This window comes from Coffea arabica, chromosome 9c, assembly GCF_036785885.1.
Source record: "Coffea arabica cultivar ET-39 chromosome 9c, Coffea Arabica ET-39 HiFi, whole genome shotgun sequence".
In the NCBI taxonomy this organism is placed as follows: Eukaryota; Viridiplantae; Streptophyta; class Magnoliopsida; order Gentianales; family Rubiaceae; genus Coffea; species Coffea arabica.
The window spans coordinates 33,966,717-34,027,664 of NC_092326.1; the positions used below are offsets into that span (position 1 = coordinate 33,966,717).

General features: G+C 36.0%; 2 protein-coding genes across 3 annotated transcripts; both read right to left on the reverse strand.

Moving 5' to 3' along the window:
* Positions 1-42,032: 42,032 nt before the first annotated feature.
* LOC113720337 (uncharacterized) lies at positions 42,033-46,526 on the reverse strand. 2 transcript variants are annotated; one of them, XM_027245238.2, is made up of 4 exons: positions 43,866-46,526; positions 43,272-43,385; positions 43,008-43,111; positions 42,033-42,873 (listed from the first exon to the last, which is right to left on the reverse strand). In XM_027245238.2, exon 1 carries the CDS (start codon positions 46,469-46,471, stop codon positions 43,973-43,975), a length of 2,499 nt encoding a protein of 832 aa, XP_027101039.1. In that variant the 5' UTR covers positions 46,472-46,526; the 3' UTR covers positions 42,033-42,873; positions 43,008-43,111; positions 43,272-43,385; positions 43,866-43,972. The 2 variants fall into 2 exon arrangements, with proteins under 2 accessions (XP_027101039.1, XP_027101040.1); XM_027245239.2 differs by having other exon boundaries at positions 42,033-42,895.
* A 1,448-nt stretch (positions 46,527-47,974) lies between these two features.
* Positions 47,975-57,810, reverse strand: LOC140014274 (probable alpha-mannosidase At5g13980). Its single transcript, XM_072064745.1, has 27 exons — positions 57,088-57,810; positions 56,871-56,954; positions 56,670-56,758; positions 56,286-56,460; positions 55,914-56,033; positions 55,735-55,818; positions 55,581-55,652; positions 55,083-55,196; positions 54,815-54,915; positions 54,620-54,713; positions 54,352-54,519; positions 54,180-54,254; positions 53,356-53,421; positions 53,191-53,247; positions 52,121-52,340; positions 51,866-52,005; positions 51,516-51,596; positions 51,263-51,322; positions 51,087-51,158; positions 50,687-50,734; positions 50,460-50,579; positions 50,227-50,292; positions 48,933-49,045; positions 48,696-48,780; positions 48,306-48,392; positions 48,131-48,226; positions 47,975-48,025 (listed from the first exon to the last, which is right to left on the reverse strand). Exons 1-25 carry the CDS (start codon positions 57,283-57,285, stop codon positions 48,378-48,380), a joined length of 2,517 nt encoding a protein of 838 aa, XP_071920846.1. The 5' UTR covers positions 57,286-57,810; the 3' UTR covers positions 47,975-48,025; positions 48,131-48,226; positions 48,306-48,377.
* Between the last annotated feature and the right edge of the window lie 3,138 nt (positions 57,811-60,948).

Sequence of the window (60,948 nt, forward strand, 5' to 3'; positions counted from 1 at the left end):
AGCGTAGGTTATACCGGTAACGAGCGTAATCGCCAAACAGCAATCCATGCTGCATCTGAGCGGATTTCAAGAGCTGCAAAACTGTAAATTCACCAAAAAAAAAACTAAATTATCACCTCAAAATTAGCTGTCTAGAGCTTTATGGGAGAGTAAATTACCATTGATAGAGAACCTTGGGCTATTAATCTGATCAACGGATTCCGAATTTTGGTTGTCCACATCCATAGCGGAGGAGTTGTTCTCTTTGGCCATATCGTTAATGTGAAATCTCCGTCAGATCTTAAATTTGGCGTCGTCTTTATCGGAATTAGCCCGACAGCTTGAATGTAGGTGGCTTGAAAGATTCTGAAGATGTCCAAAATGCCCCTGGCTTGTAGCACACTGCCGGCGGCGAGGTTTTCTGGTTTAGTCGCTGAGTGAACGTAAATGAAGCCTGTTTGGTCTCGACATAAAAATCCTAGTCTCCTCTGCGTTGTCTACTGTTTAATGGATTATGACAAGTACTGGAGTCTAATGTGTAATTCAAATTGTTTATGGGTACGTGGACAACAGAATTAAAGCCTAGGGGTCATTGTTAAATTTATCATAGCTTACTAATTTCGTCCATCATTTATATGAATTTAGTATCCACAACTAGTTTCTTCATTTTATTTAGGGAAAATCGTCCAAAACGTCCCTTACATTTTGTAAAATAACTTTTTTCGTCCCTCACTTTTAAAATTGTAATTTTATATCCCTTACATATTCACATCGGACAAATTTAGTCCCTTACTAGGTTTTCGATCATTTTTTGGCCGGAATCCATCATGTGCAAGGCACATGATCATTTTTTAAGGGTAAATTTGTCAAATTATATTTTACATAATCTCATCTATAGTCCTCCACATTTTATAAAATAAATTTTTTCGTCCCTCATATTTTATAAAATGATTTTTTTCATCCCTCACATTACACAAAATGAATTTCTCCACCCCTCACATTTCAAAAAATAAATTTTTCATTTCTCACTAATTATGTGTGTGAATACATTTTTTTAAACACACACACACACATATATATATATCTATTTGATTTTATTTAATAATAATAATATAAACACATGTATGTAATTGGGCCCAACTTGTGGGTTATCTTCTCTTTTTGTATGATTATAACTAATATTTACCAATAGAACCTTAATTTGCATATTCTTATTGTATTTTGACCGAAAATAGCTTTATTTGTATACAGGGCACAGCAGCTGTGCAAAATGATGAATTAATCAGCACACCTCTGCTTCCAAAGATGTCCTAGAATCTCCCTTAATGGAACACAAGTCTTGAAACAAAGTAGCCCATTTGACTGCTTTTCGCAGCCTACCAATCAGATAGCCACGCTGACGTGCATTTGGACCATCTGGCAGCGTTTTCTTTTCCATAGCATGGCTCCAAGCTCTTTCTGCTGTATAAAGAACCACATGAAGATACCTACAGTGTCCCCAACCACCACGCAGAATCAGGATAGATTAACGACCATTAAGAAATTATTAATGAGAGACAAAACAGCATATTTGTTCTTCAAATAGCAAAAGCGAAATTAAAACATTTACCAACTGTAATGTCAATCAAATTCAACCATTGGTCTTGGCAATCTATTACCTCACTTCAGTGACCATAGAAGCTGTAATCGCCCTTTTACTATATTTACCACGGCCATGCGTGAATTTCAACGACTTGTACAATCTCCTGAGCCGAGCAGTACAGTACCTCCTAAAAAATTTGCAAAAACTGGTCAATTTCACATTCCCTCAAAAGTACAACTCTATCACACCACATTTTTCACAAATTTAACCCTGCCACCTCCAATGATCAATGTCATAAATTCCCTCATAAACCTATATAGAGCACACTTACGCTTATATACTGGTAAAAACAATATCAAACGGCATTTCTTACAAAAATTAAGCCTACTTCCCGGAACTTCATCGTACCAAATTACTCATAAACATATACCATAAGTGTACAAGCGTAGGTTATACCGGTAACGAGCGTAATCGCCAAACAGCAATCCATGCTGCATCTGAGCGGATTTCAAGAGCTGCAAAACTGTAAATTCACCAAAAAAAAAAAACTAAATTATCACCTCAAAATTAGCTGTCTAGAGCTTTATGGGAGAGTAAATTACCATTGATAGAGAACCTAGGGCTATTAATCTGATCAACGGATTCCGAATTCTGGTTGTCCACATCCATAGCGGAGGAGTTGTTCTCTTTGGCCATATCGTTAATGTGAAATCTCCGTCAGATCTTAAATTTGGCGTCGTCTTTATCGGAATTAGCCCGACAGCTTGAATGTAGGTGGCTTGAAAGATTCTGAAGATGTCCAAAATGCCCCTGGCTTGTGGCACACTGCCGGCGGCGAGGTTTTCTGGTTTAGTCGCTGAGTGAACGTAAATGAAGCCTGTTTGGTCTCGACATAAAAATCCTAGTCTCCTCTGCGTTGTCTACTGTTTAATGGATTATGACAAGTACTGGAGTCTAATGTGTAATTCAAATTGTTTATGGGTACGTGGACAACAGACTTAAAGCCTAGGGGTCATTGTTAAATTTATCATAGCTTACTAATTTCGTCCATCATTTATATGAATTTAGTATCCACAACTAGTTTCTTCATTTTATTTAGGGAAAATCGTCCAAAACGTCCCTTACATTTTGTAAAATAACTTTTTTCGTCCCTCACTTTTAAAATTGTAATTTTATATCCCTTACATATTCACATCGGACAAATTTAGTCCCTTACTAGGTTTTCGATCATTTTTTGGCCGGAATCCATCATGTGCAAGGCACATGATCATTTTTTAAGGGTAAATTTGTCAAATTATATTTTACATAATCTCATCTATAGTCCTCCACATTTTATAAAATAAATTTTTTCGTCCCTCATATTTTATAAAATGATTTTTTTCATCCCTCACATTACACAAAATGAATTTCTCCATCCCTCACATTTCAAAAAATGAATTTTTCATTTCTCACTAATTATGTGTGTGAATACATTTTTTTAAACACACACACACATATATATATATATATCTATTTGATTTTGCTTAATAATAATAGTATAAACACATGTATGTAATTGGGCCCAACTTGTGGGTTATCTTCTCTTTTTGTATGATTATAACTAATATTTACCAATAGAACCTTAATTTGCATATTCTTATTGTATTTTGACCGAAAATAGCTTTATTTGTATACAGGGCACAGCAGTTGTGCAAAATGATGAATTAATCAGCACACCTCTGCTTCCAAAGATGTCCTAGAATCTCCCTTAATGGAACACAAGTCTTGAAACAAAGTAGCCCATTTGACTGCTTTTCGCAGCCTACCAATCAGATAGCCACGCTGACGTGCATTTGGACCATCTGGCAGCGTTTTCTTTTCCATAGCATGGCTCCAAGCTCTTTCTGCTGTATAAAGAACCACATGAAGATACCTACAGTGTCCCCAACCACCACGCAGAATCAGGATAGATTAACGACCATTAAGAAATTATTAATGAGAGACAAAACAGCATATTTGTTCTTCAAATAGCAAAAGCGAAATTAAAACATTTACCAACTGTAATGTCAATCAAATTCAACCATTGGTCTTGGCAATCTATTACCTCACTTCAGTGACCATAGAAGCTGTAATCGCCCTTTTACTATATTTACCACGGCCATGCGTGAATTTCAACGACTTGTACAATCTCCTGAGCCGAGCAGTACAGTACCTCCTAAAAAATTTGCAAAAACTGGTCAATTTCACATTCCCTCAAAAGTACAACTCTATCACACCACATTTTTCACAAATTTAACCCTGCCACCTCCAATGATCAATGTCATAAATTCCCTCATAAACCTATATAGAGCACACTTACACTTATATACTGGTAAAAACAATATCAAACGGCATTTCTTGCAAAAATTAAGCCTACTTCCCGGAACTTCATCGTACCAAATTACTCATAAACATATACCATAAGTGTACAAGCGTAGGTTATACCGGTAACGAGCGTAATCGCCAAACCGCAATCCATGCTGCATCTGAGCGGATTTCAAGAGCTGCAAAACTGTAAATTCACCAAAAAAAAAAACTAAATTATCACCTCAAAATTAGCTGTCTAGAGCTTTATGGGAGAGTAAATTACCATTGATAGAGAACCTAGGGCTATTAATCTGATCAACGGATTCCGAATTCTAGTTGTCCACATCCATAGCGGAGGAGTTGTTCTCTTTGGCCATATCGTTAATGTGAAATCTCCGTCAGATCTTAAATTTGGCGTCGTCTTTATCGGAATTAGCCCGACAGCTTGAATGTAGGTGGCTTGAAAGATTCTGAAGATGTCCAAAATGCCCCTGGCTTGTGGCACACTGCCGGCGGCGGGGTTTTCTGGTTTAGTCGCTGAGTGAACGTAAATGAAGCCTGTTTGGTCTCGACATAAAAATCCTAGTCTCCTCTGCGTTGTCTACTGTTTAATGGATTATGACAAGTACTGGAGTCTAATGTGTAATTCAAATTGTTTATGGGTACGTGAACAACAGACTTAAAGCCTAGGGGTCATTGTTAAATTTATCATAGCTTACTAATTTCGTCCATCATTTATATGAATTTAGTATCCACAACTAGTTTCTTCATTTTATTTAGGGAAAATCGTCCAAAACGTCCCTTACATTTTGTAAAATAACTTTTTTCGTCCCTCACTTTTAAAAGTGTAATTTTATATCCCTTACATATTCATATCGGACAAATTTAGTTCCTAACTAGGTTTCGATCATTTTTTGGCCGGAATCCATCATGTGCAATGCACATGATCATTTTTTAAGGGTAAATTTGTCAAATTATATTTTACATAATCTCATCTATAGTCCTCCAAATTTTAGAAAATAAATTTTTTCGTCCCTCATATTTTGTAAAATGATTTTTTTCATCCTTCACATTACACAAAATGAATTTCTCCATCCCTCACATTTCAAAAAATGAATTTTTCATTTCTCACTAATTATGTGTGTGAATACATTTTTTTAAACACACACACACACATATATATATATATCTATTTGATTTTGCTTAATAATAATAGTATAAACACATGTATGTAATTGGGCCCAACTTGTGGGATATCTTCTTTTTTTGTATGAATATAACTAATATTTACCAATAGAACCTTAATTTGCATATTCTTATTGTATTTTGACCGAAAATAGCTTTATTTGTATACAGGGCACAGCAGCAGTGCAAAATGATGAATTAATCAGCACACCTCTGCTTCCAAAGATGTCCTAGAATCTCCCTTAATGGAACACAAGTCTTGAAACAAAATAGCCCATTTGACTGCTTTTTGCAGCCTACCAATCAGATAGCCACGCTGACGTGCATTTGGACCATCTGGCAGCGTTTTCTTTTCCATAGCATGGCTCCAAGCTCTTTCTGCTGTATAAAGAACCACATGAAGATACCTACAGTGTCCCCAACCACCACGCAGAATCAGGATAGATTAACGACCATTAAGAAATTATTAATGAGAGACAAAACAGCATATTTGTTCTTCAAATAGCAAAAGCGAAATTAAAACATTTACCAACTGTAATGTCAATCAAATTCAACCATTGGTCTTGGCAATCTATTACCTCACTTCAGTGACCATAGAAGCTGTAATCGCCCTTTTACTATATTTACCACGGCCATGCGTAAATTTCAACGACTTGTACAATCTCCTGAGCCGAGCAGTACAGTACCTCCTAAAAAATTTGCAAAAACTGGTCAATTTCACATTCCCTCAATAGTACAACTCTATCACACCACATTTTTCACAAATTTAACCGTGCCACCTCTAATGATCAATGTCATAAATTCCCTCATAAACCTATATAGAGCACACTTACGTTTATATACTGGTATAAACAATATCAAACGGCATTTCTTACAAAAATTAAACCTACTTCCCGGAACTTCATAGTACCAAATTACTCATAAACATATACCATAAGTGTACAAGCGTAGGTTATACCGGTAACGAGCGTAATCGCCAAACCGCAATCCATGCTGCATCTGAGAGGATTTCAAGAGCTGCAAAACTGTAAATTCACCAAAAAAAAAAAACTAAATTATCACCTCAAAATTAGCTGTCTAGAGCTTTATGGGAGAGTAAATTACCATTGATAGAGAACCTAGGGCTATTAATCTGATCAACGGATTCCGAATTCTGGTTGTCCACATCCATAGCGGAGGAGTTGTTCTCTTTGGCCATATCGTTAATGTGAAATCTCCGTCAGATCTTAAATTTGGCGTCGTCTTTATCGGAATTAGCCCGACAGCTTGAATGTAGGTGGCTTGAAAGATTCTGAAGATGTCCAAAATGCCCCTGGCTTGTGGCACACTGCCGGCGGCGAGGTTTTCTGGTTTAGTCGCTGAGTGAACGTAAATGAAGCCTGTTTGGTCTCGACATAAAAATCCTAGTCTCCTCTGCGTTGTCTACTGTTTAATGGATTATGACAAGTACTGGAGTCTAATGTGTAATTCAAATTGTTTATGGGTACGTGGACAACAGAATTAAAGCCTAGGGGTCATTGTTAAATTTATCATAGCTTACTAATTTCGTCCATCATTTATATGAATTTAGTATCCACAACTAGTTTCTTCATTTTATTTAGGGAAAATCGTCCAAAACGTCCCTTACATTTTGTAAAATAACTTTTTTCGTCCCTCACTTTTAAAATTGTAATTTTATATATCTTACATATTCACATCGGACAAATTTAGTCCCTTACTAGGTTTTCGATCATTTTTTGGCCGGAATCCATCATGTGCAAGGCACATGATCATTTTTTAAGGGTAAATTTGTCAAATTATATTTTACATAATCTCATCTATAGTCCTCCACATTTTATAAAATAAATTTTTTCGTCCCTCATATTTTATAAAATGATTTTTTTCATCCCTCACATTACACAAAATGAATTTCTCCACCCCTCACATTTCAAAAAATAAATTTTTCATTTCTCACTAATTATGTGTGTGAATACATTTTTTTAAACACACACACACACATATATATATATCTATTTGATTTTGTTTAATAATAATAATATAAACACATGTATGTAATTGGGCCCAACTTGTGGGTTATCTTCTCTTTTTGTATGATTATAACTAATATTTACCAATAGAACCTTAATTTGCATATTCTTATTGTATTTTGACCGAAAATAGCTTTATTTGTATACAGGGCACAGCAGCTGTGCAAAATGATGAATTAATCAGCACACCTCTGCTTCCAAAGATGTCCTAGAATCTCCCTTAATGGAACACAAGTCTTGAAACAAAGTAGCCCATTTGACTGCTTTTCGCAGCCTACCAATCAGATAGCCACGCTGACGTGCATTTGGACCATCTGGCAGCGTTTTCTTTTCCATAGCATGGCTCCAAGCTCTTTCTGCTGTATAAAGAACCACATGAAGATACCTACAGTGTCCCCAACCACCACGCAGAATCAGGATAGATTAACGACCATTAAGAAATTATTAATGAGAGACAAAACAGCATATTTGTTCTTCAATTAGCAAAAGCGAAAGTAAAACATTTACCAACTGTAATGTCAATCAAATTCAACCATTGGTCTTGGCAATCTATTACCTCACTTCAGTGACCATAGAAGCTGTAATCGCCCTTTTACTATATTTACCACGGCCATGCGTGAATTTCAACGACTTGTACAATCTCCTGAGCCGAGCAGTACAGTACCTCCTAAAAAATTTGCAAAAACTGGTCAATTTCACATTCCCTCAAAAGTACAACTCTATCACACCACATTTTTCATAAATTTAACCCTGCCACCTCCAATGATCAATGTCATAAATTCCCTCATAAACCTATATAGAGCACACTTACGCTTATATACTGGTAAAAACAATATCAAACGGCATTTCTTGCAAAAATTAAGCCTACTTCCCGGAACTTCATCGTACCAAATTACTCATAAACATATACCATAAGTGTACAAGCGTAGGTTATACCGGTAACGAGCGTAATCGCCAAACCGCAATCCATGCTGCATCTGAGCGGATTTCAAGAGCTGCAAAACTGTAAATTCACCAAAAAAAAAAACTAAATTATCACCTCAAAATTAGCTGTCTAGAGCTTTATGGGAGAGTAAATTACCATTGATAGAGAACCTAGGGCTATTAATCTGATCAACGGATTCCGAATTCTAGTTGTCCACATCCATAGCGGAGGAGTTGTTCTCTTTGGCCATATTGTTAATGCGAAATCTCCGTCAGATCTTAAATTTGGCGTCGTCTTTATCGGAAGTAGCCCGACAGCTTGAATGTAGGTGGCTTGAAAGATTCTGAAGATGTCCAAAATGCCCCTGGTTTGTGGCACACTGCCGGCGGCGGGGTTTTCTGGTTTAGTCGCTGAGTGAACGTATATGAAGCCTGTTTGGTCTCGACATAAAAATCCTAGTCTCCTCTGCGTTGTCTACTGTTTAATGGATTATGACAAGTACTGGAGTCTAATGTGTAATTCAAATTGTTTATGGGTACGTGAACAACAGACTTAAAGCCTAGGGGTCATTGTTAAATTTATCATAGCTTACTAATTTCGTCCATCATTTATATGAATTTAGTATCCACAACTAGTTTCTTCATTTTATTTAGGGAAAATCGTCCAAAACGTCCCTTACATTTTGTAAAATAACTTTTTTCGTCCCTCACTTTTAAAAGTGTAATTTTATATCCCTTACATATTCATATCGGACAAATTTAGTTCCTAACTAGGTTTCGATCATTTTTTGGCCGGAATCCATCATGTGCAATGCACATGATCATTTTTTAAGGGTAAATTTGTCAAATTATATTTTACATAATCTCATCTATAGTCCTCCAAATTTTAGAAAATAAATTTTTTCGTCCCTCATATTTTGTAAAATGATTTTTTTCATCCTTCACATTACACAAAATGAATTTCTCCATCCCTCACATTTCAAAAAATGAATTTTTCATTTCTCACTAATTATGTGTGTGAATACATTTTTTTAAACACACACACACACATATATATATATATCTATTTGATTTTGCTTAATAATAATAGTATAAACACATGTATGTAATTGGGCCCAACTTGTGGGATATCTTCTTTTTTTGTATGAATATAACTAATATTTACCAATAGAACCTTAATTTGCATATTCTTATTGTATTTTGACCGAAAATAGCTTTATTTGTATACAGGGCACAGCAGCAGTGCAAAATGATGAATTAATCAGCACACCTCTGCTTCCAAAGATGTCCTAGAATCTCCCTTAATGGAACACAAGTCTTGAAACAAAATAGCCCATTTGACTGCTTTTTGCAGCCTACCAATCAGATAGCCACGCTGACGTGCATTTGGACCATCTGGCAGCGTTTTCTTTTCCATAGCATGGCTCCAAGCTCTTTCTGCTGTATAAAGAACCACATGAAGATACCTACAGTGTCCCCAACCACCACGCAGAATCAGGATAGATTAACGACCATTAAGAAATTATTAATGAGAGACAAAACAGCATATTTGTTCTTCAAATAGCAAAAGCGAAATTAAAACATTTACCAACTGTAATGTCAATCAAATTCAACCATTGGTCTTGGCAATCTATTACCTCACTTCAGTGACCATAGAAGCTGTAATCGCCCTTTTACTATATTTACCACGGCCATGCGTAAATTTCAACGACTTGTACAATCTCCTGAGCCGAGCAGTACAGTACCTCCTAAAAAATTTGCAAAAACTGGTCAATTTCACATTCCCTCAATAGTACAACTCTATCACACCACATTTTTCACAAATTTAACCGTGCCACCTCTAATGATCAATGTCATAAATTCCCTCATAAACCTATATAGAGCACACTTACGTTTATATACTGGTATAAACAATATCAAACGGCATTTCTTACAAAAATTAAACCTACTTCCCGGAACTTCATAGTACCAAATTACTCATAAACATATACCATAAGTGTACAAGCGTAGGTTATACCGGTAACGAGCGTAATCGCCAAACCGCAATCCATGCTGCATCTGAGAGGATTTCAAGAGCTGCAAAACTGTAAATTCACCAAAAAAAAAAAACTAAATTATCACCTCAAAATTAGCTGTCTAGAGCTTTATGGGAGAGTAAATTACCATTGATAGAGAACCTAGGGCTATTAATCTGATCAACGGATTCCGAATTCTGGTTGTCCACATCCATAGCGGAGGAGTTGTTCTCTTTGGCCATATCGTTAATGTGAAATCTCCGTCAGATCTTAAATTTGGCGTCGTCTTTATCGGAATTAGCCCGACAGCTTGAATGTAGGTGGCTTGAAAGATTCTGAAGATGTCCAAAATGCCCCTGGCTTGTGGCACACTGCCGGCGGCGAGGTTTTCTGGTTTAGTCGCTGAGTGAACGTAAATGAAGCCTGTTTGGTCTCGACATAAAAATCCTAGTCTCCTCTGCGTTGTCTACTGTTTAATGGATTATGACAAGTACTGGAGTCTAATGTGTAATTCAAATTGTTTATGGGTACGTGGACAACAGAATTAAAGCCTAGGGGTCATTGTTAAATTTATCATAGCTTACTAATTTCGTCCATCATTTATATGAATTTAGTATCCACAACTAGTTTCTTCATTTTATTTAGGGAAAATCGTCCAAAACGTCCCTTACATTTTGTAAAATAACTTTTTTCGTCCCTCACTTTTAAAATTGTAATTTTATATATCTTACATATTCACATCGGACAAATTTAGTCCCTTACTAGGTTTTCGATCATTTTTTGGCCGGAATCCATCATGTGCAAGGCACATGATCATTTTTTAAGGGTAAATTTGTCAAATTATATTTTACATAATCTCATCTATAGTCCTCCACATTTTATAAAATAAATTTTTTCGTCCCTCATATTTTATAAAATGATTTTTTTCATCCCTCACATTACACAAAATGAATTTCTCCACCCCTCACATTTCAAAAAATAAATTTTTCATTTCTCACTAATTATGTGTGTGAATACATTTTTTTAAACACACACACACACATATATATATATCTATTTGATTTTGTTTAATAATAATAATATAAACACATGTATGTAATTGGGCCCAACTTGTGGGTTATCTTCTCTTTTTGTATGATTATAACTAATATTTACCAATAGAACCTTAATTTGCATATTCTTATTGTATTTTGACCGAAAATAGCTTTATTTGTATACAGGGCACAGCAGCTGTGCAAAATGATGAATTAATCAGCACACCTCTGCTTCCAAAGATGTCCTAGAATCTCCCTTAATGGAACACAAGTCTTGAAACAAAGTAGCCCATTTGACTGCTTTTCGCGGCCTACCAATCAGATAGCCACGCTGACGTGCATTTGGACCATCTGGCAGCGTTTTCTTTTCCATAGCATGGCTCCAAGCTCTTTCTGCTGTATAAAGAACCACATGAAGATACCTACAGTGTCCCCAACCACCACGCAGAATCAGGATAGATTAACGACCATTAAGAAATTATTAATGAGAGACAAAACAGCATATTTGTTCTTCAATTAGCAAAAGCGAAAGTAAAACATTTACCAACTGTAATGTCAATCAAATTCAACCATTGGTCTTGGCAATCTATTACCTCACTTCAGTGACCATAGAAGCTGTAATCGCCCTTTTACTATATTTACCACGGCCATGCGTGAATTTCAACGACTTGTACAATCTCCTGAGCCGAGCAGTACAGTACCTCCTAAAAAATTTGCAAAAACTGGTCAATTTCACATTCCCTCAAAAGTACAACTCTATCACACCACATTTTTCATAAATTTAACCCTGCCACCTCCAATGATCAATGTCATAAATTCCCTCATAAACCTATATAGAGCACACTTACGCTTATATACTGGTAAAAACAATATCAAACGGCATTTCTTGCAAAAATTAAGCCTACTTCCCGGAACTTCATCGTACCAAATTACTCATAAACATATACCATAAGTGTACAAGCGTAGGTTATACCGGTAACGAGCGTAATCGCCAAACCGCAATCCATGCTGCATCTGAGCGGATTTCAAGAGCTGCAAAACTGTAAATTCACCAAAAAAAAAAACTAAATTATCACCTCAAAATTAGCTGTCTAGAGCTTTATGGGAGAGTAAATTACCATTGATAGAGAACCTAGGGCTATTAATCTGATCAACGGATTCCGAATTCTAGTTGTCCACATCCATAGCGGAGGAGTTGTTCTCTTTGGCCATATTGTTAATGCGAAATCTCCGTCAGATCTTAAATTTGGCGTCGTCTTTATCGGAAGTAGCCCGACAGCTTGAATGTAGGTGGCTTGAAAGATTCTGAAGATGTCCAAAATGCCCCTGGTTTGTGGCACACTGCCGGCGGCGGGGTTTTCTGGTTTAGTCGCTGAGTGAACGTATATGAAGCCTGTTTGGTCTCGACATAAAAATCCTAGTCTCCTCTGCGTTGTCTACTGTTTAATGGATTATGACAAGTACTGGAGTCTAATGTGTAATTCAAATTGTTTATGGGTACGTGAACAACAGACTTAAAGCCTAGGGGTCATTGTTAAATTTATCATAGCTTACTAATTTCGTCCATCATTTATATGAATTTAGTATCCACAACTAGTTTCTTCATTTTATTTAGGGAAAATCGTCCAAAACGTCCCTTACATTTTGTAAAATAACTTTTTTCGTCCCTCACTTTTAAAAGTGTAATTTTATATCCCTTACATATTCATATCGGACAAATTTAGTTCCTAACTAGGTTTCGATCATTTTTTGGCCGGAATCCATCATGTGCAATGCACATGATCATTTTTTAAGGGTAAATTTGTCAAATTATATTTTACATAATCTCATCTATAGTCCTCCAAATTTTAGAAAATAAATTTTTTCGTCCCTCATATTTTGTAAAATGATTTTTTTCATCCTTCACATTACACAAAATGAATTTCTCCATCCCTCACATTTCAAAAAATGAATTTTTCATTTCTCACTAATTATGTGTGTGAATACATTTTTTTAAACACACACACACACATATATATATATATCTATTTGATTTTGCTTAATAATAATAGTATAAACACATGTATGTAATTGGGCCCAACTTGTGGGATATCTTCTTTTTTTGTATGAATATAACTAATATTTACCAATAGAACCTTAATTTGCATATTCTTATTGTATTTTGACCGAAAATAGCTTTATTTGTATACAGGGCACAGCAGCAGTGCAAAATGATGAATTAATCAGCACACCTCTGCTTCCAAAGATGTCCTAGAATCTCCCTTAATGGAACACAAGTCTTGAAACAAAATAGCCCATTTGACTGCTTTTTGCAGCCTACCAATCAGATAGCCACGCTGACGTGCATTTGGACCATCTGGCAGCGTTTTCTTTTCCATAGCATGGCTCCAAGCTCTTTCTGCTGTATAAAGAACCACATGAAGATACCTACAGTGTCCCCAACCACCACGCAGAATCAGGATAGATTAACGACCATTAAGAAATTATTAATGAGAGACAAAACAGCATATTTGTTCTTCAAATAGCAAAAGCGAAATTAAAACATTTACCAACTGTAATGTCAATCAAATTCAACCATTGGTCTTGGCAATCTATTACCTCACTTCAGTGACCATAGAAGCTGTAATCGCCCTTTTACTATATTTACCACGGCCATGCGTAAATTTCAACGACTTGTACAATCTCCTGAGCCGAGCAGTACAGTACCTCCTAAAAAATTTGCAAAAACTGGTCAATTTCACATTCCCTCAAAAGTACAACTCTATCACACCACATTTTTCACAAATTTAACCCTGCCACCTCCAATGATCAATGTCATAAATTCCCTCATAAACCTATATAGAGCACACTTACGCTTATATACTGGTAAAAACAATATCAAACGGCATTTCTTACAAAAATTAAACCTACTTCCCGGAACTTCATCGTACCAAATTACTCATAAACATATACCATAAGTGTACAAGCGTAGGTTATACCGGTAACGAGCGTAATCGCCAAACAGCAATCCATGCTGCATCTGAGCGGATTTCAAGAGCTGCAAAACTGTAAATTCACCAAAAAAAAAAAACTAAATTATCACCTCAAAATTAGCTGTCTAGAGCTTTATGGGAGAGTAAATTACCATTGATAGAGAACCTAGGGCTATTAATCTGATCAACGGATTCCGAATTCTGGTTGTCCACATCCATAGCGGAGGAGTTGTTCTCTTTGGCCATATCGTTAATGTGAAATCTCCGTCAGATCTTAAATTTGGCGTCGTCTTTATCGGAATTAGCCCGACAGCTTGAATGTAGGTGGCTTGAAAGATTCTGAAGATGTCCAAAATGCCCCTGGCTTGTGGCACACTGCCGGCGGCGAGGTTTTCTGGTTTAGTCGCTGAGTGAACGTAAATGAAGCCTGTTTGGTCTCGACATAAAAATCCTAGTCTCCTCTGCGTTGTCTACTGTTTAATGGATTATGACAAGTACTGGAGTCTAATGTGTAATTCAAATTGTTTATGGGTACGTGGACAACAGAATTAAAGCCTAGGGGTCATTGTTAAATTTATCATAGCTTACTAATTTCGTCCATCATTTATATGAATTTAGTATCCACAACTAGTTTCTTCATTTTATTTAGGGAAAATCGTCCAAAACGTCCCTTACATTTTGTAAAATAACTTTTTTCGTCCCTCACTTTTAAAATTGTAATTTTATATATCTTACATATTCACATCGGACAAATTTAGTCCCTTACTAGGTTTTCGATCATTTTTTGGCCGGAATCCATCATGTGCAAGGCACATGATCATTTTTTAAGGGTAAATTTGTCAAATTATATTTTACATAATCTCATCTATAGTCCTCCACATTTTATAAAATAAATTTTTTCGTCCCTCATATTTTATAAAATGATTTTTTTCATCCCTCACATTACACAAAATGAATTTCTCCACCCCTCACATTTCAAAAAATAAATTTTTCATTTCTCACTAATTATGTGTGTGAATACATTTTTTTAAACACACACACACACATATATATATATCTATTTGATTTTGTTTAATAATAATAATATAAACACATGTATGTAATTGGGCCCAACTTGTGGGTTATCTTCTCTTTTTGTATGATTATAACTAATATTTACCAATAGAACCTTAATTTGCATATTCTTATTGTATTTTGACCGAAAATAGCTTTATTTGTATACAGGGCACAGCAGCTGTGCAAAATGATGAATTAATCAGCACACCTCTGCTTCCAAAGATGTCCTAGAATCTCCCTTAATGGAACACAAGTCTTGAAACAAAGTAGCCCATTTGACTGCTTTTCGCGGCCTACCAATCAGATAGCCACGCTGACGTGCATTTGGACCATCTGGCAGCGTTTTCTTTTCCATAGCATGGCTCCAAGCTCTTTCTGCTGTATAAAGAACCACATGAAGATACCTACAGTGTCCCCAACCACCACGCAGAATCAGGATAGATTAACGACCATTAAGAAATTATTAATGAGAGACAAAACAGCATATTTGTTCTTCAATTAGCAAAAGCGAAAGTAAAACATTTACCAACTGTAATGTCAATCAAATTCAACCATTGGTCTTGGCAATCTATTACCTCACTTCAGTGACCATAGAAGCTGTAATCGCCCTTTTACTATATTTACCACGGCCATGCGTGAATTTCAACGACTTGTACAATCTCCTGAGCCGAGCAGTACAGTACCTCCTAAAAAATTTGCAAAAACTGGTCAATTTCACATTCCCTCAAAAGTACAACTCTATCACACCACATTTTTCATAAATTTAACCCTGCCACCTCCAATGATCAATGTCATAAATTCCCTCATAAACCTATATAGAGCACACTTACGCTTATATACTGGTAAAAACAATATCAAACGGCATTTCTTGCAAAAATTAAGCCTACTTCCCGGAACTTCATCGTACCAAATTACTCATAAACATATACCATAAGTGTACAAGCGTAGGTTATACCGGTAACGAGCGTAATCGCCAAACCGCAATCCATGCTGCATCTGAGCGGATTTCAAGAGCTGCAAAACTGTAAATTCACCAAAAAAAAAAACTAAATTATCACCTCAAAATTAGCTGTCTAGAGCTTTATGGGAGAGTAAATTACCATTGATAGAGAACCTAGGGCTATTAATCTGATCAACGGATTCCGAATTCTAGTTGTCCACATCCATAGCGGAGGAGTTGTTCTCTTTGGCCATATTGTTAATGCGAAATCTCCGTCAGATCTTAAATTTGGCGTCGTCTTTATCGGAAGTAGCCCGACAGCTTGAATGTAGGTGGCTTGAAAGATTCTGAAGATGTCCAAAATGCCCCTGGTTTGTGGCACACTGCCGGCGGCGGGGTTTTCTGGTTTAGTCGCTGAGTGAACGTATATGAAGCCTGTTTGGTCTCGACATAAAAATCCTAGTCTCCTCTGCGTTGTCTACTGTTTAATGGATTATGACAAGTACTGGAGTCTAATGTGTAATTCAAATTGTTTATGGGTACGTGAACAACAGACTTAAAGCCTAGGGGTCATTGTTAAATTTATCATAGCTTACTAATTTCGTCCATCATTTATATGAATTTAGTATCCACAACTAGTTTCTTCATTTTATTTAGGGAAAATCGTCCAAAACGTCCCTTACATTTTGTAAAATAACTTTTTTCGTCCCTCACTTTTAAAAGTGTAATTTTATATCCCTTACATATTCATATCGGACAAATTTAGTTCCTAACTAGGTTTCGATCATTTTTTGGCCGGAATCCATCATGTGCAATGCACATGATCATTTTTTAAGGGTAAATTTGTCAAATTATATTTTACATAATCTCATCTATAGTCCTCCAAATTTTAGAAAATAAATTTTTTCGTCCCTCATATTTTGTAAAATGATTTTTTTCATCCTTCACATTACACAAAATGAATTTCTCCATCCCTCACATTTCAAAAAATGAATTTTTCATTTCTCACTAATTATGTGTGTGAATACATTTTTTTAAACACACACACACACATATATATATATATCTATTTGATTTTGCTTAATAATAATAGTATAAACACATGTATGTAATTGGGCCCAACTTGTGGGATATCTTCTTTTTTTGTATGAATATAACTAATATTTACCAATAGAACCTTAATTTGCATATTCTTATTGTATTTTGACCGAAAATAGCTTTATTTGTATACAGGGCACAGCAGCAGTGCAAAATGATGAATTAATCAGCACACCTCTGCTTCCAAAGATGTCCTAGAATCTCCCTTAATGGAACACAAGTCTTGAAACAAAATAGCCCATTTGACTGCTTTTTGCAGCCTACCAATCAGATAGCCACGCTGACGTGCATTTGGACCATCTGGCAGCGTTTTCTTTTCCATAGCATGGCTCCAAGCTCTTTCTGCTGTATAAAGAACCACATGAAGATACCTACAGTGTCCCCAACCACCACGCAGAATCAGGATAGATTAACGACCATTAAGAAATTATTAATGAGAGACAAAACAGCATATTTGTTCTTCAAATAGCAAAAGCGAAATTAAAACATTTACCAACTGTAATGTCAATCAAATTCAACCATTGGTCTTGGCAATCTATTACCTCACTTCAGTGACCATAGAAGCTGTAATCGCCCTTTTACTATATTTACCACGGCCATGCGTAAATTTCAACGACTTGTACAATCTCCTGAGCCGAGCAGTACAGTACCTCCTAAAAAATTTGCAAAAACTGGTCAATTTCACATTCCCTCAAAAGTACAACTCTATCACACCACATTTTTCACAAATTTAACCCTGCCACCTCCAATGATCAATGTCATAAATTCCCTCATAAACCTATATAGAGCACACTTACGCTTATATACTGGTAAAAACAATATCAAACGGCATTTCTTACAAAAATTAAGCCTACTTCCCGGAACTTCATCGTACCAAATTACTCATAAACATATACCATAAGTGTACAAGCGTAGGTTATACCGGTAACGAGCGTAATCGCCAAACAGCAATCCATGCTGCATCTGAGCGGATTTCAAGAGCTGCAAAACTGTAAATTCACCAAAAAAAAAACTAAATTATCACCTCTAAATTAGCTGTCTAGAGCTTTATGGGAGAGTAAATTACCATTGATAGAGAACCTAGGGCTATTAATCTGATCAACGGATTCCGAATTTTGGTTGTCCACATCCATAGCGGAGGAGTTGTTCTCTTTGGCCATATCGTTAATGTGAAATCTCCGTCAGATCTTAAATTTGGCGTCGTCTTTATCGGAATTAGCCCGACAGCTTGAATGTAGGTGGCTTGAAAGATTCTGAAGATGTCCAAAATGCCCCTGGCTTGTAGCACACTGCCGGCGGCGAGGTTTTCTGGTTTAGTCGCTGAGTGAACGTAAATGAAGCCTGTTTGGTCTCGACATAAAAATCCTAGTCTCCTCTGCGTTGTCTACTGTTTAATGGATTATGACAAGTACTGGAGTCTAATGTGTAATTCAAATTGTTTATGGGTACGTGGACAACTGACTTAAAGCCTAGGGGTCATTGTTAAATTTATCATAGCTTACTAATTTCGTCCATCATTTATATGAATTTAGTATCCACAACTAGTTTCTTCATTTTATTTAGGGAAAATCGTCCAAAAAGTCCCTTACATTTTGTAAAATAACTTTTTTCGTCCCTCACTTTTAAAAGTGTAATTTTATATCCCTTACATATTCACATCGGACAAATTTAGTCCCTAACTAGGTTTTCGATCATTTTTTGGCCGGAATCCATCATGTGCAAGGCACATGATCATTTTTTAAGGGTAAATTTGTCAAATTATATTTTACATAATCTCATCTATAGTCCTCCACATTTTATAAAATAAATTTTTTCGTCCCTCATATTTGATAAAATGATTTTTTTCATCCCTGACATTATACAAAATGAATTTCTCCATCCCTCACATTTCAAAAAATGAATTTTTCATTTCTCACTAATTATGTGTGTGAATACATTTTTTTAAACACACACACACACATATATATATATATCTATTTGATTTTGTTTAATAATAATAATATAAACACATGTATGTAATTGGGCCCAACTTGTGGGTTATCTTCTCTTTTTGTATGATTATAACTAATATTTACCAATAGAACCTTAATTTGCATATTCTTATTGTATTTTGACCGAAAATAGCTTTATTTGTATACAGGGCACAGCAGCTGTGCAAAATGATGAATTAATCAGCACACCTCTGCTTCCAAAGATGTCCTAGAATCTCCCTTAATGGAACACAAGTCTTGAAACAAAGTAGCCCATTTGACTGCTTTTCGCAGCCTACCAATCAGATAGCCACGCTGACGTGCATTTGGACCATCTGGCAGCGTTTTCTTTTCCATAGCATGGCTCCAAGCTCTTTCTGCTGTATAAAGAACCACATGAAGATACCTACAGTGTCCCCAACCACCACGCAGAATCAGGATAGATTAACGACCATTAAGAAATTATTAATGAGAGACAAAACAGCATATTTGTTCTTCAAATAGCAAAAGCGAAATTAAAACATTTACCAACTGTAATGTCAATCAAATTCAACCATTGGTCTTGGCAATCTATTACCTCACTTCAGTGACCATAGAAGCTGTAATCGCCCTTTTACTATATTTACCACGGCCATGCGTGAATTTCAACGACTTGTACAATCTCCTGAGCCGAGCAGTACAGTACCTCCTAAAAAATTTGCAAAAACTGGTCAATTTCACATTCCCTCAAAAGTACAACTCTATCACACCACATTTTTCACAAATTTAACCCTGCCACCTCCAATGATCAATGTCATAAATTCCCTCATAAACCTATATAGAGCACACTTACGCTTATATACTGGTAAAAACAATATCAAACGGCATTTCTTACAAAAATTAAGCCTACTTCCCGGAACTTCATCGTACCAAATTACTCATAAACATATACCATAAGTGTACAAGCGTAGGTTATACCGGTAACGAGCGTAATCGCCAAACAGCAATCCATGCTGCATCTGAGCGGATTTCAAGAGCTGCAAAACTGTAAATTCACCAAAAAAAAAAAACTAAATTATCACCTCAAAATTAGCTGTCTAGAGCTTTATGGGAGAGTAAATTACCATTGATAGAGAACCTAGGGCTATTAATCTGATCAACGGATTCCGAATTCTGGTTGTCCACATCCATAGCGGAGGAGTTGTTCTCTTTGGCCATATCGTTAATGTGAAATCTCCGTCAGATCTTAAATTTGGCGTCGTCTTTATCGGAATTAGCCCGACAGCTTGAATGTAGGTGGCTTGAAAGATTCTGAAGATGTCCAAAATGCCCCTGGCTTGTGGCACACTGCCGGCGGCGAGGTTTTCTGGTTTAGTCGCTGAGTGAACGTAAATGAAGCCTGTTTGGTCTCGACATAAAAATCCTAGTCTCCTCTGCGTTGTCTACTGTTTAATGGATTATGACAAGTACTGGAGTCTAATGTGTAATTCAAATTGTTTATGGGTACGTGGACAACAGAATTAAAGCCTAGGGGTCATTGTTAAATTTATCATAGCTTACTAATTTCGTCCATCATTTATATGAATTTAGTATCCACAACTAGTTTCTTCATTTTATTTAGGGAAAATCGTCCAAAACGTCCCTTACATTTTGTAAAATAACTTTTTTCGTCCCTCACTTTTAAAATTGTAATTTTATATATCTTACATATTCACATCGGACAAATTTAGTCCCTTACTAGGTTTTCGATCATTTTTTGGCCGGAATCCATCATGTGCAAGGCACATGATCATTTTTTAAGGGTAAATTTGTCAAATTATATTTTACATAATCTCATCTATAGTCCTCCACATTTTATAAAATAAATTTTTTCGTCCCTCATATTTTATAAAATGATTTTTTTCATCCCTCACATTACACAAAATGAATTTCTCCACCCCTCACATTTCAAAAAATAAATTTTTCATTTCTCACTAATTATGTGTGTGAATACATTTTTTTAAACACACACACACACATATATATATATCTATTTGATTTTGTTTAATAATAATAATATAAACACATGTATGTAATTGGGCCCAACTTGTGGGTTATCTTCTCTTTTTGTATGATTATAACTAATATTTACCAATAGAACCTTAATTTGCATATTCTTATTGTATTTTGACCGAAAATAGCTTTATTTGTATACAGGGCACAGCAGCTGTGCAAAATGATGAATTAATCAGCACACCTCTGCTTCCAAAGATGTCCTAGAATCTCCCTTAATGGAACACAAGTCTTGAAACAAAGTAGCCCATTTGACTGCTTTTCGCGGCCTACCAATCAGATAGCCACGCTGACGTGCATTTGGACCATCTGGCAGCGTTTTCTTTTCCATAGCATGGCTCCAAGCTCTTTCTGCTGTATAAAGAACCACATGAAGATACCTACAGTGTCCCCAACCACCACGCAGAATCAGGATAGATTAACGACCATTAAGAAATTATTAATGAGAGACAAAACAGCATATTTGTTCTTCAATTAGCAAAAGCGAAAGTAAAACATTTACCAACTGTAATGTCAATCAAATTCAACCATTGGTCTTGGCAATCTATTACCTCACTTCAGTGACCATAGAAGCTGTAATCGCCCTTTTACTATATTTACCACGGCCATGCGTGAATTTCAACGACTTGTACAATCTCCTGAGCCGAGCAGTACAGTACCTCCTAAAAAATTTGCAAAAACTGGTCAATTTCACATTCCCTCAAAAGTACAACTCTATCACACCACATTTTTCATAAATTTAACCCTGCCACCTCCAATGATCAATGTCATAAATTCCCTCATAAACCTATATAGAGCACACTTACGCTTATATACTGGTAAAAACAATATCAAACGGCATTTCTTGCAAAAATTAAGCCTACTTCCCGGAACTTCATCGTACCAAATTACTCATAAACATATACCATAAGTGTACAAGCGTAGGTTATACCGGTAACGAGCGTAATCGCCAAACCGCAATCCATGCTGCATCTGAGCGGATTTCAAGAGCTGCAAAACTGTAAATTCACCAAAAAAAAAAACTAAATTATCACCTCAAAATTAGCTGTCTAGAGCTTTATGGGAGAGTAAATTACCATTGATAGAGAACCTAGGGCTATTAATCTGATCAACGGATTCCGAATTCTAGTTGTCCACATCCATAGCGGAGGAGTTGTTCTCTTTGGCCATATTGTTAATGTGAAATCTCCGTCAGATCTTAAATTTGGCGTCGTCTTTATCGGAATTAGCCCGACAGCTTGAATGTAGGTGGCTTGAAAGATTCTGAAGATGTCCAAAATGCCCCTGGCTTGTGGCACACTGCCGGCGGCGGGGTTTTCTGGTTTAGTCGCTGAGTGAACGTAAATGAAGCCTGTTTGGTCTCGACATAAAAATCCTAGTCTCCTCTGCGTTGTCTACTGTTTAATGGATTATGACAAGTACTGGAGTCTAATGTGTAATTCAAATTGTTTATGGGTACGTGAACAACAGACTTAAAGCCTAGGGGTCATTGTTAAATTTATCATAGCTTACTAATTTCGTCCATCATTTATATGAATTTAGTATCCACAACTAGTTTCTTCATTTTATTTAGGGAAAATCGTCCAAAACGTCCCTTACATTTTGTAAAATAACTTTTTTCGTCCCTCACTTTTAAAAGTGTAATTTTATATCCCTTACATATTCATATCGGACAAATTTAGTTCCTAACTAGGTTTCGATCATTTTTTGGCCGGAATCCATCATGTGCAATGCACATGATCATTTTTTAAGGGTAAATTTGTCAAATTATATTTTACATAATCTCATCTATAGTCCTCCAAATTTTAGAAAATAAATTTTTTCGTCCCTCATATTTTGTAAAATGATTTTTTTCATCCTTCACATTACACAAAATGAATTTCTCCATCCCTCACATTTCAAAAAATGAATTTTTCATTTCTCACTAATTATGTGTGTGAATACATTTTTTTAAACACACACACACACATATATATATATATCTATTTGATTTTGCTTAATAATAATAGTATAAACACATGTATGTAATTGGGCCCAACTTGTGGGATATCTTCTTTTTTTGTATGAATATAACTAATATTTACCAATAGAACCTTAATTTGCATATTCTTATTGTATTTTGACCGAAAATAGCTTTATTTGTATACAGGGCACAGCAGCAGTGCAAAATGATGAATTAATCAGCACACCTCTGCTTCCAAAGATGTCCTAGAATCTCCCTTAATGGAACACAAGTCTTGAAACAAAATAGCCCATTTGACTGCTTTTTGCAGCCTACCAATCAGATAGCCACGCTGACGTGCATTTGGACCATCTGGCAGCGTTTTCTTTTCCATAGCATGGCTCCAAGCTCTTTCTGCTGTATAAAGAACCACATGAAGATACCTACAGTGTCCCCAACCACCACGCAGAATCAGGATAGATTAACGACCATTAAGAAATTATTAATGAGAGACAAAACAGCATATTTGTTCTTCAAATAGCAAAAGCGAAATTAAAACATTTACCAACTGTAATGTCAATCAAATTCAACCATTGGTCTTGGCAATCTATTACCTCACTTCAGTGACCATAGAAGCTGTAATCGCCCTTTTACTATATTTACCACGGCCATGCGTAAATTTCAACGACTTGTACAATCTCCTGAGCCGAGCAGTACAGTACCTCCTAAAAAATTTGCAAAAACTGGTCAATTTCACATTCCCTCAATAGTACAACTCTATCACACCACATTTTTCACAAATTTAACCGTGCCACCTCTAATGATCAATGTCATAAATTCCCTCATAAACCTATATAGAGCACACTTACGTTTATATACTGGTATAAACAATATCAAACGGCATTTCTTACAAAAATTAAACCTACTTCCCGGAACTTCATAGTACCAAATTACTCATAAACATATACCATAAGTGTACAAGCGTAGGTTATACCGGTAACGAGCGTAATCGCCAAACCGCAATCCATGCTGCATCTGAGAGGATTTCAAGAGCTGCAAAACTGTAAATTCACCAAAAAAAAAAAACTAAATTATCACCTCAAAATTAGCTGTCTAGAGCTTTATGGGAGAGTAAATTACCATTGATAGAGAACCTAGGGCTATTAATCTGATCAACGGATTCCGAATTCTGGTTGTCCACATCCATAGCGGAGGAGTTGTTCTCTTTGGCCATATCGTTAATGTGAAATCTCCGTCAGATCTTAAATTTGGCGTCGTCTTTATCGGAATTAGCCCGACAGCTTGAATGTAGGTGGCTTGAAAGATTCTGAAGATGTCCAAAATGCCCCTGGCTTGTGGCACACTGCCGGCGGCGAGGTTTTCTGGTTTAGTCGCTGAGTGAACGTAAATGAAGCCTGTTTGGTCTCGACATAAAAATCCTAGTCTCCTCTGCGTTGTCTACTGTTTAATGGATTATGACAAGTACTGGAGTCTAATGTGTAATTCAAATTGTTTATGGGTACGTGGACAACAGAATTAAAGCCTAGGGGTCATTGTTAAATTTATCATAGCTTACTAATTTCGTCCATCATTTATATGAATTTAGTATCCACAACTAGTTTCTTCATTTTATTTAGGGAAAATCGTCCAAAACGTCCCTTACATTTTGTAAAATAACTTTTTTCGTCCCTCACTTTTAAAATTGTAATTTTATATATCTTACATATTCACATCGGACAAATTTAGTCCCTTACTAGGTTTTCGATCATTTTTTGGCCGGAATCCATCATGTGCAAGGCACATGATCATTTTTTAAGGGTAAATTTGTCAAATTATATTTTACATAATCTCATCTATAGTCCTCCACATTTTATAAAATAAATTTTTTCGTCCCTCATATTTTATAAAATGATTTTTTTCATCCCTCACATTACACAAAATGAATTTCTCCACCCCTCACATTTCAAAAAATAAATTTTTCATTTCTCACTAATTATGTGTGTGAATACATTTTTTTAAACACACACACACACATATATATATATCTATTTGATTTTGTTTAATAATAATAATATAAACACATGTATGTAATTGGGCCCAACTTGTGGGTTATCTTCTCTTTTTGTATGATTATAACTAATATTTACCAATAGAACCTTAATTTGCATATTCTTATTGTATTTTGACCGAAAATAGCTTTATTTGTATACAGGGCACAGCAGCTGTGCAAAATGATGAATTAATCAGCACACCTCTGCTTCCAAAGATGTCCTAGAATCTCCCTTAATGGAACACAAGTCTTGAAACAAAGTAGCCCATTTGACTGCTTTTCGCGGCCTACCAATCAGATAGCCACGCTGACGTGCATTTGGACCATCTGGCAGCGTTTTCTTTTCCATAGCATGGCTCCAAGCTCTTTCTGCTGTATAAAGAACCACATGAAGATACCTACAGTGTCCCCAACCACCACGCAGAATCAGGATAGATTAACGACCATTAAGAAATTATTAATGAGAGACAAAACAGCATATTTGTTCTTCAATTAGCAAAAGCGAAAGTAAAACATTTACCAACTGTAATGTCAATCAAATTCAACCATTGGTCTTGGCAATCTATTACCTCACTTCAGTGACCATAGAAGCTGTAATCGCCCTTTTACTATATTTACCACGGCCATGCGTGAATTTCAACGACTTGTACAATCTCCTGAGCCGAGCAGTACAGTACCTCCTAAAAAATTTGCAAAAACTGGTCAATTTCACATTCCCTCAAAAGTACAACTCTATCACACCACATTTTTCATAAATTTAACCCTGCCACCTCCAATGATCAATGTCATAAATTCCCTCATAAACCTATATAGAGCACACTTACGCTTATATACTGGTAAAAACAATATCAAACGGCATTTCTTGCAAAAATTAAGCCTACTTCCCGGAACTTCATCGTACCAAATTACTCATAAACATATACCATAAGTGTACAAGCGTAGGTTATACCGGTAACGAGCGTAATCGCCAAACCGCAATCCATGCTGCATCTGAGCGGATTTCAAGAGCTGCAAAACTGTAAATTCACCAAAAAAAAAAACTAAATTATCACCTCAAAATTAGCTGTCTAGAGCTTTATGGGAGAGTAAATTACCATTGATAGAGAACCTAGGGCTATTAATCTGATCAACGGATTCCGAATTCTAGTTGTCCACATCCATAGCGGAGGAGTTGTTCTCTTTGGCCATATTGTTAATGCGAAATCTCCGTCAGATCTTAAATTTGGCGTCGTCTTTATCGGAAGTAGCCCGACAGCTTGAATGTAGGTGGCTTGAAAGATTCTGAAGATGTCCAAAATGCCCCTGGTTTGTGGCACACTGCCGGCGGCGGGGTTTTCTGGTTTAGTCGCTGAGTGAACGTATATGAAGCCTGTTTGGTCTCGACATAAAAATCCTAGTCTCCTCTGCGTTGTCTACTGTTTAATGGATTATGACAAGTACTGGAGTCTAATGTGTAATTCAAATTGTTTATGGGTACGTGAACAACAGACTTAAAGCCTAGGGGTCATTGTTAAATTTATCATAGCTTACTAATTTCGTCCATCATTTATATGAATTTAGTATCCACAACTAGTTTCTTCATTTTATTTAGGGAAAATCGTCCAAAACGTCCCTTACATTTTGTAAAATAACTTTTTTCGTCCCTCACTTTTAAAAGTGTAATTTTATATCCCTTACATATTCATATCGGACAAATTTAGTTCCTAACTAGGTTTCGATCATTTTTTGGCCGGAATCCATCATGTGCAATGCACATGATCATTTTTTAAGGGTAAATTTGTCAAATTATATTTTACATAATCTCATCTATAGTCCTCCAAATTTTAGAAAATAAATTTTTTCGTCCCTCATATTTTGTAAAATGATTTTTTTCATCCTTCACATTACACAAAATGAATTTCTCCATCCCTCACATTTCAAAAAATGAATTTTTCATTTCTCACTAATTATGTGTGTGAATACATTTTTTTAAACACACACACACACATATATATATATATCTATTTGATTTTGCTTAATAATAATAGTATAAACACATGTATGTAATTGGGCCCAACTTGTGGGATATCTTCTTTTTTTGTATGAATATAACTAATATTTACCAATAGAACCTTAATTTGCATATTCTTATTGTATTTTGACCGAAAATAGCTTTATTTGTATACAGGGCACAGCAGCAGTGCAAAATGATGAATTAATCAGCACACCTCTGCTTCCAAAGATGTCCTAGAATCTCCCTTAATGGAACACAAGTCTTGAAACAAAATAGCCCATTTGACTGCTTTTTGCAGCCTACCAATCAGATAGCCACGCTGACGTGCATTTGGACCATCTGGCAGCGTTTTCTTTTCCATAGCATGGCTCCAAGCTCTTTCTGCTGTATAAAGAACCACATGAAGATACCTACAGTGTCCCCAACCACCACGCAGAATCAGGATAGATTAACGACCATTAAGAAATTATTAATGAGAGACAAAACAGCATATTTGTTCTTCAAATAGCAAAAGCGAAATTAAAACATTTACCAACTGTAATGTCAATCAAATTCAACCATTGGTCTTGGCAATCTATTACCTCACTTCAGTGACCATAGAAGCTGTAATCGCCCTTTTACTATATTTACCACGGCCATGCGTAAATTTCAACGACTTGTACAATCTCCTGAGCCGAGCAGTACAGTACCTCCTAAAAAATTTGCAAAAACTGGTCAATTTCACATTCCCTCAAAAGTACAACTCTATCACACCACATTTTTCACAAATTTAACCCTGCCACCTCCAATGATCAATGTCATAAATTCCCTCATAAACCTATATAGAGCACACTTACGCTTATATACTGGTAAAAACAATATCAAACGGCATTTCTTACAAAAATTAAGCCTACTTCCCGGAACTTCATCGTACCAAATTACTCATAAACATATACCATAAGTGTACAAGCGTAGGTTATACCGGTAACGAGCGTAATCGCCAAACAGCAATCCATGCTGCATCTGAGCGGATTTCAAGAGCTGCAAAACTGTAAATTCACCAAAAAAAAAACTAAATTATCACCTCTAAAATTAGCTGTCTAGAGCTTTATGGGAGAGTAAATTACCATTGATAGAGAACCTAGGGCTATTAATCTGATCAACGGATTCCGAATTCTGGTTGTCCACATCCATAGCGGAGGAGTTGTTCTCTTTGGCCATATCGTTAATGTGAAATCTCCGTCAGATCTTAAATTTGGCGTCGTCTTTATCGGAATTAGCCCGACAGCTTGAATGTAGGTGGCTTGAAAGATTCTGAAGATGTCCAAAATGCCCCTGGCTTGTGGCACACTGCCGGCGGCGAGGTTTTCTGGTTTAGTCGCTGAGTGAACGTAAATGAAGCCTGTTTGGTCTCGACATAAAAATCCTAGTCTCCTCTGCGTTGTCTACTGTTTAATGGATTATGACAAGTACTGGAGTCTAATGTGTAATTCAAATTGTTTATGGGTACGTGGACAACAGACTTAAAGCCTAGGGGTCATTGTTAAATTTATCATAGCTTACTAATTTCGTCCATCATTTATATGAATTTAGTATCCACAACTAGTTTCTTCATTTTATTTAGGGAAAATCGTCCAAAACGTCCCTTACATTTTGTAAAATAACTTTTTTCGTCCCTCACTTTTAAAATTGTAATTTTATATCCCTTACATATTCACATCGGACAAATTTAGTCCCTAACTAGGTTTTCGATCATTTTTTGGCCGGAATCCATCATGTGCAAGGCACATGATCATTTTTTAAGGGTAAATTTGTCAAATTATATTTTACATAATCTCATCTATAGTCCTCCACATTTTATAAAATAAATTTTTTCGTCCCTCATATTTTATAAAATGATTTTTTTCATCCCTGACATTACACAAAATGAATTTCTCCATCCCTCACATTTCAAAAAATGAATTTTTCATTTCTCACTAATTATGTGTGTGAATACATTTTTTTAAACACACACACACACATATATATATATATCTATTTGATTTTGTTTAATAATAATAATATAAACACATGTATGTAATTGGGCCCAACTTGTGGGTTATCTTCTCTTTTTGTATGATTATAACTAATATTTACCAATAGAACCTTAATTTGCATATTCTTATTGTATTTTGACCGAAAATAGCTTTATTTGTATACAGGGCACAGCAGCTGTGCAAAATGATGAATTAATCAGCACACCTCTGCTTCCAAAGATGTCCTAGAATCTCCCTTAATGGAACACAAGTCTTGAAACAAAGTAGCCCATTTGACTGCTTTTCGCAGCCTACCAATCAGATAGCCACGCTGACGTGCATTTGGACCATCTGGCAGCGTTTTCTTTTCCATAGCATGGCTCCAAGCTCTTTCTGCTGTATAAAGAACCACATGAAGATACCTACAGTGTCCCCAACCACCACGCAGAATCAGGATAGATTAACGACCATTAAGAAATTATTAATGAGAGACAAAACAGCATATTTGTTCTTCAAATAGCAAAAGCGAAATTAAAACATTTACCAACTGTAATGTCAATCAAATTCAACCATTGGTCTTGGCAATCTATTACCTCACTTCAGTGACCATAGAAGCTGTAATCGCCCTTTTACTATATTTACCACGGCCATGCGTGAATTTCAACGACTTGTACAATCTCCTGAGCCGAGCAGTACAGTACCTCCTAAAAAATTTGCAAAAACTGGTCAATTTCACATTCCCTCAAAAGTACAACTCTATCACACCACATTTTTCACAAATTTAACCCTGCCACCTCCAATGATCAATGTCATAAATTCCCTCATAAACCTATATAGAGCACACTTACGCTTATATACTGGTAAAAACAATATCAAACGGCATTTCTTACAAAAATTAAGCCTACTTCCCGGAACTTCATCGTACCAAATTACTCATAAACATATACCATAAGTGTACAAGCGTAGGTTATACCGGTAACGAGCGTAATCGCCAAACAGCAATCCATGCTGCATCTGAGCGGATTTCAAGAGCTGCAAAACTGTAAATTCACCAAAAAAAAAAAACTAAATTATCACCTCAAAATTAGCTGTCTAGAGCTTTATGGGAGAGTAAATTACCATTGATAGAGAACCTAGGGCTATTAATCTGATCAACGGATTCCGAATTCTGGTTGTCCACATCCATAGCGGAGGAGTTGTTCTCTTTGGCCATATCGTTAATGTGAAATCTCCGTCAGATCTTAAATTTGGCGTCGTCTTTATCGGAATTAGCCCGACAGCTTGAATGTAGGTGGCTTGAAAGATTCTGAAGATGTCCAAAATGCCCCTGGCTTGTAGCACACTGCCGGCGGCGAGGTTTTCTGGTTTAGTCGCTGAGTGAACGTAAATGAAGCCTGTTTGGTCTCGACATAAAAATCCTAGTCTCCTCTGCGTTGTCTACTGTTTAATGGATTATGACAAGTACTGGAGTCTAATGTGTAATTCAAATTGTTTATGGGTACGTGGACAACTGACTTAAAGCCTAGGGGTCATTGTTAAATTTATCATAGCTTACTAATTTCGTCCATCATTTATATGAATTTAGTATCCACAACTAGTTTCTTCATTTTATTTAGGGAAAATCGTCCAAAACGTCCCTTACATTTTGTAAAATAACTTTTTTCGTCCCTCACTTTTAAAAGTATAATTTTATATCCCTTACATATTCATATCGGACAAATTTAGTTCCTAACTAGGTTTCGATCATTTTTTGGCCGGAATCCATCATGTGCAAGGCACATGATCATTTTTTAAGGGTAAATTTGTCAAATTATATTTTACATAATCTCATCTATAGTCCTCCACATTTTATAAAATAAATTTTTTCGTCCCTCATATTTTATAAAATGATTTTTTTCATCTTTCACATTACACAAAATGAATTTCTCCATCCCTCACATTTCAAAAAATGAATTTTTCATTTCTCACTAATTATGTGTGTAAATACATTTTTTTAAACACACACACACACATATATATATCTATTTGATTTTGCTTAATAATAATAGTATAAACACATGTATGTAATTGGGCCCAACTTGTGGGCTATCTTCTTTTTTTGTATGAATATAACTAATATTTACCAATAGAACCTTAATTTGCATATTCTTATTGTATTTTGACCGAAAATAGCTTTATTTGTATACAGGGCACAGCAGCAGTGCAAAATGATGAATTAATCAGCACACCTCTGCTTCCAAAGATGTCCTAGAATCTCCCTTAATGGAACACAAGTCTTGAAACAAAGTAGCCCATTTGACTGCTTTTCGCAGCCTACCAATCAGATAGCCACGCTGACGTGCATTTGGACCATCTGGCAGCGTTTTCTTTTCCATAGCATGGCTCCAAGCTCTTTCTGCTGTATAAAGAACCACATGAAGATACCTACAGTGTCCCCAACCACCACGCAGAATCAGGATAGATTAACGACCATTAAGAAATTATTAATGAGAGACAAAACAGCATATTTGTTCTTCAAATAGCAAAAGCGAAATTAAAACATTTACCAACTGTAATGTCAATCAAATTCAACCATTGGTCTTGGCAATCTATTACCTCACATCAGTGACCATAGAAGCTGTAATCGCCCTTTTACTATATTTACCACGGCCATGCGTGAATTTCAACGACTTGTACAATCTCCTGAGCCGAGCAGTACAGTACCTCCTAAAAAATTTGCAAAAACTGGTCAATTTCACATTCCCTCAAAAGTACAACTCTATCACACCACATTTTTCACAAATTTAACCCTGCCACCTCCAATGATCAATGTCATAAATTCCCTCATAAACCTATATAGAGCACACTTACGCTTATATACTGGTAAAAACAATATCAAACGGCATTTCTTACAAAAATTAAGTCTACTTCCCGGAACTTCATCGTACCAAATTACTCATAAACATATACCATAAGTGTACAAGCGTAGGTTATACCGGTAACGAGCGTAATCGCCAAACAGCAATCCATGCTGCATCTGAGCGGATTTCAAGAGCTGCAAAACTGTAAATTCACCAAAAAAAAAAACTAAATTATCACTTTAAAATTAGCAGTCTAGAGCTTTATGGGAGAGTAAATTACCATTGATAGAGAACCTACGGCTATTAATCTGATCAACGGATTGAATTCTGGTTGTCCACATCCATAGCGGAGGAGTTGTTCTCTTTGGCCATATCGTTAATGTGAAATCTCCGTCAGATCTTAAATTTGGCGTCGTCTTTATCGGAATTAGCCCGACAGCTTGAATGTTGGTGGCTTGAAAGATTCTGAAGATGTCCAAAATGCCCCTGGCTTGTGGCACACTGCCGGCGGCGGGGTTTTCTGGTTTAGTCGCTGAGTGAACGTAAATGAAGCCTGTTTGGTCTCGACATAAAAATCCTAGTCTCCTCTGCGTTGTCTACTGTTTAATGGATTATGACAAGTACTGGAGTCTAATGTGTAATTCAAATTGTTTATGGGTACGTGGACAACAGACTTAAAGCCTAGGGGTCATTGTTAAATTTATCATAGCTTACTAATTTCGTCCATCATTTATATGAATTTAGTATCCACAACTAGTTTCTTCATTTTATTTAGGGAAAATCGTCCAAAACGTCCCTTACATTTTGTAAAATAACTTTTTTCGTCCCACACTTTTAAAATTGTAATTTTATATCCCTTACATATTCACATCGGACAAATTTAGTCCCTAACTAGGTTTTCGATCATTTTTTGGCCGGAATCCATCAAGGCACATGATCATTTTTTAAGGGTAAATTTGTCAAATTATATTTTACATAATCTCATCTATAGTCCTCCACATTTTATAAAATAAATTTTTTCATCCCTCATATTTTATAAAATGATTTTTTTCATCCCTGACATTACACAAAATGAATTTCTCCATCCCTCACATTTCAAAAAATGAATTTTTCATTTCTCACTAATTATGTGTGTGAATACATTTTTTTAAACACACACACACACATATATATATATATCTATTTGATTTTGCTTAATAATAATAATATAAACACATGTATGTAATTGGGCCCAACTTGTGGGCTATCTTCTCTTTTTGTATGATTATAACTAATATTTACCAATAGAACCTTAATTTGCATATTCTTATTGTATTTTGACCGAAAATAGCTTTATTTGTATACAGGGCACAGCAGCTGTGCAAAATGATGAATTAATCAGCACACCTCTGCTTCCAAAGATGTCCTAGAATCTCTCTTAATGGAACACAAGTCTTGAAACAAAGTAGCCCATTTGACTACTTTTCGCAGCCTACCAATCAGATAGCCACGCTGACGTGCATTTGGACTATCTGGCAGCGTTTTCTTTTCCATAGCATGGCTCCAAGCTCTTTCTGCTGTATAAAGAACCACATGAAGATACCTACAGTGTCCCCAACCACCACGCAGAATCAGGATAGATTAACGACCATTAAGAAATTATTAATGAGAGACAAAACAGCATATTTGTTCTTCAAATAGCAAAAGCGAAATTAAAACATTTACCAACTGTAATGTCAATCAAATTCAACCATTGGTCTTGGCAATTTATTACCTCACTTCAGTGACCATAGAAGCTGTAATCGCCCTTTTACTATATTTACCACGACCATGCGTGAATTTCAACGACTTGTACAATATCCTGAGCCGAGCAGTACAGTACCTCCTAAAAAATTTGCAAAAACTGGTCAATTTCACATTCCCTCAACAGTACAACTCTATCACACCACATTTTTCACAAATTTAACCTTGCCACCTCTAATGATCAATGTCATAAATTCCTTCATAAACCTATATAGAGCACACTTACGCTTATATAATGGTAAAAACAATATCAAACGGCATTTCTTACAAAAATTAAACCTACTTCCCGGAACTTCATCGTACCAAATTACTCATAAACATATACCATAAGTGTACAAGCGTAGGTTATACCGGTAACGAGCGTAATCGCCAAACTGCAATCCATGCTGCATCTGAGCGGATTTCAAGAGCTGCAAAACTGTAAATTCACCAAAAAAAAAAAACTAAATTATCACCTCAAAATTAGCTGTCTAGAGCTTTATGGGAGAGTAAATTACCATTGATAGAGAACCTAGGGCTATTAATCTGATCAACGGATTCCGAATTCTGGTTGTCCACATCCATAGCGGAGGAGTTGTTCTCTTTGGCCATATCGTTAATGTGAAATCTCCGTCAGATCTTAAATTTGGCGTCGTCTTTATCGGAATTAGCCCGACAGCTTGAATGTAGGTGGCTTGAAAGATTCTGAAGATGTCCAAAATGCCCCTGGCTTGTAGCACACTGCCGGCGGCGAGGTTTTCTGGTTTAGTCGCTGAGTGAACGTAAATGAAGCCAGTTTGGTCTCGACATAAAAATCCTAGTCTCCTCTGCGTTGTCTACTGTTTAATGGATTATGACAAGTACTGGAGTCTAATGTGTAATTCAAATTGTTTATGGGTACGTGGACAACTGACTTAAAGCCTAGGGGTCATTGTTAAATTTATCATAGCTTACTAATTTCGTCCATCATTTATATGAATTTAGTATCCACAACTAGTTTCTTCATTTTATTTAGGGAAAATCGTCCAAAACGTCCCTTACATTTTGTAAAATAACTTTTTTCGTCCCTCACTTTTAAAAGTATAATTTTATATCCCTTACATATTCATATCGGACAAATTTAGTTCCTAACTAGGTTTCGATCATTTTTTGGCCGGAATCCATCATGTGCAAGGCACATGATCATTTTTTAAGGGTAAATTTGTCAAATTATATTTTACATAATCTCATCTATAGTCCTCCACATTTTATAAAATAAATTTTTTCGTCCCTCATATTTTATAAAATGATTTTTTTCATCTTTCACATTACACAAAATGAATTTCTCCATCCCTCACATTTCAAAAAATGAATTTTTCATTTCTCACTAATTATGTGTGTAAATACATTTTTTTAAACACACACACACACATATATATATCTATTTGATTTTGCTTAATAATAATAGTATAAACACATGTATGTAATTGGGCCCAACTTGTGGGCTATCTTCTTTTTTTGTATGAATATAACTAATATTTACCAATAGAACCTTAATTTGCATATTCTTATTGTATTTTGACCGAAAATAGCTTTATTTGTATACAGGGCACAGCAGCAGTGCAAAATGATGAATTAATCAGCACACCTCTGCTTCCAAAGATGTCCTAGAATCTCCCTTAATGGAACACAAGTCTTGAAACAAAGTAGCCCATTTGACTGCTTTTCGCAGCCTACCAATCAGATAGCCACGCTGACGTGCATTTGGACCATCTGGCAGCGTTTTCTTTTCCATAGCATGGCTCCAAGCTCTTTCTGCTGTATAAAGAACCACATGAAGATACCTACAGTGTCCCCAACCACCACGCAGAATCAGGATAGATTAACGACCATTAAGAAATTATTAATGAGAGACAAAACAGCATATTTGTTCTTCAAATAGCAAAAGCGAAATTAAAACATTTACCAACTGTAATGTCAATCAAATTCAACCATTGGTCTTGGCAATCTATTACCTCACATCAGTGACCATAGAAGCTGTAATCGCCCTTTTACTATATTTACCACGGCCATGCGTGAATTTCAACGACTTGTACAATCTCCTGAGCCGAGCAGTACAGTACCTCCTAAAAAATTTGCAAAAACTGGTCAATTTCACATTCCCTCAAAAGTACAACTCTATCACACCACATTTTTCACAAATTTAACCCTGCCACCTCCAATGATCAATGTCATAAATTCCCTCATAAACCTATATAGAGCACACTTACGCTTATATACTGGTAAAAACAATATCAAACGGCATTTCTTACAAAAATTAAGTCTACTTCCCGGAACTTCATCGTACCAAATTACTCATAAACATATACCATAAGTGTACAAGCGTAGGTTATACCGGTAACGAGCGTAATCGCCAAACAGCAATCCATGCTGCATCTGAGCGGATTTCAAGAGCTGCAAAACTGTAAATTCACCAAAAAAAAAAACTAAATTATCACTTTAAAATTAGCAGTCTAGAGCTTTATGGGAGAGTAAATTACCATTGATAGAGAACCTACGGCTATTAATCTGATCAACGGATTGAATTCTGGTTGTCCACATCCATAGCGGAGGAGTTGTTCTCTTTGGCCATATCGTTAATGTGAAATCTCCGTCAGATCTTAAATTTGGCGTCGTCTTTATCGGAATTAGCCCGACAGCTTGAATGTTGGTGGCTTGAAAGATTCTGAAGATGTCCAAAATGCCCCTGGCTTGTGGCACACTGCCGGCGGCGGGGTTTTCTGGTTTAGTCGCTGAGTGAACGTAAATGAAGCCTGTTTGGTCTCGACATAAAAATCCTAGTCTCCTCTGCGTTGTCTACTGTTTAATGGATTATGACAAGTACTGGAGTCTAATGTGTAATTCAAATTGTTTATGGGTACGTGGACAACAGACTTAAAGCCTAGGGGTCATTGTTAAATTTATCATAGCTTACTAATTTCGTCCATCATTTATATGAATTTAGTATCCACAACTAGTTTCTTCATTTTATTTAGGGAAAATCGTCCAAAACGTCCCTTACATTTTGTAAAATAACTTTTTTCGTCCCACACTTTTAAAATTGTAATTTTATATCCCTTACATATTCACATCGGACAAATTTAGTCCCTAACTAGGTTTTCGATCATTTTTTGGCCGGAATCCATCAAGGCACATGATCATTTTTTAAGGGTAAATTTGTCAAATTATATTTTACATAATCTCATCTATAGTCCTCCACATTTTATAAAATAAATTTTTTCATCCCTCATATTTTATAAAATGATTTTTTTCATCCCTGACATTACACAAAATGAATTTCTCCATCCCTCACATTTCAAAAAATGAATTTTTCATTTCTCACTAATTATGTGTGTGAATACATTTTTTTAAACACACACACACACATATATATATATATCTATTTGATTTTGCTTAATAATAATAATATAAACACATGTATGTAATTGGGCCCAACTTGTGGGCTATCTTCTCTTTTTGTATGATTATAACTAATATTTACCAATAGAACCTTAATTTGCATATTCTTATTGTATTTTGACCGAAAATAGCTTTATTTGTATACAGGGCACAGCAGCTGTGCAAAATGATGAATTAATCAGCACACCTCTGCTTCCAAAGATGTCCTAGAATCTCTCTTAATGGAACACAAGTCTTGAAACAAAGTAGCCCATTTGACTACTTTTCGCAGCCTACCAATCAGATAGCCACGCTGACGTGCATTTGGACTATCTGGCAGCGTTTTCTTTTCCATAGCATGGCTCCAAGCTCTTTCTGCTGTATAAAGAACCACATGAAGATACCTACAGTGTCCCCAACCACCACGCAGAATCAGGATAGATTAACGACCATTAAGAAATTATTAATGAGAGACAAAACAGCATATTTGTTCTTCAAATAGCAAAAGCGAAATTAAAACATTTACCAACTGTAATGTCAATCAAATTCAACCATTGGTCTTGGCAATCTATTACCTCACTTCAGTGACCATAGAAGCTGTAATCGCCCTTTTACTATATTTACCACGACCATGCGTGAATTTCAACGACTTGTACAATATCCTGAGCCGAGCAGTACAGTACCTCCTAAAAAATTTGCAAAAACTGGTCAATTTCACATTCCCTCAACAGTACAACTCTATCACACCACATTTTTCACAAATTTAACCTTGCCACCTCTAATGATCAATGTCATAAATTCCTTCATAAACCTATATAGAGCACACTTACGCTTATATAATGGTAAAAACAATATCAAACGGCATTTCTTACAAAAATTAAACCTACTTCCCGGAACTTCATCGTACCAAATTACTCATAAACATATACCATAAGTGTACAAGCGTAGGTTATACCGGTAACGAGCGTAATCGCCAAACTGCAATCCATGCTGCATCTGAGCGGATTTCAAGAGCTGCAAAACTGTAAATTCACCAAAAAAAAAAAACTAAATTATCACCTCAAAATTAGCTGTCTAGAGCTTTATGGGAGAGTAAATTACCATTGATAGAGAACCTAGGGCTATTAATCTGATCAACGGATTCCGAATTCTAGTTGTCCACATCCATAGCGGAGGAGTTGTTCTCTTTGGCCATATCGTTAATGTGAAATCTCCGTCAGATCTTAAATTTGGCGTCGTCTTTATCGGAATTAGCCCGGCAGCTTGAATGTAGGTGGCTTGAAAGATTCTGAAGATGTCCAAAATGCCCCTGGCTTGTGGCACACTGCCGGCGGCGGGGTTTTCTGGTTTAGTCGCTGAGTGAACGTAAATGAAGCCTGTTTGGTCTCGACATAAAAATCCTAGTCTCCTCTGCGTTGTCTACTGTTTAATGGATTATGACAAGTACTGGAGTCTAATGTGTACTTCAAATTGTTTATGGGTACGTGAACAACAGACTTAAAGCCTAGGGGTCATTGTTAAATTTATCATAGCTTACTAATTTCGTCCATCATTTATATGAATTTAGTATCCACAACTAGTTTCTTCATTTTATTTAGGGAAAATCGTCCAAAACGTCCCTTACATTTTGTAAAATAACTTTTTTCGTCCCTCACTTTTAAAAGTGTAATTTTATATCCCTTACATATTCACATCGGACAAATTTAGTCCCTAACTAGGTTTTCGATCATTTTTTGGCCGGAATCCATCATGTGCAAGGCACATGATCATTTTTTAAGGGTAAATTTGTCAAATTATATTTTACATAATCTCATCTATAGTCCTCCACATTTTATAAAATAAATTTTTTCATCCCTCATATTTTATAAAATGATTTTTTTCATCCCTGACATTACACAAAATGAATTTCTCCATCCCTCACATTTCAAAAAATGAATTTTTCATTTCTCACTAATTATGTGTGTGAATACATTTTTTTAAACACACACACACACATATATATATATATCTATTTGATTTTGCTTAATAATAATAATATAAACACATGTATGTAATTGGGCCCAACTTGTGGGCTATCTTCTCTTTTTGTATGATTATAACTAATATTTACCAATAGAACCTTAATTTGCATATTCTTATTGTATTTTGACCGAAAATAGCTTTATTTGTATACAGGATACAGCAGCTGTGCAAAATGATGAATTAATCAGCACACCTCTGCTTCCAAAGATGTCCTAGAATCTCCCTTAATGGAACACAAGTCTTGAAACAAAGTAGCCCATTTGACTGCTTTTCGCAGCCTACCAATCAGATAGCCACGCTGACGTGCATTTGGACCATCTGGCAGCGTTTTCTTTTCCATAGCATGGCTCGAAGCTCTTTTTGCTGTATAAAGAACCACATGAAGATACCTACAGTGTCCCCAACTACCACGCAGAATCAGGATAGATTAACGACCATTAAGAAATTATTAATGAGAGACAAAACAGCATATTTGTTCTTCAAATAGCAAAAGCGAAATTAAAACATTTACCAACTGTAATGTCAATCAAATTCAACCATTGGTCTTGGCAATCTATTACCTCACTTCAGTGACCATAGAAGCTGTAATCGCCCTTTTACTATATTTACCACGGCCATGCGTGAATTTCAACGACTTGTACAATCTCCTGAGCCGAGCAGTACAGTACCTCCTAAAAAATTTGCAAAAACTGGTCAATTTCACATTCCCTCAACAGTACAACTCTATCACACCACATTTTTCACAAATTTAACCTTGCCACCTCTAATGATCAATGTCATAAATTCCTTCATAAACCTATATAGAGCACACTTACGCTTATATACTGGTAAAAACAATATCAAACGGCATTTCTTACAAAAATTAAACCTACTTCCCGGAACTTCATCGTACCAAATTACTCATAAACATATACCATAAGTGTACAAGCGTAGGTTATACCGGTAACGAGCGTAATCGCCAAACCGCAATCCATGCTGCATCTGAGCGGATTTCAAGAGCTGCAAAACTGTAAATTCACCAAAAAAAAAAAACTAAATTATCACCTCAAAATTAGCTGTCTAGAGCTTTATGGGAGAGTAAATTACCATTGATAGAGAACCTAGGGCTATTAATCTGATCAACGGATTCCGAATTCTAGTTGTCCACATCCATAGCGGAGGAGTTGTTCTCTTTGGCCATATCGTTAATGTGAAATCTCCGTCAGATCTTAAATTTGGCGTCGTCTTTATCGGAATTAGCCCGACAGCTTGAATGTTGGTGGCTTGAAAGATTCTGAAGATGTCCAAAATGCCCCTGGCTTGTGGCACACTGCCGGCGGCGGGGTTTTCTGGTTTAGTCGCTGAGTGAACGTAAATGAAGCCTGTTTGGTCTCGACATAAAAATCCTAGTCTCCTCTGCGTTGTCTACTGTTTAATGGATTATGACAAGTACTGGAGTCTAATGTGTAATTCAAATTGTTTATGGGTACGTGAACAACAGACTTAAAGCCTAGGGGTCATTGTTAAATTTATCATAGCTTACTAATTTCGTCCATCATTTATATGAATTTAGTATCCACAACTAGTTTCTTCATTTTATTTAGGGAAAATCGTCCAAAACGTCCCTTACATTTTGTAAAATAACTTTTTTCGTCCCTCACTTTTAAAAGTGTAATTTTATATCCCTTACATATTCACATCGGACAAATTTAGTCCCTAACTAGGTTTTCGATCATTTTTTGGCCGGAATCCATCATATGCAAGGCACATGATCATTTTTTAAGGGTAAATTTGTCAAATTATATTTTACATAATCTCATCTATAGTCCTCCACATTTTATAAAATAAATTTTTTCGTCCCTCATATTTTATAAAATGATTTTTTTCATCCCTGACATTACACAAAATGAATTTCTCCATCCCTCACATTTCAAAAAATGAATTTTTCATTTCTCACTAATTATGTGTGTGAATACATTTTTTTAAACACACACACACACATATATATATATATCTATTTGATTTTGCTTAATAATAATAATATAAACACATGTATGTAATTGGGCCCAACTTGTGGGCTATCTTCTCTTTTTGTATGATTATAACTAATATTTACCAATAGAACCTTAATTTGCATATTCTTATTGTATTTTGACCGAAAATAGCTTTATTGGCCAACTTGACAATGAATGCAAGATTATTTATTAGCTAATACCAGATGAAATCAAATGATCACGTAAAATATATGGTATTCGTATTATTAAGTGAAATCAAATAGACACATACATATATTTATGCTATTCGTATTATTAAGCAAAATCAAATAGACATATACTTGTGTTTAAACAAAATTTATTCACACACATTTTTTTTTAGGGTTTCCCTCACATACATAATTAGTGAGGGATGGAAATATTCATTTTGTGAAATGTGAGGGATGGAGAAATTCATTTTGTGAAATGTGAGGGATGAAAAAATCATTTTATAAAATGTGAGGGACGAAAAAATTTGTTTTATAAAATGTGGAGGACTATAGATCAGATTATGTAAAATATAATTTGATAAATTTACCCTTCAAAAATGATCACGTGCAAGGCACGTGATAGATTCCGGCCAAAAAATGATCGTAAATCTAGTTAGGGACTAAATTGGACCGATGTGAATATGTAAGAGACATAAAATTACACTTTTAAAAGTGAGGGACGAAAAAAGTCATTTTACAAAATGTGAGGGACGTTTTGGACGATTTTGCCTTTTATTTATTTATTTATCTTGTTGGGTTTTAAGGGATTTTTTCTGCATTACTACTTTCCATTGCTCTGTGGAGTTATTTTTTTTTCTTAACTTTGTAGTTTCTGTTAAAACCTAAGAGTTTCAAAATGTTTGAAGCTGGTGATGACATAAAAATTAGGACCCATAGCAAACCTTAACACTTCCAAGAGTATCCTTAGTTTCACAATATAATGGGTACTACCCACTTCCAAGTTCCACACTGTGCTACTTTACAAAGACACGGTAATGTTTTCTATCCCTCCAATGGCAAATTTTGCCAATTTGCTACCAGTATCATTTCCTTGCAAGTTAATCTGAGAAAAGAACCACATACAAAACAAAGGGCTCAAGACCAATATATCTTTGGCTATATTTGCAGCTTTAGCATCAGATTAGTAATTGTAAACTAATGGCTTTGGTTAATCATATTTGCTAGCTTCAGCTTCTGCAGCATCCTTGCTGCCTTCACTTGCTTCTGATGTTGCCCAGCTTGCTACAATCTCCCCAGGCCAGTTACTTGCAATTGTCCCATATCCTAACTTGTTCTTAATTGGACAGATTGTTGCAGCAGAGTTCATCTTGATGCAAACCTCAATATGTTCCATTTCCACTACGCTCAACTCCTCGTGTTGTTTTCTCACTGTTCCTGAGTGGCTTTATGTGCAACCTTGTCAATATCTAATCTGGATTCACTGAACTCTGCTTTGTTCTATCCTTACATATTAGTCATCGTAAATTGCAAGCAAGCTGAATGTGCTCCTTCCCAGCAATTAAAAAAATCCCTTCAAACTTTTGCAAATTACAGAAGGCAAATATACCTTCATCCAATTGGAAAAAAAAACCACCCTGAAAAGCTCCAAATCCTCACAGTGAACTAATTCTCACTTGCATATTTTGGGGATGCCTTGCTCTAGCATATCACCTACATATGAGGTCTCTCAAACATGTAGTAATAGAGCTTGACCCTGCTAGTAAATGGGAAAATGACTATTAAAGTCATGCAGAGCCAATAATTCGAGTCAGTAGTTTGTTTACACACTGTGTGCACATGTGACATTCGTATAGAAAGTAACAAAAAATTTTCTAGTATTTACCATACCTATGACAGTAGGACCCACCCAATATAGATTGCACCCGTGCCTTCTTCACAATTACAGTTCCTAGAAGATGGCAAAGTTCCTGTGTTGAGTAAGACTTCTCTGGCTGCATAGAAATTCACAGGTTTAAGCATCATCAATGACAACCTAAAAAGCCATGGCTAGTCAGCAATTTGCTGACACTCTGTTCATTTTCAATGGACTATAACATGTCTAATATGTAAAGGAAACCTGTGTATATGTCAACAAAAATCTCACAAGATAACCTGGATATTAAGTAGAAAGCCAACCAAGTACAGTGTCCATTTGCTATGTTGCCACAAATTGATTAGTCCAGTATATTCTCCAGCTCAGCCTCCAAGGAGTGAGTTCAGCATCCTCTGAAAAATTAAAAATGATGGAAACCAAAATTAGTCAACAATTCTTAAAGAATAATGCAAACACAACATCCAGGATGTGACACTTTAAATTTATCTGAAGAAGTAATTAATTGACTATTCTCAGTCTTTAAACAGCTATTTTCATGATAATGTACCTATAATCTTTCACCTCAATCCTATAACTGCATCTAATTTATTTGGGAGAACATTTTAAACTGCAGTATGTAAATATCTTGAAACATCCAATGGGGCATGTCAATTGAAACATCCAATGGGGCATGTCAACCCTAAAAGGGCCCATGCAGTCTGCAAGCAATGGAGTGAATACTTATTTGTATAAAAGTCAGGTACAGTAACAGGAGGTATCATACTAATTGTAAAGAAACATGACAGGTACTCAACCTATCCAACTTCCTGCAATCTGATCTCGATTGGACAAATTTGACAGCAGATAACTAATCTAAAAATGTAGTTAATTACCCTTGAGAACTTGTAGATGAGAGCATCACAATCATGACGATCTGCATAATTGGTTCCTTCTCTAATACTTGATTCAAAAAGATGGAGCGGCGCAGAGCATTCCTATATTACACTTCAGTAGCAGCAGGAAAGTCCTCACTCATGCTCCACTCATTCAATCCTTTAACACTCATCTCAGAGCAAATTATCCGGATCTCTTCCAATTTTCCTTCCTCTCTGAGGCCTGCGAGAAGCTCAATACAAACAGTGTTAGTTGGGTAAAGACCACATTCAAGCATTGCCCTGTACCAGATATATGCTCCAACAAAATCCTTTAGTTTGCAGTGTCCTGCAATGAGTGTGTTATATGTATCAGCATTAGGAATCAATCCTCCAGCCCTCATGCCATCAAAAAGATCCTTGGCCTTTTCAACCTCGCACTCCTTGAAACTACCCAATATCAAGACATTGAAGGTCATCCTATCAGGAGGAATCCCTCTTTCTACCATTTCACTCTGCAGAGAAAATGCTTTTTGGACTTTTCCATGATTTACATAACAATGAAGAAGCTCATTGTATAGGACTCGATCAGGAATCAGGTTTATGTCAGACATTTCTTGAACAATTTTCTCCAGTAGCATCTGTCCCTGTTTTTCTGCTTTACATTGTGCAATTAGAGGATGATATGTGCTCAAGGTAGGTTTAACACCTGATGCTTTCATCTTTTCATATAACTCAAAACACTTCCAGGTGTTCCCTGCCTTGGAATATCCTGATATTAAGGAATTATATGTGATGACATCAGGATGCAGACCGATGCTTATGATTTTCAAAGCCAACTCTTCAGCTTCTGTAACCCTCCCTCTTTTGCAGAGCCCGCTAATGAGTGTGTTGTATGTCACTAGAGTTGGAGGGAGTTCACTTTTCAACATTTCATCGAGTAAACTAAATGCATCTTTTATGTTTCCTCTTCTACAATGCTCATCTATGAGTACATTGTAAATTTGAGCATTTGGCAGAACCCCTCTACATATCATATCCCTGAGTATCACTTCAGCTTCCAGATGCCTACCATCCTTGCATAAGGAGTTTACTAAAGAACCACAAGTAACAACGTTGGGATTTATTTGATTGTCTTTCATTTCCTCAAGAATCTGAAAACACCTCTCAAACTGACAATTTCGCCCATAGCCCTGAATCAGGGTGTTATATGTCTCTAGATTGGGGCTAATTCCCTTCTCAGTCATCTTCTTAATCCATTCATTTGCATTATCTATCTCGGATGCTCTGCAAAACATGTTGATCACTGTATTAAATGTGATGCAATCAGGCCTCAACCCAAAATTTTCCATTTCTCCAATTGTTAAAAGCACCTTTTCTTTGTTGCCTTCTCTGCAGTACCCATCAACCATAGCATTAAACATTACCTTCGTGGGAACAACCCCATTTTCCATCAAATGCTTCATTAATTCCTCGGCCTTATCCATTTTCCCTTCCTTACACAATCCATTAACCAAAACGCCATAAGCACACTCATTCAACTGCACCCCTCTACGATCAGCATCTTCATACAAAGCCAATGAAGCATCTGCATTTCCAGACCTCAAATGCCCATCAAACAGTATGCTATACGTGAATGCATCTGGAACAAACCCATGAACCTTCATTTCCTCTAATACTCTTCCTGCCTCCTCCATCCTTGCCGCCCTACAAAGCCCACCAAGCAACGTATTATATGTGACAACATTAGCCTCCACGTTATCATTTTTCATCCTCTCCCTCACATTAAACGCCTCCTCCAAGTCCCCTGCTTTACAATATCCATCAATGAGAGTATTGTAAGTCACCCTATTCGGCAACACTCTTCTATCAACCATTTCGTCAAACAGTGTCCGCGCATCCGCCACTCTCCCTTCTTTACTCAAACCCCCGATCACAACATTATAAACAAACCCATTAGGCTTTATTCCACATTTTCTCATGCGCCGCATTTGCTCCACAGCTCCCTCCAAATCCCCCAACTTCACAGCCGATTGTATGGCCTTACCACAGCTAAACTTATCAACTCGAATACCGGAATTTACAGCATCTAAAAACACTTCCAGGGTCTTATTATACTGCCTAGAACTAACCAATGATTCAAGAAACAGGTTAAAAGCGTAAAGAGAAGGAAAGTTGCCGTCTCTTTTGATAAAATCATAGACCTCAGTGGCCTCGTCGGGGAGCTTTAACTCGGCATAAAACGATAAAAGAAAGCTAGAAAAGATGGGTTTTGTAGGAGGAGGCGAGGATAGGGAATAGAGGGTGTAGAGTTGAGAAGCTGAATTGGAGCGAATGAGAGTGCTGAGGAGTCTCTTCGCAGTTTCGGTGCGATTCTGTTGCAGTAATATTCGAAGCTTTCGAAGGTGTTGCTGGAGATTTTCGTCGGTTGCGTGGGCAGCTTCATTCGCAGCAGGGGCCGCGACGGCGGCAGTTTCATTGTGGAGAGGCCGGGCGGAAGGGAGGGAACAGAGGAATTTGCATTGCCGGATAGAACGGAATTTGGTGGGAAGAAGAAGAAGACGGACCCGACGTTTTGCCATTTTCCTCCGGACAACGGTTTGCCATTCCTCGTAACGTTGTACCATTTTCTTTTGTATTTGATTCAAGTGAAATCGATTTCTTGAAAATCCAGTTCAACTTTTTGTTTATTTATTTTTTTGGAGTTCTCTTTTTGTTTTTGAGATTTTCAATCAAGACTTTTTTATTAAAAAAAAAAATCTTTAAGTGAACTTTTTTTTTTAATCTTTAAGTGAGCTTGATTTTTTTAATTAAAAAAAATCTCACCCTTTTTTTTTTTTGTTCTTGGGATTTTGTGATTGAGAGGTTTCCCCTGAACAAAACCCATTAACAATATGTATTACTATTTTCTATTTTATCAGAAAAAAAAAAAAAGTGTTACCATTTTAATGCCCTGCTTAGTTTAATCATTTCCTTTTTTTAAGATTGAACAAAATTTGGTGCAAGAGTTAAAAATGATATTAAAGAAACCTTTAGAGGATACATCATTTCAATCACTACATGTACACATTAAACCAAGGACAATTTTTTTTCTCTACATTTAAAAACACAATAATGTCAAATATTTTTTCCGGATCCATGTTGCTTTTTACCTAAATTTTTTTATTCCAAGGTTGATGAAAACTTTGCCTTACTGATTATAATTAGCCAAACGGTTCAGACAATTATCGCATAATAATTCATAAATTAAAACATGGTGCAAATCTATATCAGCCGATTTCTGCATATAGTACATCTTAAACATGGGACCTAAATTATTCCTAATGCGCTATTATTCTGATGACAACTTCACAAAAGAAGGCCAAAAGACCCAAAAAGAAAGCAGCAGCACAATTTGCCTGCCTCTTCGCTTCATTATTGCTGACTGATTCCAGCAAAACTTCAAAAGAGAGTCTTGGGTTGCCGCTTATTCCCATAACAGTCTTTACTGAAGCAAAACACTAGAATACACTCTGGTCATCATGCTTTTTTGTACCTAAAAAAAATGCCAACCAATTCAAAGATCAATGCGAAGGAAAAACAATTCAGCGTTGTTAAAATGGGACATTACCAAAGTTCTGCAGTTCACAGAGTTGACAACTTTTTGCTGAAGTTGATCAAGAAGGTGCGGATTTCCATTGGAGCTAGCTCGACCACCAACTTAATGGGATCAACAGGTCCCCCTCTTGAAACCCTTTGGGATTTATGAGTTGAACCTTCTGCTGACCAAACTAGTCTTTTCTTTTGCCATGTCTTCCCTCTTCTGGTTAGCAGATAAGCTTGTTTCTGTAATTTGAATAATCTGCAGGAAGTTCACGAGGAACGATTAGTGATTAACCAATGCAAAGTTTTACTCATATATAAGTGATGAGAATCCAAAGCAGCGTGCTCAACCTGTTTATTGGGAAATAACTTTTTCAACTCCACCCTTGCTGGTACTGATAGGTCCTTGTCTTCTCCAACCTAGTACAGACAAAGTAAGTGTGTGGGGCATTAAATTTCCACCACTGTAGTATGATCGGTGGCTTAAGATATAACATGGCCACAACAGAAAAATGAAACAATATCTATATAAATGTAAAAGAAAAAAGAACCTCGTATAAATGAGCCAAGCGAATTAAAACTTCTCCATTTGCAAGCTCCTATAAACCACACGGACAAAAATATGATGAACTCATTAATTTGGACAAGAAGATGGTAAAATTCGAAGGAGCTTGAAGGGTACCGTGTTAGATTCCAAAACATACCTGGAGAGTTATCAATGCCACATTATCAGGTAAACTATAGGAAGGATCAATTCCTGTAAAGGTTGGAACTTTAAAATTGGTCATCTCATCTCCGTCCTGTGTTATATGAAAATCATGTAAGAATATAGTAATATTCACACAATGGCAATAAGATCGCTTGAGGTCTTTCCCATACCTGCTCGCTGAAGGCTAGAAGAAGTGGAGAGTATATCTCCTGTCCAAATGATCGACGCCACTTAGCTCCCTCTCAGGAGTATATCTCCTGAGAGACGTGTTATTAGCACTAACAGAATTATGTGAACTTATGAAATGAGAAGAATTCATTTTCGCTTCTTTACATTATATAAAGCCTTTACCATAAATCACCAGTTGGTTTAGAACTCATGCATTCTGGAAATTAGAAACACATACTAGAAGCGAAGAATTAAGATAAACTAGGATTTTTTGGATGCCAAATTCTGATTACAACCACACTAGCTCCATTTGTCAAAGTAGCAATAGCAAGCAGAAACAATTATATAAGACAACTAGAGAACGAGGAATTTGAAAGTGTTTGCTATCTTACGGTTAGCCCTTTGCATGCACTAGGAATACAGACTGTTTCATTTAATGCCTCTGCAACGCCTCTACTATCATCAACAAGCAGTCTCCTGTAACCCACAAATAAATAAAAGTGCACAAGTCACCCTAACATTAACTTTATTAAATTAACCCCATAATCAGAACACCAGGAGGAAAAGAAAAGGAAAAGAAATGGCAAGACTTAGAGCAGGGGAAGAGGATGCAAAAACATGGAGTAAACCTGTGAAGCATCAGTTCCAATTGCCCATCAAAAATGCTAGATCCTCCAACAGATCTATCAACCAAGATTGAGAACTCGGTGTCCTTATCTTTCATATAAATTCCAAGATTGATCTGAAAGATGAAAAAGCCACTGTTTGAATCCATTTACTAGTGCATAACCAATATCCTATATATAACCTTAAACCTTCCCTCTCTAATTGACCTGAAAACTGCAATGAATGGTGCAGCTAAATATACAAGTTAAAAGGTCATGGCATATCTAAGGTAAGAGAAGAAAAAAGTTGCTTAGCGTAGGAAAAAATCATTGAAGTGGACACTCTTTTCGTCACCAATCCTTAAAAGTCACACTTAAAATGGATTATCACCCTGTCCCAAACCAGAAAATAGGAAATATGGATACTAGTCGGGTTGCACTTAAAATGGATCAATTTTTATTTTTTTAACCCTCGCGCCTCTCCCTACACCCTTCCCACTCTGGGTTTTCAGTTAATCCTTCTTAATTACTTTAATTGAGAAGTACAAAATTTCCAATCCCAAGTTTTCGTGTAACTGGCTTGACTGTTGGGTAAAACACAAAATTAGTACTGAAAAATCGAAATGATAGAATAGAAATAAGTAAAAGAAAATCTCCAAGATACCCACATACTCGTGCAGTATTTGTTTTATTTTTATCAAAGACATACTCAATCAATATTTTCTGTAGCTAAAGTTCAATTCCAGACAACAATCGCTAACAGAATTCCACGGGTATTCATTCAAGTCACACTAGGATACTGGGCAATGGGCATACCTAGCGACCCAGAATCAAAAAGCAAGAAACTCTCATAATTAGGGACAAATCAGGTGACTTAACTGTAAAATGAAGAAGATAAGTTAAGCCCCGAAGAAAAGGAACTGCAATGTTCAGGTCTTGTAAATTAACATCTTTGTGCATAAGTTTCTCCAACCCGCTAGGTATGTCAAAAGCAACACAAACGTGACTAAGAAGAGCTACTCATGATGAAAATTTTGCTTTAGTAATTCGTCATTAACCAACTGATTAGCTCATATGTTACCAACAACTCCGAAATTTAAGAGCAGCTTTTGTCAAACCTTTGAAACTGCAGGGTGATTGAAATTAAGAATAAAAAACTTTCCTGTGAGATATTAGCTCTATTTCCACAGCAGACCCCATATTTCTGTTAAGAGCGGTTCAATAGTTTGTTTTAAGATAGGAATTTTTGGATATAGTGAAACACTTCTCATGCAACCCAAGGTTTAAGAGTCATTTATTAAGTATAACACAAACATACTGGGTAATAGTTTCCTGCCACAGGCTGGTTCACTTGAAGGTTCCAGTCAGATCTGTAGTCCCGAATCTGCAAACAAAGTTAATATAACAATATAAATGTACCTTTTAACATCCAAAAGTTTTGAACATCTAATAAGCTTTACCCAAAAAAAAAAAAACGAATTAAACGTCAGAAAAGTGCCATACTTGGGGGAAATAAAACTTGATGCACAAGAAAAGGATTATGTTACAAACCCGTTCAAGGAAATCTCGACCATTAGAATCTGTATAGAATGTTTTATTGTTCTTGATGGTGGTGGTAAGTTGTGTTACTACCTCTTTGCCAAGTCCATCATTAATGGGTATGGGGCCAACCTGGAATAAATAAATCTTGATTAGGAGCCACAGCTGAAATTGAAACTTCATCTACTGAAATACCCCAAAAGATTTCTATCCAAGAATGCACTAAATTGACAACTTACAATGAACTCAACCTCAGCATGCTGCTTTTCCTTGTAGACTCGTGTAATCTGACAAATGACATGTTGCATACACTAGTGACAAAATAAAAACTCTGCAAAACAATAGTGCTTTATTGTGTGTCCACTATAGAGACGGTACTAAGGAGCAGGGAGATGAGTGTCAGTGAGCGCAAGAATTGATGAATAAGACAATCTTTCATAACGCTTCTCATGGTATTCTTCTAGAGCTCTTGAAAAATTCATAGCATGTCACAATTCAGAGTAATTTATAGCTTGCCACTGGAATAGACTTAATATGATACAAGAAATCTGATGGAGGAAAGGGGGGGGGGGGGGGGGGGGAAGTGGACATAAGGGAACATGAATAAGAGGCTTAAATATCAATTAGTTGCACAATAACCTGATATATCCACGAAGTTACACTCTGATGAACTTCATCAAAGAGCGGTCCCCTAAGAACTGTAATTGGTATCTGTTACATCAAAAAAATAAATAAAATAAAATAAAACTTTATTTTTATTTTATTAGAGGCAATGAGGGATCATATTGGTTAAACTTTTGACATGATTTTTGTACCTTTTCTTGAGACTGGATGGGAAATGTGGAGTTAGGCCGGAAAACATATGCTCCAGAAGCCTTCAAGATTCAAGAGTAAAAGTTAGGCACTGTTGGCATAATCTTGAGCTGAAGACAACACATAAACAGAAATAGGGGAGAAAAAGAATAACAGATCTTTAAGATAAAACTAGTTTTCATGTGGAAAGAAACATTAAAGTTTAAGACAACTATAACAAGTTAAGGAAACTACACAAGTTAAAAGGTATAATACCTGAGGCACCACAGGTGCAACATCCTTAGTACCATCATCTCCAACATAATAACTATAAGATTGCTCTAGAGAGGACTTGACCTTGTTAGAAAGAAATCAGTTAGTAAAATTGATGTTAATTTAACTCAATTTTAAAGTTTGAAGAAGATGATTAAAGGAAAAAAATGTCGTAAAAATCACAACATCCTTTGCATACAGCTGTTCTTACAAATTTATGATGGTTTGTAGAAAGGAGAGAGGGGAAAATAGAGGGATGCTAGCAAAGAAAAAGCTTGCCCTCTATTTAGGTGTGCCTTCATAGTGTAGTATGCATAAGGGGCGGATATATTACATAAAAGAAAAATATTTACCATGTTTTTGCCATTAATATATCCAGTCAGTTTTCCGTCACTTCCAGAGTATACAAGCTTCAAATTCCCAGGCCCTACTTCAATAGCATCATTTTGATTCCCATCAGATCTGTAGAACTTCTCCCTTACTGAAGTAGTAGCTGCGCTTACAACAGGTGACAAAAAATGGAATATTGAACAAGAAGAAATTTGGAGATTAATATGCTGAATAACAAGTCACAAAAAACTTTCAAGAGACGCAATCAGATGGTTAACCTGCTCTTTTACCACTAGTGACAGTGTATGTGCTAAAACCTAGAGGAGGAACCACCACTTTGAAAGCAAGCCAATATAGGGGGCCTCCTACAGGGGATTTTCCAACATTTGCAGTTGCATAAAATTCCCGTAGGGCCATTGCAGCATCAACTACAGGAAGGATCTGTGATTCGATTTCTTTTCCAGTGGAATCTTGAACAATGACATTCGCGCTGACAACCTGTGGCGAGTTTATGACAAAAGATTGGGAATTCAAAAACAGCAGAAAACTTAGTTGCCTAATGTTTTGCAACATCAGAAGTTACTCACAGCTAACCTGACAACCATGTAGGACTAAAAGCAAAAAGAAACAGAAAAGATGTCCATATACAATAATGCATGTAGATACCAGGCAAAGTTGCAGATTCTTTGGAAAAGGAAGTCTTGCTTGAATATACAATGAGAGAGACAGTTAGCAGAGCAATGTTAAAAACATGGACCAACTGTAATAGCGTATAACATGACAAGAAAAAATATCGTAGGATAATCGCTGTCCAGGATAAAGTAAGAGAAACTTGCTGTTCATGCCTCAGTTGACCTTCTGTGAATTGCTTCAGGATAGTCTCATGTGCCACTGAGTATTTCTTATACAAGAGATATTCAAATAAATGTATTAAGGGTCAGCACAAGGAGACAAAGATCTGTAACAAGCAAACTACAATCTTCTCGACAATTCAGTTAGCATAATGAAAAAGAAACGGCTATATTCCTTGCAAATCCAAAGCTCGCACTGCAGGTTAGATAGATTAGCTTCTTTACCTTTTTCCTTGACTTCATGTACCCACATGTTTTTAGATATCCAGTTTTCAAAATGATTTATTTACTTATACTTTGTGCATACTTGTCTTCAAGCTCATCGAAGTCAAAATTCAAAATGCAATAGAAGCAAACTTGTTCAATGGAAAAGTTATGTCAGTTGAATGATAACACTAAAAGGATATTTGTTTCCAGTTAAGAGAAATAGTTACCAGTAATAAATGGGGCAAAAAGCTAGATAAGGACGGTAAATAAAATATCTAATGCATACTCACAGGAATTTTCACAATCTCGGATCTTTTCCACCCCAAGGAGTTATAGATCACGACCACCTACAAATAGACAGTATCTTAGATGGCCTATCTCATGCCAGTTACTAATAAGGGAAATAGAGAAACTCATACAAAAAGATAGAAAGCATTCTAGAAAGATTCACTTACTAATTTTTTCCCAGGAGATAAATTAACTTCAGATGGAGGACAATAACTTATGTTCAGAAGTGGGCACTGGTAAAAGAAGGAAAATGACATGTTACAATCAAATTAATACAAAACCAGTCAGCTTGATACTCAAGAATAAAAAGGGAGAAGGTATAGTTTATCTTAGATTTGATCTAACAGAGATAGTCCATGGTAAATAGACATTCTTGCATGAAGTCATCACCACAAATAGAAAGCGCACATGATGAACAAACAACAACAATGTCTAACCAACCTCCGAAACAAAAAGGAAACAAGTATTACTTGTAGGAGAGAGGAAAGGAAAAAAGAAATCATTGCCTGGTTTAGTAATAAGGATTAATGAACTTCAAACTTCAAAAATGAAGATCCTTCCATAAACACCATGCGTATTGTAAAGCAATCAGAAAATATTGATTTCAGTTAGACATTTTATTTTTAAGTGATCTTTCAAGAAAAAAAATGTAACCTTGTAAAAAAACCAAATAAATAAATTCCAAAGGCAGAAGCTAAACAATTCAATACAATTGTTGAGATACATCTTATATCTGTCCAAAAAACAGAAGTCTATGGAACAGATAGGCATTCCCGTACCAGACAAAAACCAAAGGCCACTATTTAGATTAGTATCTGCATTGATTTTTTTGAACAAAGGTCAAAAACTAGGTAGATTCTTATATGTTAGAATTAGAGCAAAAAGCATTCGCAGCTTAGTTTTAATGGACAAGGTGCTGATGAAAATCATATCTTGGGAAGAAATAAAGTTAATAATCAGCAAATATTGATAGAGCTCTTCCAATAGATACCTGTTGTAATTTAAGTCCAGACTCTGATGATGATTGTGCTATATAAGCGAGTGAAGTAGAAATCACATCTTCAGCCTGATAGTTCTTAAGTTAGTACCAATCATCTGGAAAATGAGTTCACCCAAACCATCAAAGAAACATCAAAGTTTCAATCATCTGGAGTATAATTTACCTCCTTGTAACCTATTGATAGACGTTTGGCATAGTCATTTGCCACATGTTGCTGTTCTGTTCCAGTGACAGCATCATGATGTTGAGCAATCCCTAATGCATCACCCAATGAGTCAGTGCTTGGTCCAGCTTCATTTCTTCCTTTGAAAAATTCGAGTTGCCTAGCTGCCTGATAATGTGTAGGAGTCTAATTAGGAACAAAGAACTGAAATACTGCATACGCAGCAGCTCCATAGCTATCAATTAAGATAAAACAGCAGATGACCTACCAAATAGTACCCACTCAAGATTCTAACATAGCGTTTAATTGCAGGTCTGCTGGTAAAATATCCAGTCCAATAAGCATTAATGCGGTCTGCATATCTGATGAGCAGCAGCATTAATTCCCAGATTAATGACAGGCAGCAAACCAAGAGAGTTGTTAGCCAGCAATAAAAAGGTAAACTCCCAAATCTTGGACTCACGGGAAATAATCATCAGTTTTAAGAGGCCAGGACTCTTTAGAAGCATATTTTGCCTCAGTATAAATTGATGGTGTTGAATATAATGCATTGACGCGGCCATCCTACATACAAGTGCATTCAAAGATCAACGCATTGAACAATCTGAAAAATCATGAAAATGAGAAACGACTAATAGATGATTTGCTGGTGCAATTTATAAAGAAAGCAGACATTCAGCACAAGGACTTTGAGTTATAGACCAATCCGATTTACTAAAAGTGAGACTGACTTCATTGACATAATGAATGAGCTTGTCCATGTTCCGAAACCATGTCCGAGCATACTGATACTTGAAATCTGTTCCCATGGTCCACATGACATGATTTGTTCGAGTAATATTAGCCTGTCAAAGAAACAAAGAATTAAAATTCCTTCTTTCTGATAAAACATCACCTAAACAATTAAGCAACAAATTATGAGCTATTGTAGCAAATGCCTTTGAGAAAATGACAAATCAACTGTTACCATCGTATCTCTAAACAGATTTTCCTTTCCCTTAGTCAGGATATATAGCTGACTTATCATGTCAAGTCAAAATTTACATGCAGTTCTTCTTCTTTATATCAGAAAAAAATACCCAACTGAATATGCAAGTAAATTTTTACAACAGCAAATTATATCTGGAGTCGTAGGAAGACAACAAAGATGAAATTGTTCACAATGAGCATCAAAAGTTCAGAACAAGTGGAGTTCGTAGCATAAAAGCTAAAACTAAAATATGACTTGCCTGTGAAAAAGCAGCAGCAACAAAATCATTCACACGATCTTGAACATTGTAATCAAACAAATTCATATCATCCTGCAGTTTATTTAAGAAAATTATCATCTGCTTGTACTCACCATATATTGAATAACCAGTTATCTTATTTCTCTATAGATACCTGCACGATATCAGAATCATCATTTACTTCAAAGTAAAAACCACTTGGGGGTTCATAATTCTCTGGGAATGCACCAGCAAATATCTGTGAGAGAAAGAGAGAGACTGCCATTTAAATCCCTAGCAATAAAATAGGCAGTCATAAAAATGCTTGAGAACTAAAAAAGTACTGCAACTAACCTGTGCTGAAGAACCCAAACTCTTAGAACCCTGCCAGACAACTTCAAGAGCCTTCTCAGCTTTCCGTTTTGCTCTGTCTTGATAGTCAATGCGTCCAAAGAAAAAAGAGTCAAATCCAAGCTAAGCCAACAAAAAAGCATGAGTCAGTCCATTTGCAACATATGCTTTGTATCAGTTGTCCCAAATTGGGACATGTAGCTATACAAAGACCGGCCATTTCTCTTCAAATTTTCACCTCAATCATACACATTGAGCTTTGAAGACAAAATGGTCGACAAAGAATCCACATTTTTTTTGGCAAATAATCAACCATTGAATATAATTTATACACCAACTATTACACATATTCAGCAATCCATTAGAAAATAATACCTCTGCCCCCAAAAGGTAGGCCTGAACTGCAGAATGTCCAAATGGATCAATCTGCCAACCAATCCTTGGAGTCACATTGAACTGCTCCTTGATGTATCTGTGACCTAATGTTGTCTGATCTATCATGTCAATGTAATGAGTTGCTGCCTCATCATGCATACACCAGCCCCCATTTCTACATCAAAGGACAAGATAATATATATCCTTTAGAACCATAATCCCAATAAAAATCACATGTTTGTTACAGTTTCCTAAACAACAACATTACTGAACTCAACGAAACAGAAATTTGACACCATTAGTCGGTAGTCAATTTCCTTTCTTATCTATATCTTGACTCTTAGAATGCTCAGAATGTACTGTCTGGATCTATTAACTCCATACATGAACTCTAGTTGGCCGCCATCGACTAGTTGCCTGACTATCTTCTGCATTGCAGGACTCTGATCCCTCCACCATCTCTGGAAGAAGGCCTGTCCAATCAACCCCACTTCATCAATTTTCCTTGTATGAGATCCCTCTAAATAACCACAAAGTATAAAGCACAAAACTTTCCATACGAATTGCCAATATCAAATACTAAACCTGTTCAACATAAATGAATTTTCGATTCTCATCCGCCAGTAATGCCGGAATGAGAGAATCCAGCACATTTTGCACGCAAGCACCCTGCATAATAAGTCATACATTGTGGTCACCAATAAGAGAGAGAGAGAGAGAGAGAGAGAGAAGAAGAGCAGCAGCAGCAGCAGCAGAGTACTGAATTACAATAAATCAAGTTAAAAAATGCAAAGAGGGGAACCTGTATTGAATTATTGGAACCAACATAGTACTGATCAACAGTTTTGAGCCATCCAACATCATCATGAGAATGAGGAACTAAATGAACATTAAGCTTGTCAGGCACAATTTTGGCACTGGTATTGTAGACCATATACTTTGATTCCACGCACAAAGCAAAACCCACAACAAAAATCAGCAGCATCAACTTGTTAGCCATCCTTGGCTTGTGTTCAGTCACCTATGAGGCCAATGATCGTACACGCGATCCTCACTTAAAAAGGGCCTACGGACACAGACAAGACAGAATCACTACACTCAAATAAACCACTGAATGCAGACATTTGTGCAACTTGTAATGGAATTCAGCTGAAAGCAGTAACAGTTATAGCCGGAAACTTTGTCAGTTTCAGGAGGCCTTTCTTTTCGGTTACACAAATGGGTTCGATGATTAATGGTTTTATCATGCGGGGCTGGCGGGGATGAGTCTTGCTTAGACTTTTGAGTAAGTAAAACGAGAAATACTAGTAAAAGCAGAAATGGTGCGGAGTGCGAGTGGAAAGAGGTACAGCGGAGGTAGCTGTGTTGACTTGACTGCTGGAGCGAGTGGCCGGAGATTCTGCTTGTTTTTAGCTTATCCTCATACAGCTACTTTCCCGGGTATGTTTTCGCCCAGCAGGTAAACTGGTGAGCAGGTGTCGTATTACTGTTTTTATTCATAGGAGTAAGGATACATTTTTCTTCAAAAAGGAATAAGGATACATAATTGCGTACTTACTTAGCCTCCTTCCCAGTTATTTGATCGTTTTTTGGCTCTAATTTTTGTAGTTGCTCAAAAAGCTTTTTTCCAGCAACATACTGGACTTACTCAACGACCATTCTCAAGTTTAAGTGTCCATTTCTTTTGTACCTACAATTCAGATTTCAGACCCTTAAGGCTTAAGGGTCAGTCAAGACTCAAGGCCAGTGGTTGGAGAAGTGCTATCGGATCCTAGTCATCCAGTAGAAAAATAATCGCAGAAGTGGTCACAGCTCACATGACTTTAATTCAGGGCTTGAAAGTGACAATAATGCCTTGCTTGAATTTTCCAAGAAGAATAAAAGATAAGGCTTCGGATACGATGTGACTACAAGCCAATGTGTACAGTTTTGAATTGTTTTATGTTAGAGGAATTTTTTTTTTTATATTTACAATCAATTGGCTTTATGTAATACCCATATTTGGTTATATCAAGGACTGAAGGGGTTGGCAACAGTTTGTTTGGATTGTAAGTTATTTGAGATATTTTATTGTAGCACTTTTTGTGATGTGATGTATATGAGATAAAAAGATAATTGGAAAGATAAAAAGGTGTATTGAAAATTGTAATGATAATGTAAGCAAATATATTTGAGAAAATAATCAGCTGTCCAAACGAACTGGCATGGAGGACTTGTCTTTCTTGTTTTTTTTTTTTTAATTCCTTCCGCTTTTTTGTATTGTTTTTCTTATAAAATGTGAAAAATATACTCCACACTATACCAAAAATTTAGTATATATCAAAACCGAAACATCGATCGCAGCTCACCACATTACTTCATGATACTTTCCTTATTCATATTTCTTGAATTTAGACAATTAATTTAATTCACCAAGCAATTTTACAAAATGTTATTCATAAAAATATCACTAGTACTGCTCCATTATTTACGGTGGATAAAGACCGAAAACTCCCATTTACCATTAAAATCCTGGCACGATCACCTGATATGCTGCATTGAATATAATACCTAGCATTTTAGGGTGTTCAAGAACATAAAATATTGTGTATCTAGCACTTTATATTGTTGCCTGTAACGAGTTCCTATTTTCCTCACACTAATTTTCCAATGGACAATCATTTGATATTTTCCTTCAACACGGGTGTTTGTTAGTTTCTGTTTCCTTCAACAATACTTGGTAACAAATGTCCCTATAAATCCGATATTTATATTTCTGAAATATTTTCAGCCAAAGAAATAAAATGAATAGGGAACTAATTACACCGAAAGAAAAAGCAAAAAAGAAAAAAAAAAAAAGGAGTCACACCATATTCTCATTCCTTTGGACTTTGTTTTGCGTTCAGATAAACCTATTATTTAAATGCCTCATTAAAGTGTCTAATATTTTTTCTGGAAAAAAGCCTAACAAAATGGCAAGCAAAAGATGAACTTTGCATCACAAATTCTGTTGGTTTGCTGGTCCCCTGGGGAAATGCTCTCGGGTACTTTCTCAAGCTCAATGGGCTCTCGCATTGATAACTATTATGTATAATACATATGGGCCGTGCTTTATGGCAACAATTGTCTAGTGAATATCAAGGGCAAGCCACTATGGAGTTGCTTGAATACAGTTTTCCCATCCTGTTTTACCCTCTGCGACCTGTCCAAAATCAGAATTGAATTGTGTAATCGAATTCATAATGAATAGTGGAGATTTGTGGTATAATGGCTGGAGGGTTTTCTTCTCGTTGTTGTTTTGTAGCACTCAGAACAATTTGATTACACTTTTCTGTAAAATCATAAACATGCATATATTGACATTGGACGCTTTTAACGGGTTCAGTGAGTCGTCAATTTTTTTTTAAACAAATTTTTTTCCAGTAGATGAGAGATGAGATTTAAAAAGTAAGGAGGGAGCAGATGATTAGAATCCAAGACATTTATTTTTTAGGATTTTAATTTTAACCATTAGACTGAAACCTCTTCAACCAGTAAGTAGTCAGTTTATCTAGATTAGGACTACAGATGAGTTAAATCGAGCTTTCGGCTTAATTGAGTTGGACTCAACTCAATTTCATCAAGTTCAAACTCGACGATTTTTTAATGTAATACTCGAGTTCAAACTCGATCTCAAATTGAGTTCGAGTTCGAGTCTACTCGAGTTATATATATATATATATATATATATATATATATATGTACAAGTTAGCTCGCAAGTTAATAAGTTAAATTTTTCTATAGTTGGTTGGAGTTTGACGGCTCAATTTGGTCAACTTGAACTCGATTCGAGTTTGATATTAACCAAACTCAAGTTGAGTTTTGACTAAATCAACTCATAAGGGGTTTAATTTGTTGGCAACCCTAATCTAGATGATATGCTTATTATCTGAAACTTATTTGCATTGTTGCTTCTTTTGTATTTAGGCTTATCAAGGTTAATTCCACTCTTTAAAAAAAGATTAACACTTGACATTTAATCACCACCCAATACTTAACTTATAGTGTCCACTGATCACAAAAAATCCATAATTTTAAGTTGGTAAGTAAATTAGAAAGTTCTAAATTTAATTCTCTTATCGAGAGTTGTAGCTTAATTTAGATTACTATTATTATCCTTACGTATGGGTTGTTTTCTTACTTTGTATTAGTTGTTGTATTTATTGCTCTATCTTTTTTTTTTTGCACATATAGGAGCATTTGTTAGAGTGAAAAAAAAAATCAAAATTATATCCTAGCAATTCTAGTCATTCATTAGAGGAAAGATCGTTCAAAAAATCTCTCGCATTTGATAAAATAACTTTTTTCATCCCTCACTTTTAGAAGTGTAATTTTACATCCCTTATAAATTTATATTGGTCAAATTTAGTCCCTATTTAGGTTTCCGATTAGTTTCTGATCGGAATTCATCACATGACTTACACATGATCATTGTTGAAGGGTAAAATTTTCAAATCAAATTTTACATAATTCGATCAATAGTTTCTCACATTTTATAAAATGAATTTTTTCATCCCTCACATTTTACAAAATGAATTTTTTTATCCCTCATTAATCATGTGTATGAATAATTTTTTGGAAAAATCGTTCAAAACGTCCCTCACATTTTGTAGAATGACTTTTTTCGTCTCTCACTTTTAAAAGT

Excerpts from the sequence above, each read along its gene's own strand:
- LOC113720337 (XM_027245238.2), bottom strand. The coding sequence starts at position 46,471 with ATGGTACAACGTTACGAGGAATGGCAAACCGTTGTCCGGAGGAAAATG.
- LOC140014274 (XM_072064745.1), bottom strand. The coding sequence starts at position 57,285 with ATGGCTAACAAGTTGATGCTGCTGATTTTTGTTGTGGGTTTTGCTTTG. Across the intron at positions 54,255-54,351 it reads TATCAATAGGTTACAAGGAG|GCTGAAGATGTGATTTCTAC; the intron begins GTAAATTATACT and ends AAGAACTATCAG. Across the intron at positions 51,323-51,515 it reads TTGCACCTGTGGTGCCTCAG|GCTTCTGGAGCATATGTTTT; the intron begins GTATTATACCTT and ends TGAATCTTGAAG.